The sequence below is a fragment of the Oryzias latipes genome, chromosome 7 (genome assembly GCF_053564925.1).
Source record: "Oryzias latipes strain Hd-rR chromosome 7, Olatipes_Hd-rR_3.1".
Taxonomy (NCBI): domain Eukaryota; kingdom Metazoa; phylum Chordata; class Actinopteri; order Beloniformes; family Adrianichthyidae; genus Oryzias; species Oryzias latipes.
This window is the reverse complement of record NC_136243.1, coordinates 1,953,041-2,025,129: the sequence shown is the minus strand read 5'-3', so window position 1 is coordinate 2,025,129 and position 72,089 is coordinate 1,953,041. Positions and strand designations below refer to the sequence as shown.

Here is a 72,089-nt window from a genome sequence, read left to right as displayed (position 1 = left end):
TCCAGACCAGTATTCATCGCCAGTTCGTTGCCTTCTATGGTGGATACGTGATCTTACCTAAGCGCATGTCTAGTGAATTTATGCTCTTGTGTAATCCAAGCTCTCGTCTAATCCAAGTTCTCGATCTGCCTACAGAATTCTCTCATTCATCCGTGCCGACCTGGGTCCAGTCACAAGATCTTCATCCTCAAGCTCATCCCCAAGCTCCATGTTACTGCCATGCTCTGACTTCATCCTGCCATCAAGCCCGTTCCTCCTACCCCAAGTTCCGCTCACTTTCATCTCTTGTGCCTTCGAGGAAACTTACCTCCATCTCAACCCCATACGATCCGCCACACGGTGACGTCTCCCCTGCCAGCCTTCCATCTGCCAGAGACTTTGAAATAAATCCTTTAACTCCATTCCAGTGTTTGTCCTTCTGCTGCTTTTGCGGCTGTATGACACGCCCATAGTTGCCCATAAATAGTCCGTGAAACGCCCACAAATGAATATTCATTGATTGCGAAACCATGGCAAACACCGAGAGGAAATCAAAAAAACGTAACTTCACTCAATGTGAAGTAGAAGTTATCGTTGGCGAGGTGGAAAAGAGGAGAAAAGTGTTGTTTGGAGGGCACAGTGTGGGCATTACTAATGCCAAAAAGGCACTTGAGTGGCAGACGGTGGCAGACGCCGTAAATGCTGTAGCCTCACAACCTCGGACCGTGGCCGAAATAAAAAGAGAAATGGTCGGACATCAAAGTCAAGGCAAAAAAACCTCTGGCGCTGCATCGCCAGAGTGTTTTTGCCACGGGATGAGGGGGGGGGGGGGGGGGGTAATAATCGACGTGGAAATGGGAAATTGATCAGCGCAAATGTAATTTCTTGTTGCTTTCTGAATGGTTGAGACATACGCCATACATTGTTTTATCAAAAATAAAACAAACTAAAGGCATATGCATGAATACCATAATTCCGTAGCTTATGAAGAAATGTTTTAATATGAAAACAACTTTCCCCAGTGGACAATTAATGCATCTCTCTCTATCTATCCATCTGTCTGTCCGCACGCCCGCACCTATATCTGCTCCGCCAGACGGACACACTGACGGGAATATCAGTTTTGTACATTATTTCGTTCTGTTAACTATATTATTTATGAGGATGAATTGCACAACATGCCAATATTGCAGAACATATTTCACTTTTCTTTTTGCAAATAAGTGTTCATTTGAATTTCTGTTGTAATTTTCGTTTGATTTTTTTTGTTTCACTGCTGATCGATCAAACGGGTGTTTGTGTAGCTGTTAATTGTAAGACTTTCTTTGTGAAGTCTTCATGTTATTTCTGAGAGGCAGTATTGTCATTTTCACTTTCACGTGTTTCTTCCATCTGCCGACGGCGTCGCCGTTTCTCCTTTCACCCATTTTTGTGCGTACGCCTGGGTCAGAGCTTGCGTGAAGGACCGCACATTTTCCCGTCAAGTTTGCTTTTTATAAATCTCAACTATTGCGTAGAGAGTGGCGTACGCCTTCTTTTGTGCGTACGCAACGTTTATAATGAGGCCCTTGGTCTTTTAACAGAGATGTATAAACCTCAGGTTTGTACCTGAGGATATGGATATATATTTATCTTCTAAACCCATTTTGTCCCTTTCAGGGTCACGGAGCTGCTGGAGCCTATCCCAACCGCTCGTGGGTGAAGGCAGGGGACATTCTGGACAAATCACCAGTTTGTTGCAGGGCCACAAATCATACACCCATGCACACTCATTTTTACACCAAGGGATAATTTAGAGGAGCCCAATATGGGTATGTCTCTAAAGATATTTACAGAATATGGTGCATTATCACTGATAATATCTTTAAAAAGAGATTTATTGACTAATAAATAGTCTAAACGACAATGTGAGGGGCGAACTGGAGAGAAGAAGGTGCGCCCTTTAGTGTTTGGGTGACATGAGTGCCAAGCATCGCAGAGACCCCGATCATTCATGTACTGCTTTAAAACAATAGCAGACCACCATGTGTGCTGGTGTCTTGCCGTGTCTGTCAAGTTCAGGATCCAGAATCAGATTGATTTGTACTTATATAATAATTGTGGAGTCAGACTGAACTGAGAGTGAAGTGAAGAATCTGAAAGAAGGAAGAGTCGTCAACATTTGGGCCACAGACACTAGCTATGCAAAAGTCATTGTTCTGAACTGATATATTAATGTGCCGTGATTAGGATTCTGTTTCTGTTTCCTGTTTTATATTGACCGCTCTCCCTGCCTTAGTTTTGAGTTTGACTTCCCTTGTCCCAATCTCCCCTGATCGTTTTCACCTGTGTCTCATCAGTCCTGTGTGCATATATGTCTAGTCACTGCCTTCCTCTATGCTGGTCCATTGTCTTCTTCATTTTCTTCCTCTCTGTCAACCTGGTTACCCTAACAGTTGGTTTCCCTGCTCGGCAGCATATTTTTGTGTAAACTAATAAACCCCTTTTACTTGGATCCGCCTGCCTCCTGTCTCTGCATTTTGGGTCCTTCACCAACCTCCCTACCTTACATAATGATTATAAATCTGCTGTCTGTGTCAGTAACTGTATCCTTATGAGTAAATGTAATATTTTTATTAATTAAGACAACAACTCCTCTTTGTTTGTGGTTGTAACTAGCAGAGTAAATGAATGGAAATTGTGAGCAGCACAGTAGATGATCAGCTAATTTAGATAAGTGGGTCTCCTGCAGTAAAACTATATCTGCCTTTAAATCATTCAGGTTATTTAAAATTTACAGCCACGTACATTCCAGCTAATAATGTTAAGATTGGACATAACTAACTGGGAGAGTGTGAGGCTACATAATGTGTGTGTGCCAGTCAGTGTGTGCGTGCCCATTGGGGAGTTGTGGACTGCCATGCATTTGAGTGCGTAAACGTTTCCTGGCTGTGTGTGTGGATTGTTGATGATCCGACATTCCATTAATAAGTTTAGCGGGTGTCATCAGCACAGCACAGATGTTCTTATCTCCGCATCTGAGGGTCCTCAGTACAGCCACGGGATGTTCTCTGGGTCCTAGAAGAGCCGGCCGTCTATGAACAGCTTGTCCACAGCGACCAATGCTCGGGACCAGGCGGTGAGGTTCTTCTTCATCGAAAAAAAAAGGATCTTCCTTCGGAACAGAATTTCCGCCAGAAACTGGTTGTTAGCACTGACGTGCGTCCCCTTTAGCTCCTAGCTGCGGGTCTTCATCAGCTCGTTTTATTGCTCGTTTCTCCTACTTTTTTGCTCGTTTTATCAGTCGGTCGCAGATGCTGGTTGTCGGATCTCCTTCCTCCGAGTCTGTGAACCCTGCGGAAGGCAATTTTCTGCACCTCCTCCTTTGGAAGCTTCAGCTGAGCCTCCATGAAGGACTTCACTGTGGCCTTCGGGTCTTCTCCTGCCTCCTCTGAAATACCCGAGATGACCAGATTGTCCCTCATGCTCCTCCCCTGAAGATCCAGGAGGGTTTCCCTGATGGAGCAGTTCTCCTTAGAGAGACAAGCGGTGTCGCTGCTCAGGGTCTTGACGGTCTCTCTGAGGGCCTGGTTCTCCACTGAGAACTCCCGCACCTGCTGCTGCCTGTCAGGCCAGGTTGCAATGAAGGCTGGAGAGCGTTTCTCGTCTATTGAAACCAGGATGCCCATAATGTCGCTGCTTGGAGAGAAGGCTGCCACGGGAGAATCTAAGAGGCAGCCGTGTTTGGAGGAAGGAGTGGTGGGGCTTATTTCCCCCATAACAAAGGTATTGTAACAATCATCCATTAAGTTCTCCAGGTCCTTCATGCAATCAAAGGCTTATTAATCTTTTCAGATTTGGTCAATTTTCTGGGTTATTTTAATTTTATTTTGATAAAATGAAACATGACCGAAATATTTGTTCAACTACTTAATCACCAAGTTAAATCACCACGCTCATCTTGTTGGGTCTCGCGATGCTAAAAGCATACTTCTGCACTCGCACTGAAAACAGATGGCCTCACTGTAATGCCTTGCTCTCTGGTCTACCTAAGAAATCAATTCACAACTTATTGTTACTTCAGAGCTTGCATTCACAGCATGAGTTCTGACCAGGACCAGAGAGGGGGGAGCACATCACTCCACTTTTAAAGTCTATCCATCAGCTACCTGTGCATTTCAGGATCAATTTTAGGGTTCTCCTAATGATTTATAAAAGTCTTAATTATCTTGGGCCTTCTTATCTTGGTGATCTTCTTTTACAGTGTGTTACCTAAAAGTTATAAGGTTTATTTTTTGTTTAAAGGAAGAAATACCTTTGGTTGAAAATCTTTGTTATTAAAATGTGTAAAATATGTTTCATTTGGTTTTATTCTGTTTAATATTAAGTTGCATTGTGCTGTTATAAGTTGTGTTTGACACTAATAACGCAAGAGTTCCTAAGAACTCACAGGACTTCAATATCAGGTTCATGGGTTTTCTCTCACATCCTACAAGACTTTGAAGCAAGATCCATGCAAAGAGCAGCTTGGTATAGGAATCAACCAGCTGTGAAGAGTTGAGGTGTACAAACTGGTTAATTCAACAAAGATCTCCAAAGTGACAGGCAGTCAAGAGGTAGCTAACTTGGATTCAGTTTCTCATTATGTCTAAATCAGAGTCCAGAGGCTGAAATCTCTGAAATCAGGTTAAGGATGTGCACTGAAACTAAGTGGCAGAATAAACTTTGAGTTTATCTTTGCTGCTTCCTAAAGCCTGGATTAGAGTTTTCCATAGCTGAGGTCCTCCAGGCGAACATCCATGAGGAAGTTTGAAGTCTACGGGGGGGGCATGTGCATGTCCTGAATGAGCAATGAGAAACTTCAGAGAAAGTGCTGAATCCGCTTCAGTGTTCAAGTCTTTGACTTTTAAAAGGCGCTAAAGTGAAAAAACAGAAGAGCAAAGAAAGGAGCCAGAGAAAGGAAATAAAGACGCTCAAAGTCAAACAGATGCAGAGAGATGGATGCTCGAATGGGAGATCCAGACTCTTCAAGCTCAAACTTCTTGGCTCCGATCTTTGGATCATGACGGAAGCAATGCGCCAAGCTGCTTTATCACTGAATCACCATTCCCAAAATTGTCCTAAATTGTCTTCTTTCATCTGTCTTTGATCTGAATGTCTGAGCTGCCTCCTAATGGGGTCTGATACCTAAGGGGTCAGATACCTAAGGGGTCAGATACCTAAGGGGTCAGAAGTCCTTCAGTCATTCCTTACTTACAAAACCAACAGTCTGTTTTGTCATTTTTCCAGCATTCTTTTTAGCTCTTGACATCACAAATGCAAGTTTTAAAGAAAATGCTTGTATGTTTTCCTTTCTGCCGTCTCATCGTTGTTTTAGCGCAGGGGTGGGCAATTCCAGGCCTCGAGGGCCGGTGTGTCTGCATGATTTCCAGATAGTCTTGCCCTACTCATGGCTGATTACCTGGTTCAGGTGTGTCCAGCCAATTAGAACATGCCAGAGCAGGGTATGCTGGAAAACATGCAGGAATGCGGCCCTCAGTGCCCACCTCTGCACTAGACAGTGCTCTGAACCTTTTTTCTTCAATGTCTTGTGATCTTCACTGGTGTCCATGGATCACATGAAATCTTTCCACCTTTATCCACCTTTGTCATGTTAGGAATAACACGTAAATGTAAGGGGGGGGGGCATCTAAGATAGCACAAGGGTTAAAGGAGTTGTAAAGTGCTATATGAATAAAGTTGGCCTTCCCACTCGGGCCACCTTACCTTATTTCCTCGGAAACTCAGCTGTGTCCTCTTGACTTGTCGGAGTTCGTTTTCCAGCTTCCTCCACTTGTGAACCATGGATTCATTCATCTTGAATTCTATCACAGCTGCTCCCATGTTCCTCTGCGTAGCTAATAGCTTGCAGTTTAAACTGATCTTCATAAGCGTGTCTCTTTGCAGGCAGCATTTTCAGGGTTTCCAAAACGATGTTTTTTTTGCGTAACGCACTTACCTGCACCTTAATACTATTCGGGAGTGTGTCTTCTTTCACGTCCTCACTTCCATTCTTACCATTCTCATGCTGTCCTCTCCTTCATTCTCTTTACCAAAGTCATTCAACAACACATTAGGCGCACCGCACCATAGGGCGCTCTGTATAATTTGGAGGAAATGCACGACTAATAAGTGCACCTTGTGGTCGTGAAAATATTTGTATAATAATTGTTCTCTATTTGTATCTGGACAGATTTGGTGTCAGGTGAGCTACGATTTATCAAATGACTGTCAATTGCGAACACGCTTCGAGCCTCAGGTAAACATCGTAATCCAATCTGAAGTCTAGATGCCAGTCAGTAATCGATGAAGTTACAGTCAGAACCAGTATCAACAAACACGTCCATCTTGACAGGACTTGATGGCACATGAAAAGTAACTGTGGTAGACACACCTGACTTTGAGGAGGATACTCCACTCCGGCTGACACTTCCTCCTCCCTGGTGATGAACCTTTCTTTTTACTGGACACATGGCTACCTGATGTCCCATAGCTCCACAAAAGAAACACAGACGCAGTCTGTATCTCTGCCCCCTCTCACCTGAACCAGGTAATCAGCCATGAGTAGAGCAAGACTATCTAGAAATCATGCAAACACACCGGCCCTCGAGGCCTGGAATTGCCCACCCCTGGTCTAGAGGTCTAGATGACCCAACTCCCAACGTTAAAGTGCCTAGGATAGCACAAGGGTTACGGTACCAAAGGGCTTCACAATAAAGGAAAGACAAAAGAAGTTTAAAGTTTTAAAGAAATAAGGAAAAAAAGCAAATTTTGATTTCTGCTGCAGCTAAGCGAATATCTGGGTTACCTTTTCACCAGTACAGAGTTCCCTCATTTATTGCAGGAGTTACGTTCTAAGAATAACCCAGAACGATGAAATCCGCTAGGATACAGACGTTTTATTGGTAGTAAAAGTCCTCACTACACTCCACTTTTCTCACACAGAAATGAACATTTTCACACTCTTCTGTTGTTTAAGTTCTCAAAGTTCAAACTTTCATAGAAATTAAGTCCAGGATCTTAGAATGAAAACAAAGATCTAACCGCGATCACAGTTTTCTGTAGATCTGAAGAGCTCCGCCTGTCTGTACAGAAGACACGGCACAGAGATTGATTGACAAGGACTCCAGCCAATCAGGGCACAGAACATGGTGCGCTGTTTAAAAATAGCTGCATGATTGCTTTAAAAGAATGAGCTAAACCAGGAAAGGTGAACTGCGAGCTAGGAAGGGAGGATGTCTTCTGTTCTGTTTGACAGAGATTTTAGAGGGTTTCATTTTGGGGCACAGACTGCAAAAGGGTGGAAGGTGGAAGTTTTTGAACTTTGAATATCTACAGGCAGATAAGAGACTTAGTTGTCTGCTATTCTTCTTATTGTTTTGTTTTTTCACTGTCAGACCAGATTCAAAGACGCCACATCCCAACAACACCACTAGACGGAAGTCCTGAAACTTTCCTGCCACCATCTGTTTATTTAGCTAGACTCCTGTCCAACAGCTGGGCAAACAGATGAGAGCTGAAGGCCTCTTGTGTTGGACATATTTTACTTTAACAACAGGGGGTAATGAATATTCTGACAAACCAGAGGTATGTTTGAATAAACCCCTTTTGTAATTGAGGCCAAACATTGTTCATTTTAATCATATTTGATTGGTATGTTCTTTCTTCTAGAAGCTCTGTGGTCCAGTGTCATCCACTGGTGCCACACCCCCCAACTTATCTGTATTCCAGGTACCCAAGGAACTGTTGATGTTATCAAACCGACCCTCTGGTGGCTCTCACTAATCTCTGATGTCTGGAATTATGTCACTGCATACCCTGACTGTGCCAGGAACAAATCCTTCCATTCATGGGGTGCTGCACTTCTTCCAATCTCTATTCATCGACTACCCTGGTTTCACATCTTCATTAATTATGGCCCGCAGCAGCAGTCACTTACTGCAAGGACCATATTGTTTTCGCAGTTGGAACGACGACTTCGCCGCCTTTCAGCAAGAATGTGACCCCCGCCGCATGCTTGAAAAGTCACCAAAACGTGCACACACCTGGGATAAATTGCGAATGAATTTTCCACAAAGTCAACGTCACATACAAACGAAAACTCGTCCTACCGATTTTTTGCCATTGTCTCGTAACTTCTTAGGCATCCATAGCAAGATAATGCGGACAAAATGTTGGAATTAGAAGTTGTAGATTTTGAACGGCGTGCGCGTGGCGAGCTAGCAAAGTGGCGCACTGTTATAACTCCCATGTCTTTCATTGGAATACAGTGAAATTTGAATGCATGCATCAATGTAAGGGACTGAACATAATTAAAAACAGTAAATATGGACATATAAGGAATGTAGGCGTGGTTAGCATAAAACAACTGTTGCTAAAGACAACAAAAAGTTTACTTTATCTGATTCGTCTCAAACTGACGTCAATCTGTTCGTCATCCCGAGGCGACTTAAACGTAGAATGGTTGCTATGGAGATAATATCAACAGAAAGGCCGCCATTTTGAAAAAAGTGTTTTTTTTAATCAATTTATGACACACAGGTTTAACCAATGGAGCAATGTGTTTTTCTGAGTCAGTTGATGATGCTGATCGCTATGCTAGCACTTTTAGCCAAATTAGCATAGTTAGCATAATTAGCAGATTCAGCTTTGACCAGCCTTTATTAAAGGTGGGCGGTGAGGGTGGTGAGGGCGGCAACAGCGGCGGTGGTGCGTAGAGTTGGCCGTGGAAGGCGGGTTGCGTCTGCGGGCCATACAACGCCGCTTGCGGCTTTAATTTTATAATTGGTTTTCCATGTTTATAGGGGAATGATGGTAGTTAATAGGTTCTCCAAGATGGTTCACTTCATTCCCTTACTAAGATTGCCCTGCTGAGACACTTTTAAATGGTAAATGGCGTTTACTTGTTTAGCGCTTTTCTACCTTCCTTGAAGGCCCAAATAGCTTAACAGTCACACACACATTCACACACTGATGGCGGCTCCGCTGCTGAACACTGGCGCCAACTTACCACCAGAGGCAGAGGCAAGGTGGGGTTCGGTGGCAAGACAAGAATTGAACCTGCAATATTCCAATCAGAGGTAAACCGCCCAACCACTGCACCACGACTGCACCGAATCATGTTTTAAAGCCACATGAGGTACCTGGAGACATTGATTCTGATAGAGGTTTGAAGTGTGTGGAGGTGGATTTCCATGGGTGAGTTTAGTGTTGCAGTTTAAATATGATTATCAGAGCTGCATGTTGTTAGTGTGTTATTTTAATCTCTGGATTGTTCATGTGGTTTCACTGCATGGTGCAGTGGCCCTTGTGCTTTTAGATATGTTCCAATTTTATTTTTCCTCAATTTCGGGGAGATCCAACACGTGCACAAACACGTGCGCGCTCTTCGTATTTCAGGAGCACGGTTCACAAAACAACAGATTTAGTCTGAGCTGGGGGAGAATCTGGGTGAGAAAAGATCCGGCTTGCCTGTTTCAGCCCCTAAGGGTTCTTCATGCTCCTGATTTCACTTTTCCTTCCTTTCAGATTCAGATTTCACGCTGGAACACCATCAAAGTTCCAAAATAATTATCACCACAATGACTTCAGTCTCAAGCGGCTCTCACTTAAAGCGCATCAATACGCTTTGAACTCAGGAGGAGACGGCGCTGGGGGGTGATGGGGTGGGAGGAAAATGTGTGGGATTTAAAGCTTAATCTGTTTAAGCACTTCCCTGTCTGCAGAGTGGCAGACTGTGACTGAGGGGGGAGTGTCCTGCTGCAGCTGTCAGGAGAAGCTGCTAAATCAATACCTTTGCCCCCCCCCCCCCCCCCCCCCCCCCGTGAGCCCCACCTCGGCTGACAGCATCAGCCTCTCCTGTTGGCGTGAAAATCAATAAGCCCTGAGGCTGCATAGCAGGTTCAAGTGCAGGTCAGCTGCTCCTGCAGCTTCATAGAGCTGCTGAGTCATGATTCACTGAATCCAGCTGAAATGTTTCAGGCTTTTGTTTTAACTAGGAATCATAACATCAACCACATCGCGCTCCGCAGAGGCCAGGTGTTGGGTTTGCCAAAAGAAGTGTTTGTCATATTAAAAAATATCTCTAAAAATTATCAAATTATGCTGAATTAACAATGTAACCTATAACTAATAGAGCTTTTGCAAACTCTACTTAATTGTAATAGGTTGAGATGGCAAATCTAACATATTCCAGAACAGAATGTGGGGTTCAGAACCCAGCTTGAAGCATGGCCCCGAAGCAGTCACAGGTGGATTTATGTTCCGAGGGGACCTGGTTAGCTGGATGGAGGTCCAGAGCCGGAACATTAACCCCGAACCCTCCTTTCCCCGCCGCACATTTTGGTTGTAAAATACTGTACTTTCAATTAGTGAATACAAATAACCACATTGGACGTGCTGTCAGATCTGGCAGCGCAAGAAATTGTGGGATACCATTCCCTTTGCCCATCAGGGCAGTAAGGTTCAGATGTAATACAAATCTCAAAGGGCGGGGCCTGTCCACACACATTCAAATGTTATAAACACACCTGATAGCTGCAAAAATGTCCACATGTCAACATGAACACAAAACAGATAGTGTTCACACACGCATACTTATGCCTTCAAACCAACTAATGTGAAATATTTAATTCATTCAATCACGCAAACTATTAGCGCAAAGGTGAGTTAACACCTGTGCTTAATTAAGTGTTTATGTTCTTCTAAAATGGATGGTGGAACGTGAAAAGAAGGAGGGACAGTGCCCAGCCGTCCCCACACCAAGACCCCCGCCACAGCAGCAGCGGCAGCCAGAACCCCCCCAATGCCACACGGCGGCAGGCAGAGAACAACCTCCCCCCGGGCGATCACATCCGCCACCCAGGCCAGGGCCAGCAGGACCGCCGCGAGGCCCCCAGAGCCAGAGAGCAGGGAGGCATCGGGGGAAAGAGAGGGCTGCTCCAGCCCAACCAGGTGAGCAGCCCCCCCGCCGCGCCAGGAGGGCCCAACGCCGGACCACTCTTGAGAAGGGTGCCCACAGCTCCAGACGAGCACCTCATCACCACCCAGGAGTTCCGGGCATCCCCCCGCCCCAACCCCAGGTACAAGCCAGGACCATCCAAGGGAGACCCGCTCCGCACTCCAGGCAGCCACCTACCTGACCCACGGTTGGTCCAGAAAGGAGCAAGGCAGGGGCCAGCTGTCCCCGCCCAGGAGGGGGGCACCCCGGGGAAAAGGGGGGCCCATGAGGGGTGTTGTAAACATGGCCCGACCAGGCTCGGCCACAGTTAGAATTTGGCGAGGCCCAGCACCTGGGGACAAGGACCAGAACCCACCCCACAGGGACACGGACACCCCCGGCTCAGGTGTGATGTGATCCCCGGCTTCTGGCCTTGCCAGAAAGCTCAAGGATCTCCCTGCGTGGAGAGAGGGCCGCCGGGCCCAGGAAACCAGCACCCAGGGGACACGGCCGCCATTACCAAGGGTCCAGTACCCCTACCACGGATAAGGTAGGGGACAGATGGTTCAAGGTCCCACCTTCCTTGCGAAATATGTGTGTGCGTGTGTTTGTGAGGGTGTGTGTGTTCATGTGTGTGTGTTTATGTTGGAATGTATATTTTAATGTGTGAAGGGTGTGTGTACTAAGGGAGTGCAGTTAAAATTGGCAGGTAGGGCACTGAGGGGACATCTCCTGATTACTCACAGTGATGTCCCATCACCCTCCCCACCAAGGGGCCCTAAATGTCTGGGGTGCGGTTAAAATTGGCGGGTAGGGCGCTAAAAGGACATCTGCTGCTTGCTGGCAGTGATGTCCAAGCACCCCCCCTACCAAGGGCCCTACATGTCTAAGGTGCAAATTAAAACCAAGAGAGGGGGGCCCAATCCATACGGCAAACATGGGAGGGGGACCATTGCCAAGTAGCTCCCCCCCCCAATGTGCATCGCAGGCTAAACCCCCAACCCCCTCACCCTAATATGAGGTTATATGAGGAAGGGGGTAAGTTTGGGACAGCTGGTAGACTGTCCCCCGGTGGTCAAACAGCCATCCCCCAGCCCCCCCCAGCATAAGTTTAACTGTTTTTTGTGTAGCTTAACCCTTGTGCTATCTTAGCTGACCCCCCCCCCCCTTCCATTGACGTGTTCTTCCTACCATGACAAAGGTGGATAAAGGTGGAAAGATTTCATGTAATCCATGGACACCAGTGAAGATCACAAATCATTGAAGAAAAAAGGTTCAGAGCACTGTCTAGTGGGTCTAGATGACCCAACTCCCAATGTTAAAGTGCCTAGGATAGCACAAGGGTTATAGTGTTTCTTACAAGCTGTGGATGTCACAGATGTCCAGCCCAGGTTTTCCTCCCTTCTCGGTTTCATTCCTCACACCTGCAGCTCATCATAATCAGTCCAGCATGAAAGCAGCCATGATCAAGACTCCTCTGCAAGATGATCTTCTGCTTCTGCTTTGTCTCGGCTCTCGGCTCTCGGCTCTGTTCCTGTTCTCGGATCTGGCCCTGCTCACCTCTAGGATCTGCAATTTCTTTTCAATAAACTGTTCAACTCATCTCTGTTGTTGAGCGCCTGGATGAGTCCAACCCCACACATCACAGTGGGTTAACAATTGGCCAGTCATGTTTTGTTATGGAAAGCTAACGTCTGTGAACACCCTTTTCTGTTTTATTTCAGTTACAAATAATATCAGTATTATAAGTGCCATCAGAATTTTGCTGTAGAAATACAATGACAATAAAATCTTTGAATCTTTGTATTTGTTGGCTGGCTGTCTGGCAACATCAAGTGACGTTTTGTTAGGACAGCCAAAGGATGTTACATCATATCTAGCTTGTTTACCATAACTCATACAAATCTAGTTAAACTGCACCTTCATCATCATCATGTTACAGCAACATTAATGAATTATGTTATGATAAATATTTGTTTTCAGATCTCCCGACATAAATGTTCATTGCTATATAAACAAATTTCATTTAGATGAAATCTTTTGCATAATTTTCTTGTGTTCACCCAGCAAATGTTATTTTTTTTTTGAGTAGGGACACTCAGAGAAGAAGAGACAGGCAGAATGTAGCATCCTAAAAAAGCATCTGGTTCTAGAGATCCAACCAACTCTTCCCTGTGGAAAAGACTGAGTGCAGATATTATTTTTTTGTTTTGTTTCAGAGGGCACCTTTGCTGATGTGGAGCTGGAATGAAGAGCAGCACCTTCACATTTAGAGAACAATGGATGACAGCAGCTTTTGCAGTGATGGAGAACCTGGACTCTGATGGCAGACCTCAGCTTCCTCCATCTGAATGAGGATCTGGTTGATGTTCTGCTGCTTCTTAAAGATTTGTGATGAAGTTCAAGCTGAATGCAGATCAGCAGAAACCCTGCAGCGCCCTCATGTGGTCAGGCCACAGAACGTCAGAGGAGCAAATAGAGAAAGCAGTCCCTGCAGCAGCAGCTGAAAAATGAAGTTTGAGCTCACCCCGACTCTCGTTGAGTTGCAGTGTCAGTAAAAAAAATCTGACCTGCATTTATCTTGAACAAAGAAATGACACCACACCTGTTTGAGATGAGAAAACAAAGTAAAAGCAGAGTGTGACGTTTGAACCATGTCCAACAAAACCATGTCTCATTCATCTTCATCTTCACTCAGCTTCAATCTTCCTCTTTTCTAATCAGTAAACACCTGAAGCTGATATCAGAGTTTTTTCCTTGTCTCGTGTTTCACGACCCGGTTTGGGGAAGCTTCAGTCATCAGACGGACTCATAATTAAACAGCTGGTCCTGTAGAATATAGCCACATCATAAACCCCCCACCACCATGCTTCTGCGAGCTTCAGAGTATAATGCTGGTTGATTGACTCTACGAAGGGAACTCTTGTGTCTCAGCAGCCAAAGGAAATCAAATCAACTAAATGAGACGGTCCACACACACAGTTACACACATCGAAAAGACAGTCCAAATGATCACTGTGGGCATATCTGTAAAACAGACAGACATGTCAACAGACACTGTGGATGTGAGGGTCCTGCACAATGGCACAGTGGTTAGCACCTTGGCCTCACAGGGAGAAGGTACGGGTACAAATCCCAGCTGGGACCCTTCTGGGTGGAGTTTGCAGGCTCTCTGTGTGCATCTGTGGGTTTTCTCTGGCTTCCTCCCTCTAACCAAAGACGTACTTAAAAGCAAGGCAAGATATTAGCATGGGGGGGGGCATTTCCTCCAAAGGATGTGACTGTCATCAGACAGTCCCCCCCAATCGTGATGGCCTGCTAAATGTGAAATTTGAAAAACATTTCAAAAAGGTCCCTATCGCCTTTTCAAAGTAGCTGCTGATTGGTAGATACATGGGGAGGGCGGGGCCAGTCACTTTACTTGCGTGTTGAACACACTCCACTCACCCAGTCACAGTCACACAATTCAGTAATAGTTCCCTGGTTATTCGGCTTGGTGAAGGTGAGTGATGAGTTTTTTCTTTCAAACAGAGATTGTTACTGAACCCAAAGTACTAAATGACTTTCTTTAGTTGCTCGTTTCGTCTGATCTGAGGTTGAAGTGCGCTAAGGACGGAGGGTGGAGGCGGCATGGCTCGCTGCAGCGGAGTCCCATTCTTGCAGCCAGCGGGTATTACTCCAACTCAGCTCCTCCGCTGGAGCGGAATGGGTCCCCCCTCAGCTTTGGGGCCCTGTTTCACGCGGACAGTGCGGAGACGCTAGGTCCACCGGCAGCCGTGCCCCAACCACGCAGGGTCCAGACGTAGGGGTTCGGCACATTGCACTGGGCACGAAGGCCTCAGCCAAGGTAGATGGGCAGCGGTAGAGAAGAAGCAGGGCGGCACATGGGAGGGAAAGGAAAGTTTAGGAAAACTCTGGGGGATTGACAAAAAGTCCACCTTTGGGTTTGTCCCGTCAGGGTTCGCCACAGTGAATCAATCCTCTGGTTGTTTGCCAGAATTTTTTTTTGCCAAATGCCCTTTCATCCCTGTATTTTCAAGAGACCCAATTAGGCAGCGGTGCAACAGGTCTTGCCTGAGGACCCTCACCAGATGTTTTGATCCATTGGGACCGAGGAATCCTGTGTGACAGTCCTCCACCTAGCCAAGTGATCGAGTTGGACTTACTGATACCACTCTTCGTTCAGTGTCTATATGTTTGCCTTTATTGAAACAGCAGTTTTCTTTAAATGTATTGCTCATTTACTTAATTACACAGACAGATCTTTGCTTAACTTCTCTTAGAGGCCTGTATCACTCAGCTCTACGTGCTAGCATCATGCTTAGTGCATTTCCCGTTTCTGGCTGTGCTTTGGAAATTGTAAGACTTGGTACAAAATTATATTCCCACAGATTCTGAAGAATGGGCACAACACAACAAATAAAGGAAGTACGAAGTAGTATGTACAAGGTGCTTTACTTGCTCTACTGCGCCCTCAAGTGGGCAAATATTGTATAGCATGCTGAGTGTTGACAAAACACCACTGACCTTAAACAAGATTACATATTTTCTACTTCATATTTGCAAGTGTACAAACATTTATTTTGTAAAATCTTTTGTCCTACTATTGCTTAATTCTCTGCACCATTAGTGAGAGGGAGAGAGAGGATGATGAGTTAATATAGCACCCCCACTGAACAGTTTAGCAATTCCAATGATGGAAAATTGCTAAATGAATTTATGCACTTTGCGCATGTTGTTTCGTACTTTTTATTGTTATACAAATGAGCATATCTGCCGGCTCAAATTTAGACATATGAGAGTCCAAGAATTATAATTAATTAAGATGGAAAAAATATTAATTAAATTGAAGTAATAATTACATTTAGTTAGATCAATATGTAAATTTGAGTTGAATAAACAATTATTGAGTTTTATAGACGCAAGAATTTAGGTTGAATACATTTAACTCAATTACTTGTTACCAATAGAAGTAATTAATTTAAGTTGGCAAAATTGGATAAATTATATATATATGCGTCACAAGGAAAATAGAAATAAGATCAGAAACTTTTGCGTTTACTTTGTCCGTTCTCTTTCTCCAAGCAGAAACTCTTTCTTTTGCTGATGATGCAGCAGTATTACTTTTTGGACATATAATCTTCATCATCAGTCTTTCTACATCTAAGTCCATGTTGGGCCAGTAGAATTTACTCCTTAGATATTGTTTGGTACGAACCACCCCTTGGTGAGTCTCGTGTCCAATCCGCACTGCTTGTCCTACCATTTCTTTGGGTAGCACTATCCTGTGTCCTCTCAGTAGAAGTCCGTCATATGTACAACTCTCTTGTACATCTGTTATATGGCTGCAGTTCCTCCAGAACTGGATTTGGCCATATTCCTGTCTCAATGATTTTATTTAGTTGTTTCAGTGTTTCATCCTAAGCTGTTTTCTGCTTTATGTCCTGAAGGCTCATAGCTTGTACTCCATGCATTGTCAATGACAAGACTTTGTCCACATATGTTTCTATATACTCGATATACTCAGTTTCAGGTAAAGGAAGTCTTGAGAGTAAGTCAGCTTCATTGGACTTTCTATGTGTTCGATCTTGTAGTCGTATGGTTGAAGTCTCAAGCCAAGTCTCTGTATTTGTGGTGTCAGCTTCGCTTTGTCTGGGTTGAACATGTAAATTAGAGGTTTGTGGTCCGTTTGCAAAGTAAACTTGGCTCCCCACAAGTAGGGATGGGTACCGAGTATTGTACGAGCCCCGGGGCAACATTCTTCAAGACCGCAGTATCGTTAAGATCTGACCTCAACAGTTCTGCTTTTGGTACTGGAGAAGTCGCTTTTTTTGTGTCCCATGAGATATCAACATTATCTGCCATATTTAACTCATCACGTCAGTCAATTTTCCGTTATTTAATGATAATATTAATTTAGCTATTCTTGCTGAATAGGAGAGGTCTGTCTGGTTATTTGTGTGCACGGGGCGCGGGGCTGTTGTTCAGACAGTATGCGGCGCTACCAAAGATATACGATGGCGGAAAGAGCTAAACGGTCCAAAATGTGGCTCTTTCATCCTTGTGCTACGGCTCTCTGTGGTTTAGTAAAATAACTATTATGTTCTCAGATTGTCGTGGTGCCTTTAACACTGTCAGGTAGAGTGAGAGAGCAGCGAGAGAGCAGCGAGAGAGCAGCGAGAGAGCAGCGAGAGAACAGCGAGAGAACAGCAAGAGAGCAGCGAGAGAGCAGCATGAACGCGCGGAGGGGGCGTGTCAGCAGCTGTGAACGCCGACCAGAGTCTGTTATGGGATGGAAAGTTTTTCTGGAAAGACAGTCAGTGGCAATCTCGTAGGGGACACGTGAGCGTCAAAAAAAAAAAAAAATCCTTTTATCCCCCAAGACTAAACCACCCATTTCTGCGTAAAATGAATTCAATTTGTGTCAGGGTACCCCTAATATCCTGTCACCTTGCTGCTACGATGACCATATGTTGCGCTGTCAGTGTAGTACACGCTGGAGGGGGAGGTTGCAGGCGGGGGAAACCAACTTACAGGTAGAGAGGCCGGGAAGGGGCTTAGACTCACCGCTTATGATTCCAGACCCGCAACAAACTAACAGCTGCTTCCTAATAAAACATTGTTGTCATCCATAAAACTAATATAATTTATTGGGTTTACTGGATTTAAAGAGAAAAAAAATAGAAACAAGTCTAAATGAGTTTGTTTCCATCATCTCATTCATCTTAACTCTTGAGTGTTTGACAGACAGAAAAGTCTATTCAATGTTGTGGAAAATGGGCAAAAGATCAAAGTAAACATCAAGCTCATAAAGAAGGAAAACAATTAAATTAAATAATTACATGAATATCCTGACAGCATTTTAAATCAAAAAAAAAATTTTTAACACACTGCAGTGTTGCAGCTCCCTGTGCTTTTATCTCAGTGGGAAACTGGTCCAAATGGCTCTTTGAGAGGGACAGGTTGCCGACCCCTGGTCTAGCACATCCACGTGCATTCCAGGTTTGTATTGTAACATTATCATGTAAGTTCTAAAATGTTCCACAGACCATACACAACCTAAAGCCTCAAGTTCTATTTGGGACTAGCGACGTTCAGTTGGAGTCAACGAACGACTTGCAAATGCTACTGCCTTGCTGTGCCTGGTCCTACTGGGCTTGCATCACTAATGACTACTGTAGGTGCACCTAGTTTAAAGTATGCCAAGCATGGCTCACTCACCAAGGCTTCTTTCATTGCTTGGAATGAGCTCTCTGCTTCATTCGTCCATTCCCACACGACCTTTTCTAGTCAGCTTTCGTAGCGGTTCTGATAGGTTTGCATAGTTCGGTATGAATTTCATCAGAAATCCACAGGTGCCTAGGAATGAGCAGAGTAGTTGAACATTTTCAGGGCTGGGTGCTTTGGTAATGGTTTCAACCTTTCTTGGGTCTGGTTTGATTCATTCCGCAGTGATCACGTGTCCAAGTATCTCAATCTGCTGTAGTCAAAAAATACAATTGTCTCTGTTTAGGGTTAGACCTTTGTCCTGAAATCTCTGAAAGACTTTCCTCAGTCTCTGTTCTAGCTGTTTTTCACTCTCTGCAAAGACCACTACATCATCCATGTAACAAACCATGCCAGGCATTCCACAGAACATGCTGTCAATAGCCTTCTGGTAGGCTTCTGGTGCACTCGATAATCCAAAGGGAACTTTTCTAAAGCGGTAACAACCTCTGTGTGTAATGAACGTTGTCAGAGGTCTGGATTCTGGTGCCAAGTCACACTGCCAAAACCCTTTCCTTGCATCTAACTTAGCGAATACTTTAGCTCCTTAAACTATCTGTAAGATGCTATCGACTGTTGGTACTAGGTGTCTTTCCATGATCACGGCTCTGTTCACTTCTCTGAGGTCTACACATAGCCTCACTTCTTTTGTGTCCTTCTTTGGTATGATCAGGATATTTGAAACCCATTCTGATCCTTCATTCACCTCTTCTATTATACATTGTTCAAGCATCTTATCTAGTTCCTGGTTTACAGGTTCTAACATGGGATAAATCAAATCCTGTGCTACAAGAAGGACTTTTTCATCAACTGTAACATTATGACTGGAAGCCTTAATCTGACCAAGTCCTTCAAAGATTGGTGTGTATTCTTCAACAAGCTCGCTGAATTGTTGTGTCTGCTCTACTGTGTTCACTTTTTCCCCTGCGTTAAATATTTTTATTTCAAAAATTGCTTTTCTTTTTAGCAGTGCTTCTACATTACCTTCAATCACATATATGTTGTCTATGACTATGTTGTTCTTCCATCTCAGTTCTGCCCCAAAGTAACCCACACATTTAACCCTTGGGCTATCCTAGGCACTATAACATTGGGAGTAGGGTCATCTAGACCCACTAGACAGTGCACTGAACCTTACTTCTTCAATAATTTGTGATCTTCACTGGTGTCCATGGATTACATGAAATCCTCTTCACCTTTATCCACCTTTGTCATTGTAGGGATAACACGTCAATGTAAGGGTGGGGTCATAGGATAGCACAAGGGTTAAGTGGAGTTTTCTTAGCATAAACACAAACTCTCTTTTTGGTTGGTTTCAGTTCTGTTTTAGTGGACATTATTCTCCTTTAAAGATCCTTTCCAATGAAATGTCTGCCACTTCCTGTATCTATGACCATCTTCAGCCATTGTCTATTGACCTTAATTGTCTCAGAGCCTTCAGAATTTACAGCATGGACAAACTCATCTAAATCAGAGTCAGAAGCATTCTGTACTACTGCTATCACAGGTTTACTGGACTTTATGTTTTCTTTCTCTCTATTCCTGTCTTTAGTTGTCTTTAGTCTGTTTCTTTTTAAAACACATTCCCGCGTAATGTCCCGTTTTCCGACAGAAAAGACACGTAACATTATTATTGCACCAAATTTCTTTGCTGTGTGAGTGTTCATTCCACATCTGTAACACCTGGTGTCGCTGTCGGCTCGCTCTTGGGTGCCATTTGTGTCACGCGCCGCTCCGGCTGCTCGTCCGCCATTTGCACGTGCACTTTTCTTAGTGAAATTAATTTGATTGTTTTGTGACCAGAACTCTCAGTGAAAAGCTTAGATTCTGCCTATGCTTTGTCTAAACTCAGTACATGTTCCTGTAATAACTTGTCACATAGCCGTTTAATTGCGCATTTCTCCACTATCTGATCCCGTAGCATGTCATTCTCCACTGCGCCAAAGTCACATGACTTTGCCAGCTCATTTAGAAACGCATCAACCGTTTCACCCGGGTACTGAGCTCGGAGCCGAAAGTTGTGTCGCTTGCATCACCTGCATCACCAGCATCACCAAGTAGTATTGTCCGACTTGCCACCCCTGTGGTCCTCGCCACGGTGGAGGAGGGGCTTGGAGCGGTTGTGGGTACTGTTCATTTCCGCCACGCCCTCTGTCTGTGGTCTTTGCATTCTGCTGTTGGGTGCCTCATTGTGGGCAGTCGGCCCATTTGTCCTGAGCGCCTCAGATGCCATTTCCAGCTGCTGCAGGGGGGGTCCCCTGGGTGGCTCACGTCTCACAGGATATCCACCTGTTTTCCTGTCCCGGCCTCCGATACCTGAACATTGCTGCAGGTCCTGAGGGTATTTAAACTCATCATGTTATTTGCTTTCCTTTAATTTGTAACACCTTTATTTTCCAGAGTGGATTTTTCCTGCAGTGTAAATAATTGTTTTTTCCAGTTGTTCAACTTCTCCCTCTGTACTGTCATTTTCTTCAAATGTGCTCTGCAGTGATGAATCAGATGTATGTTAAAATCGATTTACCACCTGCCAGACGCTCCAATGCATTCTTCATGCGTAAAGTCATGCCTTCAATTGACTAAGGGAGCTGATCTGAGGGTCAGTCACTCCTGACTCAGCCCCCTCCTGTGAAGGTAGAGAGCTGCGGAGGATGGGTAAACCTCTGCGCCTTTTGTCACTCACCCACGAAGCAGAGGGGGGTTTAGGGGTTTTGCATAAAGTTTTATGAGGTCTCAGGAGAGGTCTGCTCTTCTGCTTGGAAAGAGATTTAGAAAAATTATAAGTGTCATGTTCAGTTTTCAGTGATGAAAGCCAGCAAAGGGAAAAATCCCTAAACTTTTCTTCGACCGATATGACGGACGTGGAGCAAAGTCTTTAAAAAAATATATTGTCTTACATGCATTCTGGCAACTAATCATTCACTTTTAATCAAGAAACAAAGACAAATTGTTTTGACTTACCATTAAGGACTTGCTGTCCTACAAAAGAATTTGGAGAAGTGCTAAAAGCAACAAAATCCCACAATCTAGGCTTTTCCTTATTTAACCAAAAACACAATTCACACTCTAAACCACAACAGGTTTGTTAACACTAGAATGTCCGTAGGGCAGCCATTTGGCTTTTCTACCTACAATGTCCAAGGGACAGCCAATTGGCTGGATTAGTTAAAATTTACATGCCCAAAGAGCAGCCTTCAACATAGTTTGCACATGTACAGCACAGCCATTAGGTTGTTCTTTTGGCATGCAAAAAGGACAAGCCAAGTGGCTGCGCAAGTTTTCACTATTTCCCCTCACCTCTGTCACTTCTAGTAAGAGGTCACCACAGTTTGTTTTTTCTTTTTTGGCTGAGATTTGTCGTTCACCAGGATGAGCAGGCACAGAAAATAAATGGATAGACAACTGCTAGAATCAGCAAATGAGAACAAGATGTTCATGAAATCTTATCAAAAGAAATATCAGTCTGAGTCCAGCTAAAGGACTATCTCTTCTCCCTCAGAGTCAAATGGGTTGACTTGCTCCAGGATAATTTTCAATGTCTGCTCAGGGTAGTAAAAATAAGGCATCTTGGTTTTTCAGTTGACACACTGGGAGTCAAAGTTTGTCAGACCTTGGAGGCTCTTTTGAAGCAGAAAAACCTCCCCCACCCTGATCAGAGTAAAGAATGTGGTTAGCTAGGACATGTCTTCATCCAGATGATCAGGTAGCTAGTGCTGCATTTACAAATGAAAGGTGGCTAATTGAAGGCTGTTGAATTAGTCATTTCGAGCCACGCAGCCATTTGGCTGTGCTCTGGACGCTGCAGGGGGAGTGAAAAATCCTGGGCGTTCTAGTGTTAAAACACAGACAATCAATACGCAGACAATAACTTTTATCCGTTTTCTCAAAACCACACCAAAAGACATAACACAACAAATTAGGTACCTTACACATAAACAAAATAAACCATTTCACTGAAATGAATCGTTTTTAACTAGCATTAACATTCATGTTCCCGCTTCTTCTGTTCTACCAGAACCTGCACCTCCTGTTACCTTAGCATACCTTTCCGTGTCCAGAGACCCTCCATTTCACTTCCCATGCCTTTCATTTCACCTTTACTTCACTGCTTTGTCCTTTTCCCATTCTCAGTTATTTCTGATAACAATTTTCAAATACTATTGATTATGATTCAAACAAACAGAACCGCCAGTCATTCGCTTCTCATTTACAGCCGTGCACTTCACAACAATCCTAAGTAATCTGGGAAAGATTAAAACAAACAGACAAACTAAATTAAACATTGTAGAGATTCTTTTTAAGAGAGTCCGGATCTAAACCACCAAATACTTATAATCAATGTCAATAATACTTCTTTGAACAAAGCTGAACTTAATCACGGTAATTAGGAAATACAAAAAAAATTAGAGACATGTATTCAAAATAAGAAAACCGAAATAATTGCAAAATTATTTTACACAAAATGTATTAAACCGATACTACCTTACCATGTCTTTTAAAAAGATTTAGGAAACCTCCTGAGAAAGTTGTTTTCGTTCGAACAGAGATGGCTGCTGCAGCCACGCACGTAGTCAATCTCGACGTTGTGACAAAGACTTCCGTCGGAAACGCTACCCACTGAAATTTGTTTTTATCGACGTCCTACAACCGAGGTCATGACCACGCTCGATAACAACGATCCCCGCCATTAATTTTACCACAAATTTATATCCCAAACTCTTCAAATTTGTTAGTGTAAATGTTTAGCGTGTTCCGCCAATCATAGCCGTCTACGCGATTTTGGTTTCCAGGACTCCGTCACGCTTACCACGTGGTACAGACAAAACCAATCAGAGTCGGCGACACATTCCAAAGCAACTAAAACGTCCCGTCATTGGTCCATTCGACGTAAACACGATGTGAACAAGATGGCCGCGTTCATAGAGAAACAATACACAGGGAAATGTGGAAAATAAAGTTAAAATTCATAGATTTAAACACTTTTTCATCCCATTCTTTCCAAAATCGCATACATTTCTTTCCATTCATCCTCATTCAAGTCATTTTCACCTCTGTTGTCAAGTCAAGTCGTCACAGTTGTCTGTCGTCGTATTGTCTATTGTTCCAGTCTTACATTGTCCGGACAAAATGCATCACATACCTCATATTTCCTCAAATTCACCTTTCGTGTAAGTTGCGGATCCTTCTTAGGTCATTTCTCCATCTAAAAAAAATAATTTATAAAAGTCGCCGCCTTCTTTTACTTCTACTACTTCCCTACCCGCCAATTTTAACCGCACCTTAGACATTTAGGGCCCCTTGGTGGGGAGGGTGAGGGGACATCACTGTGAGTAATCAGGAGATGTCCCCTTAGTGCCCTACTCGCCAATTTTAACTGCACCCCCCTTAGTACACACACCCCTCCCCCTTCAATATATACATTCCAACATAAACACACACACCCTCTCAAACACACATACACGCACACACATTTTGCAAGGAAGGTGGGACCTGGGTCCATCTGTCCCCTACCCCTTCCCTGGTGGGGGGTGCGGGCCCCTTGGTGACGGCGGCCGTGTCCCCTGGGTGCCGGCTTCCTGGGCCCAGCGGTGCTCTCTCCGCACGGTGGGGGGGTTCACATTACACCTGAGCCGGGGGTGTTCGTGTCCCTGGGGGGTGGGTCCTGGTCCTTGCTCCTGAGCGCTGGGCCCCGCCAAACTTCCAACAGTGGCCGAGCCTGGTCGGGCCATATTTATAACACCCCTTGTGGGCCCCCTTTTTTTCCCGGGGTTCCCCCCTCCTGGGCGGGGGCGGCGGGCCCCTGCCTTGCTCCTCCCTGGACCAACCGTGGGCCGGGTGGGTTGTTCCCTGGAGTGCGGAGCGGGTCTCCCTTGGGGGGTCCTGGCTCGTACCTGGGGTTGGGGCGGGGGGATGCCCGGAACTCCTGGGTGGTGGTGGGGTGCTCGTCTGGGGCTGTGGGTGTCCTTCTCCGGTGGGGCCCTGCGTTGGGCTCTCCCGGCGCGGCGGTGGGGCTGCTTTCCTGGTTGGATTGGGGCGGCGCTCTCTTTCCCTCCGCGCCTCCCTGCTCTCTGGCTCTGGGGGCCTCGCGGCGGTCCTGCTGGCCCTGGCCTGGGTGGCGGTCTTGGTCGCCCGGGGGGCGGTTGTTCCCTGCCTGTTCCCGTGTGGCGTTGGGGGGATTCCGGCTGCCGCTGCTGCTGCGGCGGGGGTCTGGGTGTGGGGGTGCCTGGGCGCTCCTCATCCTTCTTTTCACTATACACCATCCATTTTAGAAGAACATAAACACTCACCTGAACACAGGTGTTAGCTCACCTTTGCACTAATAGTTTGCATGATTGAATGAATGAAAGATTTCACACTAGTTGGTTTAAAGGCATAAGTATGCGTGTGAACACTATCTGTTTTGTGTACATGTTGGCATGTGGACATTTTTGCAGCTAGCAGGTGGGTTGATAACATTTGAGTGTGCGTGGACAGGCCCCGCCCTTTTTGTACTACATTTGAACCATACCGTAATGATAAACAACCAGTAAACCTGTCTGCTCTATGCTGCTTCATGGTCTTACCCCCCCCCCCTCTCACTATCACCCTCCCCTCTCTAACGTCCCTCTCTCTTCTTCCCTTCTTTCCTTTTCCGTCCGGTCCAACACCAAAGATTTTCAAACATGGTTGAAATTAATAAAGTTTGGCCTCAATTACAAAAGGGGTTTGTTCAGTCATACCTTTGGTTTGTCTGAAGATTAACAACCCCTCTTGTTAAAGTAAAATATGTCCAACACAAGAGGCCCTCAGCTCTCATCTGCCTGTCTAGCTGTTGGACAGGACAAGTGTACACTGTTTTTCCGCCTTTAAGGCGCCTTATGCCAAACAGACGCAAACCTACCGAATTATCCTTCTCTCTTTTTTTTTTTTTTTTTTTAACTTTTCCAGAGAGCAGGGAGGCACGGAGGGAAAGAGAGCGCCGCCCCAGCCCAGCCAGGAGAGCAACCCCCCCGCCGTGCCGGGAGCGCCCAACGCAGGGCCCCACCGGAGAAGGACGCCCACAGCCCCAGACGAGCACCCCACCACCACCCAGGAGTTCCGGGCATCCCCCCGCCCCCACCCCAGGTACGAGCCAGGTCCCCCCAAGGGAGACCGGCTCCGCACTCCAGGCAGCCATCCGCCCGGCCCACGGTTGGTCCAGGGAGGTGCAAGGCAGGGGCCCGCCGCCCCCGCCCAGGAGGGGGAACCCCGGGGAAAAAAGAGGGCCCACAAGGGGTGTTGTAAATATGGCCCGACCAGGCTCGGCCACAGTTGGAAGTTTGGCGGGGCCCAGCGCTCAGGAGCAGGGACCAGAACCCACCCCCCAGGGACACGAACACCCCCGGCTCAGATGTAATGTGAACCCCCCCACCGCGCGGAGACCGAATTATCCTTCTAATAACACTGTTTTTTGTACATTCCCACCGTACAGGCTTCCACAGACGCAAACCTACCTGTTTTTTACACACCCTGTGTGTCGTTTGGATAAATCCATTTCTCCTGATTGCACACCCTGTGTGTCAGGCTCACCGTCAACCATCACTTTTAAAGTTGAGGTTGACCATACGGGGTACACTCCGCCACCCACACAATCGACTTCTCCTTTAATTTGAGTTAGTCGACTATTGAATAACTTAATCAATATGCAGACTTTACAAAAGGCTCTGTGCACCTTTCTTTTATGAGGCCTCTGAAGAAGTCGACCGCATGGAAGGAAGCATGTGTGCATGGGGATGATGAGTCGGCAACCGAGTGTGCACCCAGGGCTACCTGCAGGGGGATAGGGACGGAACGAAAAGGGTAAGTTGATGTAAATGACGTGTTACCGGGTCCATGCGTGCACGTCAATGCGCACGTGTGTGTGTGTGAGCGTGTGTGCACGTGTGTGTGCGCCTGCAGCGGCGGCTGACGGTTTTACACCGTCACACTTGCCGAGAGGGGAAAACCCCAGTCAGCCTGAAGTCCTGGGGCTGAGGCGAGGATGGAGCGTGACGAGACGTGAAGCAAAGCCGAGACGGGTCGAGAGGAAGATCTTCCAGGTGGACCTTCTCAGAGTTTTTCTTAAAAGCACTTTTATTCCCTTTATCTCAAGCATTCTAAACTGATCAGTTCTAAGTTATTTATATATTCATTGCCAAGACTGATACTGCTTTTGTCTTTATCTATCCATCGCTTCCTGAGCCTGCAACCCATACTCCCCGGTCAGCACTTCCATTTCTGTCGGATGATGTAAAACCTTCGACAAAGTCGGATGGCTTCCATGTTCCACAGTCTCTGCTCGTCCTGCAGCTTCCCTGCAGATCGTTGCCCCTGCACTCCTTGATCTGGAGCTGCAACGACAACTGCACTCCACGTACCTATTTCTGCACTGAAAGTGATGGGGCGGTGGACCTCCTCCGAGTTTTAATGAGATTTCTTACTTGAATCAACCAATATGTTAGCATCAGAAAGGCACACAAGATCTTGGATTATAGATGTTTGAAAACTATATTGCCAGGTGGAAGCCTCAAAATTAGGATGTTCTGAAACTGTGTAACGATACGCAATGGAGCTCGAAATTGGAAGTTACTTAAGCTTGTATCATATTATGCCAGATGGAAGCATCGAAATTATAGCGTTAAGCTCGTTCATTGTAATTAGATGGAAGCTTCTAAATTATGGATGTTACTTAAGCTTTCATCATATTATGCCAGTGGGGGTAGTTATTACCCTAAAGTTTCATGGAAATTTGGTTTCATGGAATTGTATGGAGCCTTATGCCAAACATAAAGAGTGTGAAATAAAAGAATGGGAATGCTAAGCTAAAGAATAGGAATGCCAAGTTAAAGTATGAGAATGCCAAGCTAAAAGAATGTAAATGCCAAACTAAAAGAATGTGAAAATAAATATTTTTACTGCATGAGTTGTCTGACTGAAATTCTTTGGGCGGGTATGCATGATTTGGGCGGTTTTAGGGTCGGTTCAGCGTTTTTTTTTCTCATGAATATATAATAGCGGACTACGTTTGGCCGTGTGGCTGTTGGAGTTCTATGTACTGAAGCTCCGTGAACTTCAGCAACAGGCAGAGGCGCTTAATGGACTGGGCTCTGTTATATAACCTGTTGTTGGAGGTGTGCCTCTTAGAAATTGTGTTCTTTAAAGCTTGACAAGGCAGCCACGTGTGGGAGGAGCTACCAGCTAATCTTATCGTCTGATCGCTACATGGAGCTGTCTCTGTGTTTATCAATGCATGGTAGACACTGAGAATGTGGAAAGATCGGGTTTATTATTTTGAAGAGTTCTACTTGGTAATCATGTTTCCATGTTTGAGTTCATAGAACATCCCAGAAAAAGTCTCTGCTTCAACTCCCGCAGGGAAAGCTGCGTCTAAATCTGACGCCCGTGTTTCCATCTCTCTGACAGTTTGAAGCCAAAGCCCCTCCTCCGCCTCTCTACCTGCTTTTCCTCTCTACCTGTTCACCTGTTCACATCCTCTGCGGCAGCAAGTTGTTTTCCCGCGCCCCTCCAGTCTGTTCTACACAGAGAGCGCAAAATACGGTCATCATAGCAGCAGGTTGACACGATAGTCTGGGCACCCTAGCGCAGATTTCATTCTTTTTACGCGGAAACTGAAAGGAAAAAAAAAAGAAAAGTCGCGGAGGGGGCAGAAGATTATACGCCCATCAAAAAAGTAATACGGCGGCATCATCAGCAAATCAAAGAGTTTCTGCTTGGAGAAAAATAACGGACAAAGTGAACGCATGAGTTTATGATATTATTTTCATTGTGACGCATACATATATATATATATATATATATATATATATATATATATATATATATATATATATATATATATATATATATATATATATAAAACTTATCTAACTTGAATTAATTTAGTTGGTAACAAGTAATTGAGTTAAATTTATTCAACCTAATTTCTTACGTCTATCCAAATCAATATTTATTTACAGCTCAAATTTACATATTTATCTAACTAAATGTAATATTACTCCAATTCAATTAAAGTTTTTCCATCTTAATTTATTGTAATTCTTGTACTCTCATATGTCTAAATTTGAGCCTGCAGATATACTCATTTTTATAACAATAAAATGAATAAACAAAACAGATTTGAAAAATGTAACCAGTTACCATATCTCTGAAATTATCATTTATCATTAATCATATGAATGACTTTTATAAGTAACTTAATCTGCATATATTTTAGATGACTGATCTGCATTTGTCATGTGGATTTCTAAAATAGTTATTTTTTACATAATAATTAAGTAATTCATCTTTGTCGTGTGCTTTGTCGATACCTTATGATTTTTAATTCTGTCTGATAAAAACTGGGAACCGGATATTGATAAATCATGTAATAAAATGGTTACAGTATAACGGGGTGGGATTATATAAATTTGCTTCCTTCCACTCCCTTTCAAGCAATATTTATTAATATGTCTAATTATCATACATTTGATTAGTTACTTTATGAATGTACAACTGATGATTATATTGCTTTGGTGTATTATTTCTACTTAATTGCTTGAAATAAACCATTTCAAAAAAAATAAAAATAATATCACGTCACAGTACGGGTGGTATATAAACTCATCATCCTCTCCCTCCCTCTCACTCAAGGTGCAGAAAGAATCAAACATAACAAGATAAAATAACTCTGCAAAACACAGTAAAACAGCTAAACAACTAAACACATTTGGTCAAAAACTCACACTTGAACCCAAATCCGTCCAGACAAAGGGAATGGTATCCCACTATTCCTTGCGGTGCCGATCTAACAACAGCACCGAAGTTGGTCATTAGAGGTCTTTGTAAAATCATCTTTTTAAGAAAAGAAATTCCCACTTTTACTACTATTTGTTTCATTAATATGTAATTTTTGATAGTGATTGATATATTTTTTGTATTGTATTAGTCATAGTATTTATATTGTATTTAAAATGTTTTATTTGATTTTTTTTTTTTATTCTTTGTAAGTATTTTGACGTCCAATAGCATTATGTAAATAAAAACATTCTGGTAACGCTTTCTTTTACAGTACAGTACTTACAGTGTATTTAAGTGGTATTTACATGGTACTTATTGTGTAACTACTGGGTACTTTCAGGGTACTTACATGGTACTTTTTATGGAATTTACTGGGTACTTACAGTGTGTTTACATGGTACTTTCTATGGGACTTTACTGGGTACTTTCATGGTACTTTTTGTGTCTACTCTGTACTTACATGGTACTTACTGTGTATTTATATGGTACTATTTGGTTCACATCTATGTGGTACATACTGGGTATTTATAATATTCTTACTGGGTATTTACAATATTCTTACTGGGTATTTACATGTTGTGCAAAGGTGTCTTTTATGGTACTTACCACATGTAAGAACAAGGTAAGTACAAATAAAGTACCTTGACCTTTAGGTCTGCAATCGCTGCATGTTTCATGGTATTTACCATGAATTTACCACAGAAACTACCCCTTAAGTACACGGAAACTGTACTGTAAAAGAAAGTCAGCCCTATTTCCACTCAACTACATGGTACTTTCATTACTAAATACCGGGTTTGTTCACTTGAATATTACTTGGTACTTACCCCTTAAGTACAATGAAACGGTACTGTAAAAGAAAGTCAGCCCTATTTCCACTCTATTACATGGTACTTTCAGTAGTAAAGGCTGGGTATGTACACGTATTACCTTCCTGTGCAGTGTACATGCACACTTGGTCTTCTGACATTACCAAATGAGACAATGCTAACTTGTTGGTAAGGGTAAAGTAACTACATTGTAAAAACATGTTCTGGCCTGATTACTTCTTGTAACATGAGGCAAGTTTAAAGAGAAACAAGACAGCAGTGAAAACAACAATCTTTAATATGATACATGTCTGCAGCATACAAAGTGTCATCACAATGAAATATGTTTCATTGTTATGAAGTACAAAACAGTAAAAAGGAGCTTTCCAAAAAACACATTATTGGCCTGAGGGTCGTGCTTTTTGTCCGTCAAAATTCTTTCAGCAGAGTTTGGTAATGGTGCAGGACTTCTTCAGGGTTTGTAACTGCAAGAAAATTCACAATAAAGGCTCAAATGAACATAAAAAGCATAACGACTTTGATTAAATAAAAAATACATTTTACTTATTTAATCATTTCTGTAATGAGTTTTTTTTTTTTTTTTAACTTGTCCTGTCCAACAGCTGGGCAGACAGATGAGAGCTGAGGGCCTCTTGTGTTGGACATATTTTACTTTAACAAGAGGGGTTATTAATCTTCAGACAAACCAAAGGTATGTCTGAATAAACCCCTTTGTAATTGAGGCCAAACTTTATTAATTTCAATCATGTCTGAAAAATCTTTGGTGTTGAACCGGACGGAAAAGGAAAGATGGGAAGAAGAGAGAGGGACGTTAGAGAGAGGGGGGGTAGGAGGGTGATAATAGGAGGGGAAGGGGGGTAAGACCATGAAGCAGCATAAAGCAACAAGTTTACTGGTTGTTAATCATTATGGTAAGGTTCAAATGTAGTAAAAAAATGTAGTTAATTTACTTATAATTATGGCTAAATACTTTATACACAAGTGTAAATATGCCAACAAAAAAACAGTGTTTTATGTTTTTCAGAAAGAAATGTTATTGTATGTGAACAGTATTAAATCTTCCACTAACAAAAAAGCTGTCAGAACAGTTGAAACATGGTCTCTCCTGAAACTTTAACAGATTCCTTTGCCTTATTATTTTTGTTTTCTTTTTGCATAACCTGTTTTACATGGTTATCATTATGGTTTTTTTTTGTTCATTCTCATGGCGAACGTGAAGATTGTATATTGCACACAGTGGAGTTTTGTGTTTGGTATTTTGTATGTGCAAGATATTGTTAATAAAGTTTATTTTTTTTAAAAACAAACCGGCAAAAAGGAGCCACGGGGGACCTGCAGCAGGCCATCGGAACCTTAACAAATATTTCATCTCCACCTCACCGTTTTCTTTTTTAAGAAATGACAGCTGGTTTTCCCACATTTATATGTAGTTATGGATCGAAAACAAGAGGAATTTGTTTTAATGTAAATGCGTGTTCCGGCGTCTACAGGAAGTGTCGCCCATAATTCACGCAAAGGCTCATGGGGGCTAGGAATAAGGTGGATACGGATTTTCTGTTTCGGTGGCACTTCTATTACCATTATTGGTATTTGAGACATTCCTTTGTGTCTCTAGAGATGCAGACAGATTTGTGACCACTTGAGGTGAAGATAAAATATTTCTTAAGGTTCCGATGGCCTGCTGCAGGACCTCCGTGGCTCCTTCTTATTGGTTCATGTTAGCGTCTGTTCAAAATGGGAGGTGGCGGCCTCTCGTCCAATCAGAGCACGAGAAATCATCTGCCTTCCGTTTCATGCAAAGTGCCTTCCTTTTCATTCAAAGTGCCTTCCTTTTCATGCAAAGTCACTTCCGTTTCATGCATACTCCTCTCTCACACGCACATATAAACTCTTCCTCACACGTACATATATACTTGTCTTTCACATACATACATTCTTTTTTAAGAGTGACAATGAGAGTGAGAATGTATGTATGTGTAAAGTAATATATATGCATGCGAAATAGAGTATATATGTATGTGCAAGAGAGAATATATGTATGCGTAAGAGAATATATGTATGCGAAAGAGAATATATGTATGCGAAAGAGAATATATGTATGCGAAAGAGAGGATATATGACTGTGAGAGCAAGAATGTATGAATGTGAATGGTTCAGAATAAATAATGTCTTATACGGCCCCTCATATCAAGGCACGTGCAACAGTTTGAATTCCTCTTCATCTGGCAGGTAAGCCAGTGTTTTAGTTTTTTTAAATATTGGATAAATTACATGTAAATATTTAAACTGATCAAACTTTATAAAGAAGCTAACCTCGTGATTTCAAGCCGCTATCTCTGTGTTTGAAACATGACGTAAGAGCATGTCTACGTTACTGCAATAATTTCAGTTATTTCAAAATGTTTAAATTTTCGAAGTTTGCAAAGAAAATCTACAAACATTGTTGTTACTTACCAGGAGAGGGGCACCTGTAAAACAAGCACGTAGCCTAAATGATAAAGTCTGTTGTTCTGTGCTCTTTTGACTGAGCGCACGTCTTTCTGGGAAAATCAAAGAAAGGCGTTTATTTAAAATAATGATGACGTATTTCCGTCTTTTTACCGCTTTAGATCAGCTATGGCAGGGGTCGGCAACCTTTTTTACTCAAAGAGCCATTTGGGACCGCCCCTAATAAAAAAGAAAGCACCCGGAGCCACAACCCGTTTTGACCAATGAGTTATATCACTAGAGGAGACATCACGTGGTTCCTCATGGGAGGAGAGCACCGCCATCTTGGTGAGGTCAAGTTACTGCTGCAGTGAATGCATTTGAACACATTTTTTGCATAATACCAGTTCATTATTTGTATTTCAACTGCCAAAATCAGAGAACTGAGTCCATGAAGGAGGAAGTATATCATTTCACAGGTAAGTATTATAATTTTTTTCTTTTAATGCTGCAGGGGCTTCATTAATAGAACACATGTTGACATGCATGATGCTGCAGGGTTATTATCAACATGCTGCATGATGTACGGAGAATTTGCTGTCAACATAAATGTACATTTTATTTTGCTAAACCTGTATACAGCATACTAGGCTATTATAGTAATATAGATTTATACATTTCTGACTCAGTGACTGAACTTTTCACTATTCACTATTCAGACTTAAGGAAAAAGTGGATCTTAGCAATAAAAAGAGCTAACCCAGATGGATCACTGTGGTACCAACTAGTAATACAGTCTGACTGTTCAAAACATTTGTGGAAACACATTTAGATAAGAGGCCAGACTGTTAGCTTGAAACCCGACACCATACCATCTGTGTTACAAAAATTGATCACTCACATGAATCAGTATAAATCTTAAATTTTTCTTTGTTGTTGTTATTTTAGGGTAAATCTATTGTTGCAAAAACCTCACTTAGGCTCACACAGGACGCACGCAACATGCAGCTCACAGCCAAGACACGTTCACCCACAACGCACAGCGCTTGTCAGTGTAGCAGGAACGCACAGCGTGCACGCGCACACGGACGGGCACACGCACTATTTAGCCTTGCACTCTCCCGGTTAGAACAGCTATGAACAGTCTTATCATCGTTAGCTGGAATGTGCGTGGACTTGGTTCTGGGCCAAAGAGATTGAAAGTGTTAAATCACCTGGATGATCTTAAAGCAGATATAGCTTTACTGCAGGAAACCCATTTATCTTTATCAGCTGGTCATCTCCTGTGCTGTTCCCAGTATCCAGTTATGTATTCTGCCGGTTTCAACTCCAAACAAAGAGGGGTTGCAGTTTTGATTAATAAAAATGTTACATTTACTCATAAGGATACAGTTACTGACCCAGAAGGCAGATTTGTAATCATTAATATATCCATTCAGAATAAGGACTTTTGTATAGCCAGTATCTACGGCCCTAATGTTGACGACTCTTCCTTCTTTCACAGATTCTTCACCTCACTCTCAGTTCACTCTGACTCCACAATCATTATAGGAGGAGACTTCAACCTTGTTTTGGACCCTGAACTTGACAGACTCAGCACAGCAGCAAACCAGCGTACATGGCGCTCTGCATGTATCCTACAGCAGTACATGAATGATCTGGGTCTCTGCGACGCTTGGCGCTCATGTCATCCAAATGCTAAGGGGTTCACCTTTTTTTCTCCAGTTCACCATTCACACTCTCGTTTAGATTATTTATTAGTCAGTAACTCCCTTTTGAAAGAAATTAAAAGTTCCAACATTCATCCAATTATTATCAGTGACCATGCACCAGTTTCTGTTACTATTTCAAGGGAAGTACCCAGACCCTCGGGTTCAACCTGGAGGTTTAATACATATCTGTTAAAAGACCAGGAATTTATTGAATTCTTTAAAAAAGAGTGGGCAACCTTCTTAGAATTCAACAATACTTTTGAAATATCACCAAGTATTCTTTGGGAAACAGCAAAAGCAGTCATGAGAGGGAAGATCATCTCTTATTCAACGCATAAAAAACGCAAAGAGAAAGCAGATTTATTAGAACTAGAAAATAAAATCAAAACCCTGGAGACTGCTTATGCTGCTTCTGCACAGGAACACATACTGGGCGACCTGAAAAATTTAAAACTGCAGTTAAATGACATCATCAATAAACAAACACAATTCCAGATACAAAGGCTTCGACTGGAAAGATATGAAAACTCAAATAAATCTGGCAAATTTCTAGCTAATCAGCTTAAAATTAATAAAGAAAAATCAGCAATCACTTCTATTATGGACCACACTACAAAAAGTCTGCTTTAAAAAACAAGAAAAAATAGTACAAAAATTAGGTAAATATCACTTGAAATAAGAAAAATTATCTGCCAACAGAACAAGAAAATGTGGCTTATCTAGACTTTTCAAAACAAGAAAAAAAATCTAACCTCATAGGATTCACATATATCTTAAAATTAGTATATTTTTACTAATATCAAGCAACTTTCTACTGATATAAATAGAATTTATAAGATTATTTTTCTCAAAATGTTAAAAAAATATTCTTTAATTAAGAATTTGCTAGAAAGGTTTTCTTGAAATTATGCAAACCACTAGGGATGCATTTCTTGAAACCATCCAAATATACTACATAAAACTATAGTACTTTTCTGAATACTAAGGGAACAGTTAGCACTATTCTTTTCTCATTATACATAATAATTTACTTGAAATTCTTGAAATAAGGCAAAATACCTGCATTTATATTGACCATAAAAATGTCTCAAATGTGTTTAAATGACGATATGAATCCAGCTCCTTTTAAGTGCTTTATTGTAGAGAAGCACATGAATGGAAAGAAAAATGCTTATTGCTTGTCTAGGTTGAAAGACAGACATATGATGACTACAAACAGGGCTGTAAATAGCATAAAATGAGTATCACACAGGAAAGTTTAAATTGATACTGTGAAATGCCAAACGGGCCACATTTCAACACAGTAACATTGTAATATAGTCGAAGTCTACTCAGTAATAAACTTTTTCCACTCTGCAATAGCTTCTTTGTAAGAGGAAGTCATGTCTTGAGCATGGATAGTGTCCATAAGAACTTATGTCTGCGGCACAGATAGGAGTGTTGCACTTGGAATACGTCAGATGAAAGGTGTAGTAACATGCCATGATATACATCACGCTATCAGATATGTCCTCCTTTGGGAAGATCAGCACAGGCATGGTTCCAATGGCTACTATGCAGTTTGTTTCAGACTATCACCACGGGACTCAGGAGAGGTCTTGATTGAAGAAAGGTGTTGGGCTGTTCTGCAGACTGAAACACAAAAAGAAAAACAATGCAAAAAATAAAATAAAAACTATAAATCAAGTAAGACTAAAACCTGTTGTTTGCCCATAAACATCTTACCTCAAGGATGTGAAGCATCACCTCACTCGAATGTTCTAACTTCTTGGGTGAAGCGACAGGTGATGGGAACATGTCTGGCAAAGCCTTCATCAAGGCAATCGTTTGCTTTACTGTGAAAAACAAACAGCATCATTTCATTTAGTGCAAAAAAAAAAAAAAATAAAAATATAAAAACCAAAAACAAAATAAAATTAAGATTTAAGGATGTTACACTAAACACATTCAGCCACCAGTTAATAAAAACACTGGTTTTACCACACATTTTTATACAATTATTTTCTATAAAACAAAATGACTGCTGCACATATACAACAGCACATAACTGACACTGTCTATGAGTACGACTGTGGTTAAGCTTGCAATTACCTTTATGTCCCTTTGGATGCCTCATCATTTTTTTGAAAACTTTTGCAGCGATTCTTGAGTTCAGGAATGATGGGGGGCTTTCCTTGATTGAGGATCCGATGCACATCTGACATAAAGAAAAAAAAATATACATTTTATTTCAATCAAACTCCTGCTAATCATTAACTTATTAACATAATTGTCAAAATCCTATGGCTTTTATAAACAAAAGTCCAACATTTTACGATGAGTACGACTTATTTTACTAATGCAAACATAAACCATCTGAAAATGATTTGCTCACATGATCTAGATCTCTGAAGCAGTGATATGCCTGAAGAATTTTGGTGGTTCTGTCTTTTTCCTTCATAACATCAGGGTCAATGTAAACCCGTCTCGATTGGTATTCAAGGTCCAGCAGCTGGGCTACATCCTTTTTGTTGGGTGTGGGCCTAGACTTGTAAAGCTCCTGCAGAACTTTGTGATGTCTTGCCTGGTTCTGTCGGCTGTCAGGTGTTTCACACTCTTCTGATGCAATGAAATTACAAATCTGTGTTTCTGTTTGAAGAAACAAATGTCTACAGTTACAAACTTTTAAAATACAACAACTATTATACCATTTTTAAAATCAAACGTGATTAAAACTGGGCTGAAGTTGTTACCATAGCAAGATTAATTTTAATGATCAAAAGTAATTGATAATACAAGTAATACAAGTAAAGTAAAATCTTGGTATTTGTTTTGTAGTGAGTCAAACACACATTACCCCCATTTTTAGATGATAAATCTTTATTCAGTTGGTTGATGGTTAATGATCTATTATTAACAAAGCTATGAAGCTGGCCAGGAAAAAAAAGGTTTATATTAGCATACTTACTTATGAAATATTTTTAAACTAGGTTTTAATAGATGAAATTGTAAAATGACACACATTTCCCTTGTCATCATTAGTTTTAGTTGTACAACAAAACACAATATCAATATGTGATCTTACCAGCCATCTCCGTAGCCTCTGGACTGCTTTTTGATTCTGGGGGTGATCTTTCCAAGATCAAAGTAGAGCCACTTGACTCTGTGTCATCAGCAAATGTCTCCTGACTGCTGCTGCTACCAAGACGTATGTCCCGGCGCCTCTTTCTTAATGGAGTTGCTCCCTGCTTCTTTTTGGTAGGATTCACATTCTGGACCCTTTTCAAAAGCTGCTTCTTGACAGATTCCTAAAAAAAACACAACATATTGTTTAAAAATAGTTTTATTCTAAATGAAATTAACGAGCACTGATCTAGAATAAATCATATGATCCTACCTACTCGGCCCCATAAGCTGCAGATTTGTCCTGCAGCATTGGAAAATACTCAATGAGACGTTTAGCTATCACGGTTATCTCATGGCTGCATGGATATTGGAAGTCATCTCCTGCAGCTCTTTTGATTTCGATCATGCTTGTTACTGTATTTCTTATTAAGCGACAGCCAAGTTCTTTAGAGAGTGTAGAGTCTCCTTCTTGGCCATCCCTCTGCTTTTCAAAATAAGTGAATCTTGCATGTTCCAGCTCTGTGTAAGTGTACACAACATATCTCACAGATTTGACTCACAAGCTGTACAGTTCTGCTGGTGCCATGTTGGTCTCTTGGGTTTGAAGATGGGTTAATGATGGAGGATGAAGACAGGCTTGAAACAGGGTTTGTTCCAGATGAAATAGTGCTGGCATGGCAAAGTCCAGAGGAGGTGCCTGGTTGAACCTGGTCTGACTCTTCACCCTTAAATCTCACAGAAATTACAAGTAAATGGCAGTGTTCTAAAAACATTCAAAGGAAAAGCTTCACTGACATTATATATGGCATGATTAAAAATCACCACAACATTAAAATTAAAATATCACCTCATTTTCAACATGTGCAATTCTCCAAATGGCTCTCCTTCTGAAAAAGGGCTCTGGCCCAGGAAAGAGATCAAGCAAGTCCTCTTCAGAAAGACTGGGAAGCATGTCCGTGATAATATTGGCAGCTAGAAAACACATAGAACCATATTGAAAATAATGTCTAAACACCTCTGAAACAGGAACAGACTTAAAGATCAAATCTGCCTGCCATTTACATTAAATGTATAAATCTGATTTTATATCAACAATGCTAACAACTGATATTTAAATAGTTTCTGTTCAGTTGAACACATGCAGACACATAAAAGCCCCCCTCACACATCCATGTTTTGACCTCAGTGGTCATACTTCAGTCTGTCTCTGTGGCTTCAGCTTCCAGGCCGTCCAAAAAGAACTCAATTCGTTTTCTGGGTGCACTGATTCCCATCAAAAATATTCCTCAAATTTTTTTTTCCAGGTTATCTATTTGTTTTATCAAAATTTCCTTATGTCACTGAAAAAGATATTTTGAAGTATAGTTTGATCTAGCTTGATTTCAGGTGATCTGCTTAGGAATCTGCTCACAGGTGGAGGCGTGTCTGCCTCCTCCTCTGTGTTTGAACTGCACGTCTCCCCCAACGGCAGCGGGCCGTTCTTCGCGATGAACTGTGGCGTTTCCCCAATACTAGACAGTGCCGGTGCTCGTTGTTCTAGAAAAATCATGTGGCTCGCCATCCCAAAATTAAATAAAGATGCTTCATTGCACCTTATTGTGAAAAATGCGTTTCCCCTCGGCGGCACAGCACGACGCGGCTCAGTATTGGCGGAGGGATACAGAGCTGGAAGTCCCTTCTTTCTACCTTAAAAAGTTTTACAACAATTAAAAAGTATATATATACAACTTTGGAAGCATGGTTGTTAACGTACATTTATTAGCAAGGGATACCCATATCACGGGCTGACCAAGTAAAACACTTCAAACTAGCATGTGATGCCCGTTGCTTACTAGCTAGCTTACTAGCTTTCACAAGTCAATGCCCTAAGACAGAAAAAATCCACATTACCTTTAAATATTGCTGTAGTTGTAGGATCCATATTTAAAAAAAACGTTCTTTCATCTCCATCCATGGCGCCGGGAATGTGGTGGACTTGTAAATTACCAAACTTCTGGAATGCAACAAACGAGCTAGCAGTCTGCAAAAAATTAACCGCGTTCGCCCCCTTTCTCGCGCTTTTTGATTTTGGAACGTACCATGTGACAAAATTGGGGTAACATACACATGTTATGAACATTTTCAAACCCGAGAATATTAATAACGTATAGAGTGAGAATTCGAAATCCATACAGTATATACAAATATAAATTATTGTAACAAATTAATCCCATATTTATTTTCAAATTGTAAAAAATTAAAAGTTAATTTGTTAAACTACCCTATGCTGTTAGATAATGTAGTGACTTTACATTAGAATTTCCTTGACCACCCCCACCCCTCCCATCTTCTACAGAAACAGGTGGTGAAGTATAGCCAAACCTAGTTTGTACAGGTAAAATACTATCTTGGAGATGTAATTGGATTGTATAGCAGTGAAGACTCGTTTTGTGTTTCAGACATCATGACTTGATGACTTGTTCTTAAAGTGGTTTGCAGTTTGAGCTTTGAAGATCATAGAAAACATAAATATTTTTTTCTCTGAATTTTATTTTAAATTTTACACAAGTTAAATGTTAAAATGTTAAGTGTCAATTTACACTATTACTGTACTACTATACAAGTTCATATTTAGTATTGTTGACAGTAAAACAATGGACTAAATATGTTTATTTTCATTACGTTTTGGAAGAGACAGTTTTGCCAATGTCACAATTTCTTACTTTTTTGCTTGAAACAAGAAAATAATACTTTGAACATACAGTTTTGTACCATAATGTTACTTTGTCGCTATTGAGATTCTAGTTTCAAGTGTTTTTTTACTCATAATAGGTGATGAAATCTTAGTAACAAGATTTAATATCTTATTGAGATAATCAAGTATCATAAGTCTTAAAATAAGAAAATTTATCTAGTATGAAAGCTACTGATTGAGAAAAATTATCTTATCATTAAAAAATAAGCATGTATATGCTTGATTCAAGATATTTTATCTCACTTAGATTTCAGTTTTTGCAGTGCAAACAGGGAATGTCACCCATGACCCGGTAAAAATTAATAATGCGTTTAAAGACTTTTATCAAAACTTATACACTCCACAGGTCAATCCATCAGAACAAAGCATCAACTCATTTCTCAACAATGTAAACCTGCCCAGGTTAAATGAAGATCAAATCACAAATTTAGACTCTCCGCTCTCGTTGTCTGAGCTTCATGAAGCTCTGTTACTTATGCCTAATGGTAAAGCACCAGGGCCTGACGGCTTTCCTGCAGAGTTTTATAAGGAATTCTGGGAACAACTGGCACCAACATTTTATAAAACAGTAAAATTTATCAATGAAAGCCAATCTCTACCACCTAACATGAACTCCGCCAACATTATCCTTCAAGCTATCGCCCCATTTCTTTAATTAATGCAGATGTAAAAATTATCTGCAAAGCACTAGTACAGAGAATAGAAAAAGTCACTCCTCACATAATTGACTTTGATCAAACTGGATTCATCAAAGGCAGACACTCGGATGATAATGTCCGCAGACTCGTTAACATAATAGACTTTGCCACCATCAAAAAACAGGAAATGACTATACTATCACTGGATGCTGAAAAAGCCTTTGATAGAGTAAATTGGAAGTTCCTTATTGCTGCCCTCCATAAGTTTGGGTTTGGAGAATCATTCATCAATTGGATCAAAATATTATATCACAACCCCAATGCATCAGTTAGAACTAATAAACAGACTTCCAACAGGTTTTTTCTTGGAAGAGGAACCAGACAGGGTTGCCTACTCTCTCCTTCTCTTTTTGCTATATTTATTGAGCCTCTAGCTGTAGCAATAAGACAGAATGAGAGCATTAAAGGAATTAAAACCAAACACAGCCATCATAAAATTAGTCTCTATGCAGATGACATATTACTGTTTTTAAGTAATTTACATTCTGTAAATGAAACGGCAACAATCATTAATGAATTCTCCTCTATATCAGACTATTCCATTAATTGGAATAAGTCTGTCTTATTACCACTGAACAATAATGCGGAGCAAAGACTCACAATACCAGTTAAATCAGGAAATATCAAATATCTAGGTATCAATTTTTCCCCCAAACTATCAGAACTGGTGCAGCTAAACTACACCCCATTACTGAAAAACATACAGGACGATCTAACACGCTGGACCAACCTGCCTCTGTCCCTTATGGGCAAGGTAGCCACAGTAAAAATGAAAATCTTACCCAAAGTTAATTATCTCTTCTCAATGATTCCCACACAACTGCCATTAAAATGGTTCAAAACATTAGACTCATCCATATCAAGCTTTTTATGGAACAATAAACCTGCAAGAATTAGTCTAAAAACTTTAAAATCTGCAAAAAGCTGTGGAGGATTAGAATTACCTAACTTCCACAATTACTTTCTTGCAAATAGATTACAATACATCTTAAAATGTTTAAAAAATAATCCAGAAACCAACTCATGGTTAGACTTGGAACAGGCGTTATGTGGAAAGATCAACCTATCAGATCTTCCATTTATTAGCCAAACAGTTAAAAAACAGGATTGTTTCAAAAGTATTAATATAAATGCCACTTTAACAGCCTGGTGGGAATTTCTCAAAATATCAAAATCATCAATTCAACCGTGCAAAATGACACCCATCTGGAACAACCCGGACATCCTTATTAACAAAAAAATGATTCACTTCCCAGCTTGGCAAGCAGGGGGCATAAAACAACTAGAGCACGTAATTATTGATAGAAGATTCATAACTCCCCAGGAACTTCAAGACAAATATGGAATAAATAACTTCTTGGAATATCAGCAACTTAAATCAATTATTACTAAAAAGTTTAAATACAGAGACAACAATTTAAAGCTACCAGATGTAGTTACCACTCTGATCAATTTCTCAATGAATAAAACTCTCTCCAAAATATACAAACTTTATGTAATTTAGATAATAATATTTCACTTCCGACAACAAAATGGGATGCGGATTTGAGCATCAGCACCGATGAAAGCTTTTGGTCAGAACTTTGTCGAAACACCTTTAAACTGACAAAAAGTCCAAATCTGCAGCTAATCCATTTCAAAACTCTACACAGAATTTACTACACTGGACAGAGGATGTTCAAGATGGGTCTCAGCAACTCAGACATTTGTCAGCACTGTGACGGTAATCTGCCCGACAATTACATGCATGCACTATGGTCGGGTCCGGCGCCTGGGTGGGGCGGGCTGGGGTGCTGCGTTGTCCTCTGGGCTTGGGTGTGGGGGTGCGTGGTGGGGGGGTGGGGTGGTGGTCTGGCTTGGCTTGGGGGGGTGGTCCCTTTGCCTGTGCTGGGGGGGTTGGCGGGGGGCCCTGCTCGGGGGGGGCCCAGCGGCGCCGGATGGGCTGTCCATCTACACCTGGGGCTGGGATCGGCCCTTCCCTGGCTCTGGGGCGGGACGGGGCAACCCTCTTGGGGCCCCCGGTCGCTCTGGGTGTCATCCGCTTCGGCTGCGGGTTCTGGGGTGGGGTGGGGGGGGGGGGGGTCTTGTCGGCCCTGTCCTGTGGGGGGGCATTCTGGGGGAGGGGGGCGGCACTATTGGTACGGGGGGGTTGACGGGGGGTTGACGGGTCGGGGTCTCCGCTGAGGCCATCGGCGGTTTCCCCGGCCGGTTGGCTGCCTCGGTCCCGTCGAGGCCTGACCAGAGCTCTTCTAGGGCCGGCGTTTGGGGGTGGGGGCCTGGGCTGGCTCCGGGTGGGGCGACGCTTTCTGGCTCCTCTCTCTCTGTGTGGGGTGGGTGGTGCTGGGCCTGGGGTGTCGGCGCCTCCGGGGGTGGGGCCCCTGGGCTGGGTGGTGCTCTCTCCGCATGGTGGGGGGGTTCATATTAAACCTGAGCCGGGGGTGTTCGTATCCCTGGGGGGTGGGTCCTGGTCCTTGCCCCTGAGTGCTGGGCCCCGCCAAACTTCCAACATGGCCGAGCCTGGTCGGGCCATATTTATAACACCCCTGGTGGGCCCTCTTTTTTCCCCGGGGTTCCCCCCTCCTGGGCGGGGGCGGCGGGCCCCTGCCTTGCTCCTCCCTGGACCAACCGTGGGCCGGGGGGATGGCTGCCTGGAGTGCGGAGCGGGTCTCCCTTGGGGGGTCCTGGCTCGTACCTGGGGTAGGGGCGGGGGGATGCCCGGAACTCCTGGGTGGTGGTGGGGTGCTCGTCTGGGGCTGTGGGCGTCCTTCTCCGGTGGGGCCCTGCGTTGGGCGCTCCCGGCGCGGCGGGGGGGCTGCTCTCCTGGTTGGGCTGGGGCGGCGCTCTCTTTCCCTCCGTGCCTCCCTGCTCTCTGGCTCTGGGGGCCTTGCGGCGGTCCTGCTGGCCCTGGCCTGGGTGGCGGGCTTGGTCGCCCGGACGGCGGTTGTTCCCTGCCGGTTCCCGTGTGGCGTTGGGGGGATTCCGGCTGCCGCTGCTGCTGCGGTGGGGGTCTTGGGGTGGGGATGGCTGGGCACTCTCCCTCCTTCCTTTCACGTTCCACCACCCATTTTAGAAGAACATAAACACTCACCTGAGCACTGGTGTTAGCTCACCTTTGCACTAACAGTTTGCATGACTGAATGACTGAAATATTTCACACTAGTTGGTTTTAAGGCATAAGTATGCGTGTGAACACTATCTGTTTTGTGTACATGTCGACAGGTGGACATTTTTGCAGCTAGCAGGTGTGTTTAATACATTTCAGTGTGTGTGTGGACAGGCTCCGCCCCTTTTTTTGTTTTGTTTTTTACTACATTTGAACCTTACCATAATGATTAACAACCAGTAAACTTGTTGCTTTATGCTGCTTCATGGTCTTATCCCCCTTCCCCTCCTATTATCACCCCCTACCCCCCCTCTCTCTAACGTCCCTCTCTCTTCTTCCCCTCTTTCCTTTTCCGTCCGGTCCAACACCAAAGATTTTCAGACATGATTGAAATTAATAAAGTTTGGCCTCAATTACAAAAGGGGTTATCCAGACATACCTTTGGTTTGTCTGAAGATTAATAACCCCTCTTGTTAAAGTAAAATATGTCCAACACAAGAGGCCCTCAGCTCTCATCTGTCTGCCCAGCTGTTGGACAGGACAAGTTAAAAAGAAAAAAAAAAAAAAAAAAAAAAAGAAATGCCATGAAAAATGAACACACTAATAAAATTTAGTTATTATAAAATACTCATTATTTTCCAAAGTCACAGGGAGCCACAATAGATGGATGAAAGAGCCACATGTGGCTCCGGAGCCATGGGTTGCCGACCCCTGAGCTATGGTGAAGAAGACATCCCAGACGAATCCGTGAAGCCACAGGAGAGTAAGCTAAAGTAAGCTAAATCCACCAAGTGGACATTTTATTTACATTAATGAAGAGTTTAACTGCATTTTCTTTTCTTTCTCCGTTTTTATTTTATTTTTATTTATTTATTTATTTTCAAATATGATAGAGACAACAATACCACCCAAAAGTGAATGTAACTGTTTGAAGATTAAAACATATTTTTGTGAATAACTGCGTTGAATTTGAAATTGCCTATTTATTTATTTATTCCTTTTCTTTTACACTGCGATGTTTTTCATGCTGATGGAAATTGTAGGTGCGAATAATATTTAAAAAAGAAGAAATACACACAGCAATTGCCAATTAAAACATTACTTTTGTCATTCTTTGTCTAAACAAATTAGATTTTTTTATGGCAATTAAGATTTTTTTTCTTTGATTTCTTTTTTGTTGTTCTTGTTTATGTAACTAAAATATAAAGTTGTGAATAATCCATCATGTTTATAAATGAGGATAATTGATTAATTTCAAGCATTACAGTCAAAGTGATAAAGAATACACAGAGATTTATCAAACTCATTACAGAAATGATTAAATAAGTACAATTTATTTTGTATTTCATCAAAGTCATAATGCTTTTTATTTTCATTTGAGCTTTTATTGTGAATTTTTTTGCAGTTACAAACCCTGAAGAAGTCCTGCACCGTTACCAAACTCTGCTGAAAGAATTCTGATGGACCCTCAGGCCAATAATGTGTGTTTTGGAAAGCTCCTTTTTACTGTTTTGTACATGTTTCATGGTGATGAGACTTTGTATGCTGCAGACATGTATCATATTAAAGATTGTTGTTTTCACTGCTGTCTTGTTTCTCTTTAAACTTGCCTCATGTTACAAGAAGTAATCAGGCCAGAACATGTTTTTACAATGTAGTTACTTTACCCTTACCAACAAGTTAGCATTGTCTCATTTGGTAATGTCAGAAGACCAAGTGTGCATGTACACTGCACAGGAAGGTAATACGTGTACATACCCAGCCTTTACTACTGAAAGTACCATGTAATAGAGTGGAAATAGGGCTGACTTTCTTTTACAGTACCGTTTCATTGTACTTAAGGGGTAAGTACCAAGTACTATTCAAGTGAACATACCCAGTATTAAGTAATGAAAGTACCATGTAGTTCAGTGGAAATAGGGCTGACTTTCTTTTACAGTACAGTTTCAGTGTACTTAATAGAATAGAATAGAATAGAATAGAATGGCTTTATTGTCATTGTGCATAGTACAATGAGATTTAAGCATCACCATCAGTGCAAGAACAGTAAGGAAGGGAAAAGTAGTAAAGATAACATTGTAGTATAATAAAATCAAACAAGCAAACAAACAGTATATACAAGTGTGCAATATAAGCTGTAAACTGTATTGGAGAGTGCCGAGATAATAGTGCAAAAATTGCGTATGAAAAAACTGTGCGTAGACATGTCAAAGTGCAGAGGTGGCAATGAGGTAGATAGATGACACTGTGGTCAGACTGTGGACAGAGTAAACAGGAATGTGTTTTTTTCCATTTTTTTTCCTCTTATCTGTGCATTTGGGAATTGAGGATTGTTATTGCCTTTGGAAAGAAGCTGTTTTTTAGTCTGTTCGTGTTGCTTCTGATGCCTCTGTAGCGCCTCCCGGAGGGCATCAGGTTGAACAGGTCTGAGCCGGGGTGTGAACTGTCCTTAATGATGTTCTGGGCCCTAGTGAGACAGCGCGCGGAGTAGATGTCCGTCAGGGTGGGGAGAGGGCACCCGATGATTTTCTCAGCTGTCTCTACAACTCTCTGCAGTCTCTTTTTATCCGCGGCCGTGCAGCTGCCGAACCAAACAGTTGTGCAGTATGTGAGCAGGCTCTGGATGGATGACTGGTAGAAGGTCAGCAGCAGGTTGGTTTTAATTTTGTTCTTCCTGAGGAGCCTCAGGAAGTGCAGACGCTGCTGAGCCTTCTTGATGATGGCGGTGGTGTTGGCTGTCCAGGAAAGGTCTGCAGAGATGGTGATGCCGAGGAACTTGAAGGTGTGGACCCTCTCTACATGCTCCCCATTAATAAGGTGGGGGGCTGGGTCCGCGCCATGTTTCCTGAAGTCGACTATGATCTCCCTGGTTTTGCTGGTGTTCAGGGTGAGGTTGTTCTCTGAGGACCAGGTTGTCAACTTCAGGACCTCCTCTCTGTAGGCAGACTCCTCCCCCCTGGGAATGAGTCCGACCACCGTGGTGTCGTCGGCAAACTTTATGATGCAGTTGTTGTTGTGGGCTGGACTGCAGTCGTAAGTGTAGAGGCAGTACAGCAGGGGGCTTAGCACACAGCCCTGTGGGGCCCCAATGTTCAGTGTGCGGGTGGAGGAGTGGTGGGGACCAAGTCTCACAGTTTGTGTTCGGTTTGTGAGGAAGTTTTTAATCCAATTGCATGTGAGGGGTGGGAGGCCGAGAGTGAGCAGTTTATTGCAGAGTCTGTCCGGGATTATTGTGTTAAAAGCAGAACTGTAATCCACAAAGAGCATCCGGACGTAGCTCTGCTGCTGCTCCAGGTGGTTCAGTGCGGAGTGGAGAGCCACGGCTACGGCGTCCTCTGTGGATCTGTTCTTGCGGTATGCGAACTGGTGGGTGTCCAAGTCAGTGGGGAGGTGGTCTCTGATGTGCGGGAGCATCAGCCTTTCAAAGCACTTCATTATGACTGGTGTGAGGGCCACTGGGCGATAGTCATTGAGGCTGGTGGTGGGAGATGTTTTTGGCACAGGGATTATGGTTGCTGATTTCAGGCAGGATGGTATTGCTGCCTGGGCCAGGGAGATGTTGAAGATATTTGTGAAGGTGGGGGCGAGCTGATGGGCGCACGCCCTGAGCACTTTGCCTGGAACTCCGTCGGGGCCAGCAGCCTTCTTGGGGTTCACTGCTAGGAGCACCCGTCTGACGTCGTGCTCCTGTACAGTGAGTGGGGGTGTGCTGGGGCCGGTGGGGGTTGGGGGTGGGTCCGGCGTGGTGGGGTGGTGTTGGACTGTTTCATGGCGAGCAAAGAAGCAGTTAAGCTCCTCTGCCTGTGTAGCATCTGGAGCTGCTGAGGACACATCACAGCCCCTGAAGTTGGTGATGTCCTGGATGCCTCACCAAACTTCTCGCGGGTTGTTGCTGGAAATGTGGGCCTCCATACGCATCCTGTGGTCTGCCTTGGCTGCTTTTACTCCTCTTTTCAGGTCAGCTCGGGCAGCACTGTATAGTGCTCTGTCCCCTGACCTGAGAGCAGCGTCTCGAGCTCTGAGGAGGGAGCGGACTTGGCTGGTCATCCAGGGTTTCTGGTTTGGAAAAACCCTGATGGTTTTGTCCACAGTCACATTTCCAATGCAGAACTGTATGTAGTCCAAAACTGTTCCAGTGAGTGTCTCCAGCTCCTGATGGTGGAATAAGTCCCAGTTTGTCTGTTGGAAGCAGTCCTGCAGCATGGGAAGGGCATCATTAGGCCAGGTTGTGATGGTCTTTGTGGTGGGCCTGGATCGGCGTATGAGGGGGGTGTAGGCCGGGAAGAGCAGAAGGGAAAGGTGGTCTGACTGCCCGAGGTGGGGGAGGGGGGAGGCTCTGTATGCATGCTTGATGTTAGTGTAAACATGATCCAGAGTGTTCTCCCCCCTTGTAGAACACTTCACATGTTGGTAGAACTTCGGCAGAACAGTCTTTAAGTTGGCCTTATTAAAGTCTCCTGCCACGATGTGAACGCCGTCGGGGTGAACCCGCTGCTTTTTGTTTATGGCGCTCAGCAGGAGAGAGAGCGCTGTGTTTACGTTGGCGTCCGGCGGGATGTACACAGCCGTGATGATAACAACAGTCAGCTCTCTTGGAAGAAAAAAAGGCCGACATCTAACAGACATGAGCTCCACGTCGGGGGAGCAGTGCTGATCGATGATCGTTCCGTTGTTGCACCAGTTTTCGTGCACGTAAACACAGAGTCCCCCCCCTCTGCTCTTACCGGAGTCCTTTGTTCTGTCCCCGCGCAGCAGAGTGCGGCCTTCGAGTTGCACGCTAGCGTCGGGTATGTCCGGGTGAAGCCAAGTTTCTGTGACGATGAGCGCACAGCAGTTGTTGACATGATAATTTCCGACCAGCTGTAATCTCAAGTTGTCCATTTTGTGAACCAGCGATCTGGCATTTGAGAGGAAAAGGCTCGGTAGAGGTGGCTTGTGTGGTTGTTTCCGTAGTCTTAGCACGACGCCAGACCTGCAGCCTCGCTTCTGCTTCCTCTCCCTCCTCCGCCTGCGTCGTCTGCCAGTACCGACAACAATCCAAGGTGAGCCCGGGGGTCTCGCTATGTAGCACGGAATGTTGTGCTCGTGGTGGAAGTTGCTGGAAACAGCGACTTGATGTCGGTTTCCGATGTCCAATAGCGTCTGACGAGTGTAGTGGGTGTTAGCAGCACCCAAAAATAAAAATTAAAGCGAGAATGTATAGAAAAGGAATAAAGAAAATATAGAAAAGGAAGCACTGAATGGGGAGCCGAGAGCCGCAGCACCTACGCGCGCCGCCATCTTAATCAGAAAAAAAAAGGGGTAAGTACAAAGTAATATTCAAGTGAACATACCCAGTATTTAGTAATGAAAGTACCATGTAATAGAGTGGAAATAGGGCTGACTTTCTTTTACAGTACAGTTTCATTGTACTTAAGGGGTAAGTACCAAGTAATATTCAAGTGAACATACCCAGTATTAAGTAATGAAAGTACCATGTAGTTGAGTGGAAATAGGGCTGACTTTCTTTTACAGTACAGTTTCAGTGTACTTAAGGGGTAGTTTCTGTGGTAAATTCATGGTAAAAACCATGAAACATGCAGCGAGTGCAGACCTAAAGGTCAAGGTACTTTATTTGTACTTACCTTGTTCTTACATGTGGTAAGTACCATAAAAGACACCTTTGCACAACATGTAAATACCCAGTAAGAATGAGGCGTTCTGCAGTAACTATTAGGTTAAAAATAATTGCAATTAAAAACACAACAATTAAGTAATTACTAGTCACAATTGATTAATTACACAAAGAAATGAATCGCATGACAGCACTAGTTTTCACACACTCAGTGAAGGATGATGAATGAACAAAAAACACTAAAAGTATTACTTACAAATGTGCAAAAATAAAAGATGATGGAATGACAGGACAGTGCTGACCCAGTAGAAGTTTGGAAACTCAAAGCAGTTCATTTAATTTCATCCATATAAAAAGTGTTTATTGTTACGTTCATGAACAACACCTGAACAGCGTGGTTCTACATAACATGTTTGAAGGGCAGAGCATCTGCAGGATTTATGTGGAGTACAAAGAAAAACATTTGCATTTGAGTTTCAGTTAGTCTGGTGAAAGAGAGGTTTTTCTTCAGGGCAGTCCCAGACAGCAGAGCTCAAACATTCAGACCTAACCGGGCTGCTTTGGGTTCCTCTGGCTCAGAAACAAACCTTTGAATGTTGCAAACCTTCTGAGAAAATCCAGAATGCAAACCCAATTTTTGATCTTTTTGTTTTTGTTTGAACTCAACTCTACTGTCCAGGACATTCCTGCTCCTTCAAGAGGCACCAAAGAGAGGACAGATTTTCTAAAATATGCATGAAAACAACAGAATCCTGTGGCTCTAGGAGGGTGAGGGTGGGATGCAGCCTCTAGGCCTTGCTTTTGTCTGCACCATCCTCCTCATCCTTCTCTGCGGCGCTGCCAAACCTCTGGCTCAGTTCAGATGTCAGAGCAGAGCAGCAGGATCTCTGTGAAGGATCAGACGGGGGTGAGGCCATGAATTTGGTCATGGTGGTACAACACTGTCTCACACCCTCACCTTGCCATCCTTAGCATGGTTGTGTGCCTTGGAGAAGAGCTCCAGCAGGGCCAGCAGGAGCCCAGCGCCCAGGCCCAGCCCCAGCAGGATGAAGAGCCCCCGTAGGTCATGGGGCTGCAGAGCCCCAGAGGCGTGGGCCTCGTCTTCACTAAGGCATTTACTGGCCCACCATTTCTCCCGCAGATGGGTCAGCTCCCCAGACTCGCTGAGCTCCAGGATGGCTATGGACAGGTTTTTCATCATTGGGGAGCCTGGGGAGGGGGAAAAGAGGAAAGATGCTGTAGGGGGTGGGACATTCAGCATGGCTTCAGAGGATGCAGACTCACCCAGAGGTGTAGCGATGCTGTAAGCTCTCATGGAGATCACCTCCTGAGCACGGCTCAGTTTACAGTATCGAGCCACAGCCAGGTCCAAGGACACTGCCTCTCCAATAAAGGCAAAGTTCCCCTCCTGGGTGCGGCGGACACCCTCTTCCATGGTGGACACAAAGCTCTTCTTGCGCTCCATGTGCTGGTAGAGCCGCTTGTAAACGGGGTTGTTGGAGTTCTGGGAAAAAAACCCTCATTCGGATCGGCACATCCCATGAACAGAAAAGAAAAGTAAATGTGGTTACCTTGAAGAAGAGCATGGTGGACCCGAACTCCACAGTGCCGTAGTCAATCACATCCTGGTTGGCGAGGTCTTCGAAGGTGCTGATAGACACCTGCCGGCTCTTGGACTGCATCACCGAGCTGAAGTTTGCAAAGTAGCAGGCCAACAGCAGCACACAGAAAATCCACCAGAGGGCGCTGATCACCCGTCCTGACAGGGCTTTGGGGTGGGGGCCGGCCCCTGAGAGCACATCAGACAGAGGGTGTGAGTACAGAGGGTTCAGTGTTGTCTGGAGGTGTTGCAGCGCAGTCTAGGGTACCTTGCAGGGTGAGAGACCCAATGATGTACCAGAAGCTGTGCAGAAGTGTGAAGCTGTGCTCATCTGTCCGTGGCTCGGCCCATTCAGCAGGACTGATTCTGGGGGTGGGACACGCTTCTGTGAACGCAGCTCAAACTACAACCTCGCACTATCCAGTATTGGTATTCTCAACACTGCAAAACTGTTGGTTTTCAAGGTGCCCTGTGCCGACCCAGATGTTTAGCATGTAAGCCGACGGTGTCACCAAAACCTGATCCAGGCTGAGACAGCCTTAACACAGGTGAGAGGGTCCTGGAGAATTTCTTGATGGGGGATAACATTTAAGCCCAAAGAGTGAGAATGGAAGAAAAAAATTACATTTCAGCCTGGCTTCAACTGTCCTGCAAGCCTTTGGGCATCACAATAAAACACTGGAGACATGTTCTGACTTTTCATAAGACTGAATTTCTTTTGGTTGTTTTTCTTCTTATTGGTTAGATCAACCAATAAACAGTTGAAAAGTAGATGGTTAAAAGATCACCTGTTCTTTAAATAATGTTTAAAGTCATGACAGCAGAGAGCAGTTTATGCTCAGCTTTTCGGTAAAGTTCTATTAACAAACTGTACAGAGCAAAGGTTTGGACACACCTTCTCATTCATTTGAATGAGAATTTTTTCTGGAATTGGTTTATTTCAAGCAATCCAAACAAAACAAAACAAATAAAAAAACTAAAAAAGACGAGTAAACATTAATTTTAGGCTTAGTCCAGCTATCTCAGGTGTAATGACATAATCATAAAGAGTAAAGGTGCGCTCACCTGCCCACCAGGTAAATACAGAGGCCTGTCAGCAGGAAGGAGACGAGGAGGCCCACCCACATGTCTGTGGAGAAGGGGGCCAGCAGGCTGAATGAGCTCTCCTCAGAGTCGCTGGCTTTGCGTGTGATGAAGCTCAGGCCCGTGTGGATGAAGGGCGCCGCCATGTCCACGTGACGCTCCCTGACCGCTGTGACGGTCAATGGAGCTACAGCCAGGTCGGCTTCCTTGAGGCGGGTAGATCCACAGCATTCAATAAGTACATGAAAACACTCGGAACAAACAAAAAGAAGCAACTGCATCTAACAGAAACATGGGAACGCTTGAGGCTGAGTGACAGTAGACCTTATTTAGGTCAAATCAGGTGAGCTTTAAAGCTGCGTTCACAATGAATGCGATTAGCGCGAGCCAGTTTCCATGTGCTTATGCTGCGTTCACACATCTAGTTGAAGCTGATGTAATATTGTTAAACCGTTTGTACTTTCAGCGCACAATCAATGAACGGCCGATTTGTATGAAGAGCCTGCGAGCAAACTTAAAAATTTGCTTAGCCACGCACGATCACATGCGTTCAAGGCGGGGCAGACCAAAATTCTGGTGTGCGCGCGTTTGCATAGCCTTTTCATTGATGGTGGCCACTCGGACACGAGTTGACGCAGGCGGTGTGAACGCACCTTCAGAGATCTATTTGTAGAAGCACTTGGATACTGGAAGAAAGTTGCATTGATGTTTAACCCTTGTGCTATCTTAGATGACCCCACCCTTACATTGACGTGTTCTCCCTACCATGACAAAGGTGGATAAAGGTGGAAAGATTTCATGTAATCCATGGACACCAGTGAAGATCACAAATCATTGAAGAAAAAAGGTTCAGAGCACTGTCTAGTGGGTCTAAATGACCCAACTCCCAACGTTAAAGTGCCTAGGATAGCACAAGGGTTACAGAGATAAACTGTTTTTTCAATGACATTATTAAATGCAACAGCAAAATATTTCAAGTTTTAATAAATGTGTTTTAGTTTTTCCTCACTTTATTTACTTTAGAAAAAGAAAATGACTGTTTGCATCCAGCCCTGAACTTTTTTCTTGGCTGCACAGACCTAGAAGATGGGTTAAGGTTACAGTCACGGTTAAGATGAAACCACCAAATAGTTCCTGTTTCTGCAGCTCACCACTCCTTCAGGGGATGGATCCCATGTGGAGAGCATGTTTCACACACCTAGGTGCATGAGAGCTAATGGGACTTTAACTTTAAGTTGAATTTTAAATACGTGCATCCAGGAACAAAATCCACATGTTATGTGGCATATTGGTTTCTGTGCAGTGAGTCTGGGTCTGTCTGTGTGTTTACAAAAAGCACCAGCCTGTCCTTCCTGTGACCCAACACTCTCCTTAATAAATACAGAAATTAGGTGTTAGTTTCATATTGGACTCACCTTTCTAACTAGCTCGCCAATCATCCCATTCCAGTTGCCGCTGGCATCCATGGCGCCGTATCGGTTGTCCTTAACTACGTGCACTTTGTAGTCAAAGCCCAGCTTCTTGGAGAGCTCTGAGATCAGGTCGATGCAGTAGCCCTCCAGGCCGGAGCCTTTGCTCATGGTGTATGGATCTTCCTGAAGACCACAGCGCAGCAGGGAGGACACTTGTGAGAGGTCAGGGAAGAACAGCTTCATCTTTATATACTGGGTTTTGTTTTCTCAATGACCCTTGAGTGATTTTAGGTGAGAATACTTAGATTTTAGCAAACAAAAGTCCTGGATCACTGCTGCAGTGATGCATTTGGTCACCACTGAAGGTGGAAAGGGCATTTCTCTGGTTGTTCAGATGGGTTTTCTGTGACATCATCACCATCGGCCTTTGAAAAACATCGTAAAGCCTGACTCAAGCTGAACATACGACATTAAATCATGTCATAGTAAAGATTAAAAAAACAAAAATATTGATTATATGGAGAATTGAAAATTCACCATACAAAAAAACTGCATGTTAATAGTAAACGATATCATGACAGTTAAAGTGCATTTATCGTGATGTGAATGTGTCTGTCCAGCACTGCTATTTGCTGCAGACAGCAAACCTATTACACTTCAGCGAACTAACGGAGTCACCTTTTTAAGTTCATATACGACACACACGTTTGTTTACACTCTTCAATCTTATACTTTTCTTGTAAAACATTTGACAACAAGTATAACTTTTCTTAAAGTATTTTTTATGTTAAAGTGGTCTGGCCCAGTAAGGACCCAAAGCCAGGTGAATATGAGATCTGAATAATGAAGAGTGACAACGGTCTTTGGTGGTCTCAAGGGCGGCACGCATGGACATTACCTTTATTGTTGTAATGGATAATTGTTTGGCATCTAAAAAAAGGGAAAAGAAGATGTATAGTTTAGAATTCTGAAAGAATGCATGTCAATTACAGACATTTCTGCTTTCAGAAGCACATCTTTAACAAAGTATGTCTGTCAGGAAACCTGTCTGTCAGAAGGCACTTTGTTTCGAGAAGCACATCTGCTTGAAAGCATTTGGTATTAAAGAGGAATGCAATGATTCACTTTCCCCAAAATTCGGTTAAAACATCAATGTTTGGGTAACCGTTTTGTGTGTTACAAATCACAAATATATGATTTGTGTATAACAAACAACAAAACATGGAAATTCAGAAAAATCTGCTTTTAAATTAGCTAATAGACAATTAATGTGTGTGTAAATGAGAGGGACCCAAGTGGAAGAATGAGGTTACAGGGAGAAGAGATAAAGAAGATGGAGGGTTTGAAGGATCTAGGGTCATCAGTACAGAGAAAGGGGAAAAGACGAAACCAGTGTAGCCAGGTTGGAATGGGGGGAGAAAAGTGTCAGGTGTGATAGAATAGTTTCAGCTCAAAGTAAAGGTGTAGAAAAGTGTGGTGAGAACTGCCATGTTGTTGGACCTAGAGAGGAAAAGAAAGGAAACAGAGCTGGAGGTAGCAGAGATGAAGATGCTGAGGTTCAGCACATGTTAGAGGTTTTGGAGATGAAGTCAGAGGCCAGACTGAGATGGTTCAGACATGACCAGAGGAGAGACAGTGAATCTATTGGTGGAAGGATGCTGAGTCTACAGCTGCCAGGCAAGAGGTCTAGAGGAAGACCAAAGAGGAGGTTTATGGATGCAGTGAAGGAAGACATGGAGGTGCCTGGTGTTCTTAAACTTAGCACAACAATTGTACGACACTTTCAAAGTAAACATACTGGTTTTCATTAGGGGTCCAACGGTTCACTTTTCCCACGACTCAGTTTAGTGGTGTCACAGTTTGGTTCGTGATCGATAACTGTGCCATACCGTACTGAATCATTACTGTGAGGAAGCATGTCTCTCATCAAGCATTTCCTTTAAAAAGCATGCCTGTCTCCCAAAATGTCAGTCAGAAAGCACATCTGTGCATAGGCATGGCTATCAGAAATAGTTTCTGTCAGAAATAATCCTGTCAGAAAATAAGTCTATCGGGGATCATGCCCACATGAACCATTCTGAGCAGAGAAACCAGATTTAAGGCCTGTTCACACCGGGACGAATTTCGCCGGCGTTTAACGCCTTGTGACTAAACAAAGGGCACCAATGAGAGTGTGCACACCGACGCGAAAAAACGCCACGCGTCAAAGCGTCAAAAAAAAAAAACTCGCGTCGAAATCTATTCGACCAATGAGAACGCCGCTTTTGCACACGTGTCTGGAGCTTCTGAAGTTACAGTAAAACACAACTTGGGGGCGGTCAAACACAAAACTGCCTTGCTGAGCACACATACCAGCGAAGAAGTTAGACGCCAAGTAGCGTCTACACTGCCGCGAAGAAATAATGACGGACATTCTAAAATATCCCCGAACCAAGCACCAGTTGGAGCTACTGGTGCTTGAAATATTCATGTTTTCTTTGTTTGATTCTGACAAGCGTGTAAATACTTGCTCTCTTCTTCTGAGTGAAAAGTGACTTTAAGAAGCGTAAAGTTGCGCAGCGCCACCTTGTGTACAGGAGTATTTCTGTTTTACATTAAGCGCCATATAATGTCAGGGAATGAAATTGCATGTTCGCTCGGCTCACCGTCAGCGAAAATCGCCTGGGTGTGAACACAAAAGACGTGGCGAAAAACGCTGGCGAATAACGCCTGGCGAATATTCGTCCCGGTGTGTACGGGCCTTTAGCTGTTGAAAGTTCCTCGACTGATTACTGCACTGCTTTAGTCTCGACAAGCCTCAGCAAGAGCCGCTCTGAAATCCCAATGAAGCCTTTTGTTTCCAGGAGTCCCCTTCATGTCTCTTTTTCAGAGTCACAGCAGTAAATTAGCCTAACAGCCCCCCCCCCCCCCCCCCCCCCCCCCCCCCCCCCCCCCCCCAGAGGACAACAGCACTTTTGTTGAAGGTTGTTTTTCAAGAGACCTGAGAAAGAGACTCCATGCAGAGTGGAGGCAGCACAGTACAATAAGTCTGTGTGGGGAGGGGGGGGGGGGCCCAGACGGGACTCTATGCAAGGTTCCGTTGTCCCCGCCCCCCACCCCCCACTGCTTTGCTTTTATTTCTCATGACACTTACAGCTGTTGTATTTTTGCCAGAAACTAACAGGCACCACATGCCTGATGGGAAGGATGTCAACTTAAAGGGTCTAGTGGGGCAAACTGCACATGACTAAACAACACAGGTTAGTCTGAAGTCCATTAGAGAAAACAGAAGCATGGAAACGGTGCAGAAGAGTTTTTCATTTTCCTGACTCCTCCCCTTACAGTTCATCAATTCATCACAGAGCTCCGACCCCTCCCCCGCTGAAAACTGCCCCTGTCTGTGTTCTCAAAGCAGAGGAATCCAGAGTTTTGGCAGAGATAGAGGCGTACAGCGTGTCTGGGAGTGTGTTTCTGTGTGTGCATGTTAGTATGTGCATGTTTGTGTGTCTGTGCGTGTGTTTTTGTGTGTGCGTGTTAACATGTGTCTGTGAGTGTTAGTATGTGAGTCGGTGAATGTGTGCGTGTTTCTGCAAAGTTTTGTGCGAGTCACAGATCATAAATTTCTCAAAAACATCTTAATGCAGATTAAGAAGACTGGATGTGTCAGGTGTAAAATGGGGAGGGGGGTGAGGACACGTTTATGGGGAGAGGAGAGAAGTTGCCCCTTCTTTTTTGGTTCTTCAGAAATTCACCAAAATTAAACGCAGAACAAACTCATTCTGAATTGTTGCTATGTTTCGTTTTGATTATCGTAGCCACACCCACTTCAAATGCAGACATTTCCACCTATGGCATTAGTTTACATGCTGAGTAAGAAAACCCCCATAAGCTTGGTGTTTATTCTGTTTTTGGGTGTTTCCTGGTGGAGCTCGGTGGAATTCTCATTATAATGATTTCCATACGGCCACCTGTCGTCCAGCTATGGGTGTGGCAAAGACAACAGTTTGTAACTGTTCAGGAAGCTGCATCAATGTTGCTTCTCTTTGGATGTACTGCAAAGAAAAACCCCTCCCTAAAAAAGGGTCTCCTCAAAGAACAGAACCCCCCATTTTCTTCCCTCCACCTGCTGCAAGTTCTGCCAGTGGGTTGGTGCTGGTGCAGCGTAATCTGACACAGTTCAGGCTTTAAACTGTTTGCATGTTCACATGTCGTGGATGCTGTAGTCTGATTACAATGAATTTCAATCTTTGAGTGTTGGCTGTGCTGCAGCATGACAACAGAATGTCCCTGCCTTATCCTTAACCCTTGTGCTATCTTAGATGACCCCCCCCTTCCATTGACGTGTTCTCCCTACCATGACAAAGGTGGATAAAGGTGGAGATAAAGATTTCATGTAATCCATGGACACCAGTGAAGATCACAAATCATTGAAGAAAAAAGGTTCACAGCACTGTCTAGTGGGTTTAGATGACCCGACTCCCAATGTTAAAGTGCCTAGGATAGCACAAGGGTTAAAACACAACGTTCATCACTGCAGTCAAGCCTCTGACCTGGAACCCCTGAGTGGTCCTTGCAGGGTGTTCTTACCTGCAATGGCGACCCACACGCTCAGAGATGCGACACAAAAAAACAAAGTCAGAGACGCCGTCATGCTGCCCCAACCTGAAAAAGAAAAAACTGGTTTTCATCAGAAGACGCCTCCAACAATCACATCAATTCTGCAGAGTCAAGATGTTTGGAGCCTCACGGGAGGAGCTCCTACCTGCTTTTCCCTCGATGACTCCAGAAAGCTTCAGATATTTTCGCAAAAGAAAGCACAGAGGAATGTGAGCAGCTTTGTGGACTTGGGGGTTTTTATGGAGAACACAGGGTGGGAAGGGGGAGGAGATAAGACCCCAGATTGTTGTTCGGATTCAGTTTAGGAGGAAGACGATCTCAGCTTTCATCATTGTTCATGTTTGAATGAACTGGAACCGCTTGAGAAGAACCAGAGAAACCAACTCCTGTAGTTTGCAGATCCAAACTCCACTTTCAGGGTTTTCATTTTATTGTAAAAGCATCACTGAAGCTCAGAACATTGTGTAACAGGCTCTCAGGAAAAGGGGAGTGCGGGATCTGAGTGGAAGGATTGGACTTTGGCGTGCTGGGTGGGGGTCGGTGGGCTTACAGATGGATGGAGTTCCTAGAATATCACAGGAAGTGAATTTTAAATCAATTCCCCCTCCCACATCACAGCAAAGGGTGCCTCTGCTTTCCTGTGATCCAGCAGAGAAGCATCAGCCTAAACTCTGCCTCTGAGGCAGAACAGAAGTGAAAAGATGCAGGTGTGAGAACCCAATCCATTCTGAGTAGTAAACATCTCAGGGTCCACATGAGGCCCACATGCCATGCCTCTGCAGCGCCCACTGACACGCTGATTTATTTGCAGAAGCTCTGAAAACAGGCAGCAACTTCATCTTCAAATGAGGGGGGGGGGGGTGTATGCATTCATTCTGTAAGACAAAAACACTCCCTCAACCTTGAGGCTTCAGTCAAGAGGCTGAGATGTGCCAAAGTGTTTACTGAAATACGGCTTGGCGAGGAGCTCAGAGGCTTTCCTAGAATCCTAATGAAGCCGTCTTTTGTGTTTGTGTGCTGGCTGGAGAGAAGTCTGTGGCGCTAAAATGAGCGTGTCCGGCTGACAAAGCTGAAGAAGGGCCGGTAGTGTGTGACAGAGCACCAGAGGTGGCCATCGGCTTTCTGAAGAGCAGACTGAACTGAGCAAACAAAACCACTCCGAGTGACAAACTGATGTCCTGAGAACAAGTCAGACCATTTTCCTTCTCATTTTGCAGAAACCTTACCAAATGAAATGTTTACAATTTTACAAGAAAAGAGAGAGACACAGGAAAAAATTAAGGTTAACTGTTTAGAAGAAGCGTTTGCAAAAATTTTGGATGGGAAAAACAAGAGAGCTTTGAAAAATGCTATAAATGTCATAAAATATAAATGTCATATAAATAATTAAAATATGTTGCCTCGGTTTATGAAATTAGCAAAAGCATTATAAAAAAGGCTGAATATTTTTGCACTAAATGATGATTGAACGTCGAAGGATAGATAAAAATGTTCCACAAAAAGCCTCTGAAAAATTAATTGAAAGTAACAGACTGTAGTCCTTTAATAAAACCTGGTAACATTTGATAAAAATAAACAACAGTAAATTTATAATTCATACAAAAATCTAGTTAAAACTACTAAAATGCAGATTAAATTAGCAAATTTGCACCCTGTCATAAGTTTTTTCCAGATCTACAAAGACACAGTGTAGCTCTCTCTGACCTCCTCTGTACTTCTCTATCAACATCCTCAAAGCAAAGATTGCATCTGTAGTGCTGTTTCTTGGCATGAAACCCAACTGCTGCTCACAAATGTTCACTTCTGTTCTTAGTTTAGCTTCAGCTACTCTTTCCCATGACTTCATTGTATGTCTCACCACCTTAATTCTTCTGTAGTTGCCACATCTCTGCACATCTCCCTAATTCTTAAAACTGGCCACCATCACACTTCTCCACTTCTCAGATATCTTCTCTCCAACTAAGATCCTGTTGAACAACCAAGTCAGAAACTCCACTGCCATCTCTCCTAGACACTTCCATAACTCCACAGGTATATCATCAGGACCAAGTGCCTTTCCACTCTTCATCCTCTTCAATGCCCCCTCACTTCACCCTTACTGATCTTTTTTACTTCCTGCTCCACAACAGTCACCTCTTCTATTCTTTCTTCTCTATCATTTTCTTCATTCACCAACTCTTCAAAGTATTCTTTCCATCTTTCCATGACACTACTGACACCTGTCAATACATAACCATCCCTATCCGTAATCACCCTAACCTGCTGCATGTCTTAATCTCCGTATTTCTATTCTGTATGAGTCAATCTCTCCCTCTTTACTACCCAACCTAGCATTCAAGTCATCATAAGTTCCATGTCTGGCCTATGACACCTCTACTGTCACCTTACGCAGCATCTCCCTGTAGTCGTAGTAGGCCGTGGTGCAGCGGTAGGGCGGTCGACCCATGATCATAAGATTGCAGGTTCGATTCCCGCCTTGCACGCCCATGAGTCGAAGTGTCCTTGGGCAAGACACTGAACCCCACCTTGCCTCTGGTGGTAGGCAGGCGCCTGTGTTTGGCAGCGGAGCCGCCATCAGTGTGTGAATGTGTGTGTGACTGGGTGAATGGGTCTGTGACTGTAAAGCGCTTTGTCCTTGTAGGAAGAAAGGCGCTATACAAGTATACACCATTTAGTCCTGTCTGCTCTCCTCAGTCCTCTTAGTGTCCCGCTTCTTCTTAGCTAGTCTCTTAATCCGTTTACACTCTTGCACCTCCACCATGAAGTTTCCTCGTCAACTTTCTTTCCTGATGACACACCAAGTACACTCCTACCCGTCTACCTGATCACATTAGCTGTAGTTATCTAGTCATCTTGGAGTACCTCCTGACCACCCAGAGCCTGTTTCAACAGCTTCTTAAAAGTCATGCAACACTCTTCCTTTTTCAGTTTCCACCAGTTTGTCCTCTTGTCCTAGCTTAAGACAGTGAGCTAGCTTCTACCATCAACCTGAACCTGCCTGGACCCTTGCCCTGGGCTGCTCTCCTAAGCTGCCACCATCCTTCTGGTTCTAGCCTTGGGCTGTATCGGACTTGACTTCAGTTCAGGCCCATGCTGCTAACCACCTCCAGCAGCCTGATTCCTGTCTTGGCTTGTACCAGCTTGGATTCTAGCTTCAGCTTTCACTGCTAACCTCCACCACCAGCCCGACCTCCGTCCGGAAAAGCGCAGATAAATCTAATCCTTTATTATTATTCAAAAGGGGCCAGTGCACATGAAGGCTCTTGAGTATGCATGTGATTTAAAGGCAGAAGTCATTGGTAAACCATCCCCAATGTTCTTTCAGAGTGTTCTAATTGACATGGGACTTCAACCAAATGAAGTGCTGACGATTGGAGATGATCTTGTAAATGATGTAGGTGGAGCCCAACATTGCGGAATGAAAGGCATGCAAGTTAGGACGGGAAAATACAGGTCAGTCTTCTAATAAGTTTAAAAGGAAACCTAAAACTTTATTGCATATTGTTGCTTCTCAGTCTACTCTGTCAGAAATCCACCTGTGCTGCAACATAACGTTATTGATTTTTTTTTACAAATCAGTAATTTGTAATAAGTGTAATAGTGTCAAATTGTTTTTTACATTTTGTTAAACGTTTTTATGCAGACTTCTATTGCAATACATTTCAAAAACCAAAAAAGTGATTTAAGGACAAATAAAAAAATAGATAAATAAAAAGGGGCCAGTGCAATATGGTTTGGGTGGCAGTCGAGGGCGGGTGCCTCAGTGGCCCAAACCCCGGTCATGGAACTTGGCTTTAAGGACATGGAACGTCACTTTTCTGGGAGGGAAGGAGCCTGAGCTTGTGTGAGAGGTTGAGAGATACGGTCTAGATATAGTTGGGCTCACCTTCACACATAGCCTGAGCTCTGAATTTCAGTCCTTCGAGAGGGGTTGGACTAGGGCTGAAACGATTCCTCGAGTTACTCGATTACAAAAATTCCTCGAGGCAAAAACTCTGCCTCGAAGCCTCGTTACATTCCTGACGCGCACTATACGCGCGGCGCAGGGATTTGATTGTCACACGGACCGTTTATTCACACGGACCTTTTGAATTTAGTTGGCGCGATGGCGGAGAATAGATCTACAAATAAACGGCAGAAATTGTCTAAAGTGAGGGATCATTACACACTTAACGAAGAAGAGAACAAGGTGCAGTGTCTCTACTGCAAAATAGAGCTGGCATACCACAGGGCGCGGGACCCGCGCTTGCCGCCGGCAGCGAGCGAGGGGCGGCGTCAGCCGCTCCGCGCCCCCTCCGCGGCGACCAGCGCGGGCCGCGGAGGGGGCGCCGAGAGGCAGGGGCTGGGACAGGCGGTAGCTCGCCTTTCGGCGGACCGCGAGGCTTCTTTAAGCATTGCAAAAATAACAAAAGCATTATTTTTACACGAAATATAAACAATGATAATATGTTTTTCTGATTCTTTTATTTTTAATGGGCTTTCACTTTGGTGTTGTGCCACCCTTTCAAAGTCTTCTGCCCCCCCCCCCATACAAAATGTTCTAGCTCCGCCACTTCTCAAGACCAACTTAAAAACACCAAAAGTAACATTTGCATCAGAGCGGATCTTTAAAATCAAATGCTTGTTCATTTTACAACCACATCATTTTTGTAATGCATTATTTGTTTTGGTTCTTCAAAAACACACACAAATTGTTTTATCCGATTACTCGATTAATCGATCGATTAAGTGCTAGATTAATCGATTACAAAAAGAATCGATAGCTGCAGCCCTAGGTTGGACTCTCTACCACTCTGAAGTTGCACAAGGTGAAAGGCGGCGGGCTGGTGTGGGGTTACTCGTGAGCCCCCAACTCAGCCGCCAAGTGTTGGAGTTCACCCCAGTGGACGAGAGGGTCATGTCCCTCCGCCTCCGGGTGGGGGACAGGTCTCTAACTGTGTTTTCGGCTTACGGCCCGAACAGCAGTTTGGAGTACCAGACCTTCTTAGTGTCTCTCAAAGGGGTACTGGAAAGTGCCCCAACAGGGGCCTCCATTGTCCTCTTGGGGGACTTCAATGCCCACGTGGGCAATGACAGTGGCACCTGGAGGGGTGTGATTGGTAGGAACGCCCCCCCTGATCTGAACCCGAGTGGTGTTTTGTTATTGGACTACTGTGCTCGTCATAGTTTGTCCATAACGAACACCATGTTCGAGCACAAGGGTGTCCATCAATACACCTGGCATCAGGACAACCTAGGCAGGAGGTCAATGATCGACTTTGTAGTTGTTTCAGGCGACCTTCGGCCCTGTGTCTTGGACACTCGGGTGAAGAGAGGGGCAGAGCTGTCCACGGATTACTACCTGTAAGCACGAGTTTTGGAGCCATTGAAAGACTGGAACCATGTCTCCGGACAGAACTGCAGCTGCTTTAGCTTTTATTTTGGCATGAACATACAGAACTGTGTCGTCTGCATATAGTTTTGCATTCTTGTAAGTAACAGAACATCAGAAAAATTGTCTTTCCATTTAACTCTCTGGATTCTTTCAGAAATAATTGGAGACCCAGCCAACTGCTTGCTTTGATAGTCCTATATTTTCTTACCTTTTCTTCAAAAACAGATGGTCGACAGAATCGACTGCCTTGGTAAGGTCTATAAAAAAAGAGGCACATTTCTGTCTCTTGTTCAATGCAGTTGGATCACCCCCTTTTAAAGTGGACATACAAATCTGATTCCAGATTTGAGGGATAGTTGAAGTTGACAAGGTTAGATTAAAAATATGTGTGAGTGGTTCCACGATCTGATCTGCAGCAACCTTTTGAAAAGATGGATCTAAGAGATCTGATCCTGGTGACCTTTTAGTGTCAAGGTTTCCTAGCTCCCGTTAAGACGTGATTTCCAGTTGTAGAATGTCTCCACAGAGTTCTATTTTATTCAAAGAAAAAACACAATCTAAAAGGTCAAAGAAACTATTTATTTGAAGATGGAGAAAATATTACAAAGCTTTGGAGACCAGAGCCTGCCAAATCCCAAGCAGGTCTAACTTAGCCCCCTCATTTTGCTCAAGCCAGCATGTTTGCACCAACAGATCATTGGTTAACTTCACCCCAACACCCCAATTTCTGATTCTAAGGTTCACTTCTCCCCACCCCGGCTGCAGCATCTCTTACATTATTTTAAACAACAGAGCTCTTAGTAAAAAATAAAGGTAAAAAAAGTAAAAACAAAATCGGTATAAAAAGCATTTATGAAAATATAGAAAACCACAGTTACTGAAAATAAATCCCCCACTCCTTGCGTACCTCCTCAACACTAAACGGTTAGAAAATGAAAGGAGGATTGCATGGAACTTGGGGAAAAATTCTTTGTGGCAGCATTTATGGGTGGGTCCAATAATGATCCAGCTGATATAAAGTACCCAATAAAACAGTTAAACATTTTGTGTCTCTCTCTGATAAGGAGGGATTTAGCAACAACATAAACTGGCAAATACTGTGTTTTATCGTGCGAATGTTAAACCCCTGAGAACAGGGGAGAAAGAATCACGAGAGTGATTTATGCGTGTGTCCCTCATGCAGGTGTTTATTGCAATGAGGAAGAACAGCGCGATCCCCGTGGTGGTGGGTGAAGTCATGACTAATCGTTTCCAGAACATTCCCCAAAACATAACAGTCGATTAGTAATATCATAAACATATTCAGCACTTCAGTAAACTTTTTTTTTTTTAAATATATCAACTTAGAAGTTTAATAATCTAATATCCACCATACTCTCCCCCACTAGATAAATGTCGTCCCGACATTAAACCAACAAAATAAAACTAGGTCCTCTTAACACTTTTACTTAATGACTAAATCACATTTCTTGTCAGTATGCTGAGGTCCCTTCGAATTTATGCCCAGTGTTTGCATGAACCTTTCCTATTGGCAGCGTAATGTTTGTGGTTATTATAAAAGACCATCACATGCTGAATAAGAGTCTTCAAGTAGAGTATTCATGTGCGCTCCAGACAAATGTCATCCATTTATTTTTGCTAAAGTCTATACATACTGGGGAACTGAGCATAGCATGGCTGTAAAGCTGGCAGCCACTGGACCAGTCCTGGGTACAGAGGAAACAGTTGTGGTGTGGGCTGGACGCTGTATCAGCATGGAATGCCTAGCTGGTCATAGGTCATGCATCTTGGCGGGTGCCTCTCACAATGCGGTCGGTGGGTAGTGTCCACTACAAGTGTCTCGACTACAACAGTCGAGGGTGGAAAAGGGCCAGATGTTAAGCTGAGAGGCTGACCATCAGCTGCCAAAGTTGTTGCCTCTCTTGTTTCCATCTCAGGTGGTGAATCAACCACATCCAGGTTGTCTCCACCAGGGAGCTCTGGTGATGGTGCAGCAGGCTCTGGTGCTGAAGGCTGATGTTCCACCCCTGGGGCGTCTGTCTGTTGGGGCATAGTACAAATAATCCCTGAATCTACCTGTGATAGCCCACCTTAACGCTAGGAACTCCAGTTTGCCTGCATGGAAGTGATATTTTTTGTTGTTAAAATGCGGGAACCATAAGCAATGACTCGCAGCTTGCTGTTTTGCTTTTGATACAACACTGCTCCGAGTCCTTTGTGTGAAGCGTCAGTGTGCACGATGAATGGTTTTGTGAGATCCAGAAATCCAAGCACTGGTGGGTGGAGCATACAATCAGTAAGATTCTCCAGAGCACTTTGATGCTGGTCAGTCTACACAATTTGTTTTGTCGAAGGTACAACTTGACTTGCTTTCTTGGATTTTCGCTTTGTCCCTTTTGTGGTTTCTGTGTTCTCTGTGCCTTTGTCTGCTTTTAACAGTTCGTACAGACAACTTGCTTTTCGGGAAAAGTCTTTATGTATTGTCTGTAGTAGGACAGAAGACCTAACATTTTTCTTAGCTGTCCAATATTTTGTGGTCTGATTTTGTGCTCGAACTGCTTCAAAATCTGCAGGGTCAACTCTGCTGCCCTCTGCTGAGACAAGTCTACCCAGATACCTTACATCGGGTTTGAATATGTCACATTTACTGGGCTTAAGTTTTGTGCCAAACCATCTGGGTCGTTGCAGTACTTTCCTCACATCCTCCACATGATCTTTAAATGTTTTGCTGTCGACCAATGTGTTGTCCAGATATGGGATACAGATGCTATCATGGAGTCCATCCAAGCATTCTTCCATACAATGTTGGAAGGCGGCTGGGGCATTCATTAGTCCAAAGGGGATACGTATCCACTCATACAATCCGCAGGGGGTCACAAAAGCTGTGAGTGGGCAACTTTCATCTGACATGAACCCTTGGTGGTATGCTTTTCCCTGGTCTAGAAGGGAAAACCAGGAATTACCCCCTAGGCTGTCCATGATGTCCTGGACTCGCGGTATGGGCTTGCGGTCTGGGTGGGTCTTTCTGTTCAAGTCTCTATAATCTATGCACACTCGCAATGTACCGTCCTTTTTTCTAACACGCACAACGGGCGAGGAGTATGAAGAGTTGGACTTTCAAACCCAGCCTTGTGCTATCATATCCAGGGATGGGTATCGTTAAGGTTTTAACTACTTCTCTTATTGATACTGCTTATCGATCCAGTATTTTAACAAACTCTTATCTATACTTTTTGAGGACGAAAAATAAATAAATAACAACTTCAAACATGAAGTGTTTTATTTCCTCATTATGCAACATTGTTTTTTAACAAAACGTTTTACTTTATACATTTTTCCAACTTGAAAAGTAAAATACATGACAAAAGAAGTTATTTAAAGAAAAACAAACAGCAATGTTTTGACATATTGCTGTCATGATGTAAACATAAAACAAATTAAATAAATGTTTGACTTCATAAAATCATCCCAGAGAAAGTCTGTGGGAAGCTGTGTCTTAATCTGACGTCCGTATTTCAATCTCTCTGACAATTTGAAGCCAAAGCCCCTCCGCCGCCTCTCTACCTGCTTTTCCTCTCTACCTGTTCACCTGTTCACATCCTTTGCAGCAGCAAGTTATTTTCCCCCGCGTCCCTCCAGCGTGTTCTACACAGAGAGCGCAAAATACGGTCATCATAGCAACAGGTTGACACGATAGTCGGGAAAACTGCGAGGGGAAAAAGAAAACGCGGAGGGGCATATATATATATATATATATGGGTGGGCATGTGCCCCCCCGCGGTTTTTCGCTGGGTCTGGCAGTCTTCAGATGCCTTCTGGGCTGGAAAACTGTGACACTATCTGGCAACACTGTCCTTGTCTCGTGTGCTCGTGCTGCGTACTGTCTGAACAACAGCCCTGCCCCCCGTGCACACAAATCGCCAGACAGACCTCTGCTCTTCAGCGAGAATAGTGAATTTAATATCATTATTACTTAACGGAAAATTGACTTACTTGGTGAGTTAAATATGACAGATAACGTTTATATCTTGTGGGACACAGAAAAAGCGACTTCCCCAGTACTGATAGAAGGACTGTAGAGGTCAGGGGCCTCTTTATAAACGTTGCGTACGCACAAAAGAAGGCGTACGCCCCTCTCTACTCAATAACTGATATTTATAAAAAGCAAACTTGACGGGAAAATGTGCGGTCCTTCATTCAAGCTCTGACCCAGGCGTACGCACAAAAACGGGTGAAATGAGAAACGGCGACACCGTCGACAGATGGAAGAAACACGTGAAAGTGAAAATGACAATACTGCCTCTCATAAATAACATAAAGACTTCACAAAGCAAGTCTTACAATTAACAGCCTACACTAACACCTGTTTGATCGATCAGCAGTGAAACAGACAAAAAAAAAAATTACAACAGAAATTCAAATGAACTCATATTTGCAAAAAGAAAAGGGAAATATGTTCTGCAATATTGGCATGTTGTGCAATTCATCCTTATAAATAATATAGTTAACAGGGGCGACAGTGGCTCAGGCGGTTAAGCGGGTCGTCCAATGATCGAAGGGTCGGCGGTTCGATCCCCGCTCCCACCAGCCAAATGTCATGACACTTCACCTTCCTTGCCTCCAGTATTGCCTCCACTGGTGTGTGAATGTGCATGAATGGTGATGGTCAGAGGGGCCGTAGGCACGAAATGGCAGTCACGCCTCTGTCTGTCAGTCTGCCCCAGGGCAGCTTTGGCTACACCAGTAGCTTACCATCACCAAGTATGAATGAGGAGTGAATGAATAATGGACACAATGTAAGCGCTTTGAGCATCTGGAAAAGCACAGATAAATCCAATCCATTATTATTAACAGAACGAAATAATGTGCAAAACTGATATTCTCGTCTATGTGTCCGTCTGGCGGAGCAGATATAGGTACAATTAGATCGATAGATGTATTAAGTGTCCACTGGGGAAAGTTGTTTTCATAGTAAAACATTTCTTCATAAGCTATGGAATTATGGTATTCATGCCTTTAGTTTGTTTTATTTTTGATAAAACAATGTATGGCGTATGTCTCAGCCATTCACAAAGCAACAAGAATTGCGCTGAACAATTTTCCATTTCCACGTTGATTATTACCGACATCTGTAGCTTGTCAGATGCAATTAAATGGATGGAAATAAAATGCCCCATCACAATGCGTAATGACGCACAATGGCTGATCTTGAGCTCTTAGAAGATGTGGCAAATGGAAGAATTCGGAGTGAACGCATCTTTAGACAGCAAGAAGACTTGCTGGCAAATGAGGACGAGTGGCTTATGAGCCGGTTCCGACTTCCTCTAGCCGTCCTGTTGGACCTATGCGGGCTTTTGGGCCTGCCGTTACAGAGGAGCACTCAGAGGAACCACGCCGTGCCTGTGTCACCCGGTAGATCTGGCGCGTCGGTGTCCCACCGCGCCTCAGTCACCACTCCACTTAAAAGGGATTCCCCAATAATTGCCGCCAGTCTCTCATCAAGAGGGGTCAGCTCCGGTGTCCCCTTTCCCCCACCCGTGGCAGATACACTCTGGCGATGGAGCGCCAGACGTCTTTTTGCCTCGACTTTTATGTCACACCATTTCTTTCTTATTTCGGCCACGGTCCGAGGTTGTGAGGCTACAGCATTTACGGCGTCTGCCACCGTTTGCCACTCAAGTGCCTTTTTGGCATTAGTAATGCCCACACTGTGCCCTCCAAACAACACTTTTCTCCTCTTTTCCACCTCGCCAACGATAACTTCTACTTCACATTGAGTGAAGTTACGTTTTTTTGATTTCCTCTCTGTGTTTGCCATGATTTCCCAATCAATGAATATTAACTTGTGGGCGTTTCACCGACTATTTATGGGCAACTATGGGCGTGTCATGAAGCCGCAAAAGCTGCGCTACATTTAGAATCGATTTTGATTTATAAAGGGGAAAAGTCCGTAGGATGTGCGTGCGTACGGTTTTATAAATCCAAATATTTCTGTGCATACGAATGTCCTATGTTTCATCCGTACGCCACTTCTGACGCAAATCCTACGCAAAGTTTTATAAATGAGGCCCCAGATCTTAACGATACTGCGGTCTTGAAGAATGTTTCCCCGGGGCTCGTTCAATACCGGGGCTCGGTACCTATCCCTAGTGGTGAGTTGGATTCGCTGGCGGGGAAGGTGGCCAGAAAGACTTGGGAGACCCAAACGCACTGTGAGGGTCTGCTGGGAAGGTCTGGCTGACCCATGTTAGGGATGTATTTAACTCCCACATCCGGGAAAACTTTAAACAGGTACTGAGGGAGGTTGGGGACATTGAGTCCGAGTGGACCATGTTTTCCACTTCCATTGTCTCTGCTGCTGCTCGGTGCTGTGGTCGCAAAGTCTCTGGTGCCTGTCTCGGCCGTAACCCCCGAAACCCCGGTGGTGGACACCGGACGTAAGGGATGCCGTCAAGCTGAAGGAAGAGGCAGCTGACAGGTATCGGCAGTCTAAAGGAGCTGTGGCCTGGACTGTTGTGGAGGCAAAAACTCGGTCCTGGGAGGAATTCGGTGAGGCCATGGAGAAGGACTATCGGTTGGCCTGAAAGAAACACTGACAAACCATCCGGTGCCTCAGGAGGGGAAAGCAGTTCTCCACAGGCACCGTCTCCTGTGCAGGTGGGGGGCTGTTGACTTCAACTGGGGACATTGTCGGGCGGTGGAAGGAATACTTCGAGGATCTCCTCAATCCCACTGACACGCCTTCGTTTGAAGAAGCAGAAAATTTGGACTTTGGGGTGAGGCTGTCTATTACCCAAGCTGAAGTCACTGAGATAGTCAACGAGCTCCTCAGTGGCAAGTCTCCAGGAGTAGATGAAGTCCGCCCTGAGTACCTCAAGTCCCTGGATGGTGTGGGAGTGTCTTGGCTGACACGTCTCTGCAGGATTGTGTGGGAGTCGGGAATTTACTGAGTAGGAGCTTAGTTCGCATAGCCGGCAGTAAGTCAGACCTGTTCTCGGTCCACGTTGGACTCCGGCAGGGCTGCCCTTTATCATCGGTTCTGTTCATAGTTTTTATGGACAGAATTTCTAAGCGTAGCCAGGGGCCGGAGGGGATCTGGTTTGGGGACCACAGGATTTCCTCTCCAGTTGGAGCTCCAGCGTGCATTAGGGCGGTTTACAGCAGAGTGTGAAGCGGCTGGGATGAGGGTCAGCACCGCTAAATCTGAGGCCATGGTTCTCGACCGCAGAAAGGTAGTTTGCCATCTCTCGGTGGGTGGAGTGTCCCTGCAAAGCTCTCAATTTACCGGTCGATCTTCGTTCCAACACTCATCTATGGTCATGAGTTATGGGTCATGACTGAAAGAACAAAGTCCCGAATACAAGCGGCTGAAATTATCTTCCTCCGTAGTGTGGCTGGGCACTCCCTTAGAGATAGGGTGAGAAGCTCGGCCACCCGCAGAGAGGTCGGAGTAGAACCGCTTCTCCTCCACATCGAAAGGAGCCAGTTGAGGTGGCTCAGGCAGCTAGTCCGGATGCCTCCTGGACGCCTCCCTGGAGAGGTTTTCCGGGCATGTCCCACTGGGCGTAGGCCGCGGGGAAGACCCAGGACACGGTGGAGAGACTATGTCTCTCGGCTGGCCTGGGAACATCTCTGGGTCCCCCCAGAGGAGCTGGAGGAAGTGGCTAGGGTGAGGGAAGTCTGGGCACCTCTACTTAGACTGCTGCCCCCGCGACCCGGTCCCGGATAAGCAGAGGAAGATGGATGGATGGATGGATCATTTCGCTTGTTAAAAATTGGATTATTTGAAGACAAATCCATCCTCCTCTCCTTCCTCTAAACAGTCCATCACCCTGTCATGTAAATTATTGTCTTCAGTTCCATCAAGAAGTCCTTTTCTATCCCATCAAGGCCAGTGCTGAGAGCCCAGTCTGTCCAGTTGTGTTCCTGTAGGTTTGAATTCACTTTAGAGCCCAAAATATCTGCTGGACAGACGCAGTGGACACAAGGACGGTCAGCTCCAAACACACAACTCTGTACATAAATCACTCTCGTGATTCTTTCTCCCCTGTTCTCAGGGGTTTAACATTTGGAGGCACCGCTGGGATAGCTGCTTGGATGTACGGTGTTCACAGCCTGTCCATTGAAGTCCGAGCCAGCTAAATCCCCTCAAGACAACCCAGGCAAACTACAGAGAGGACGGCTTGGCTGTTAGCAGAGTGCTGGTAGCTGTAATAGAGTGCACCCTCCCTCAGACCGCTCAGAGATCATCGGGGATTGCAAAGACCAAGCAGCTCAGTGTCACACTTCCCTGCAACACCCCCTCCTGTCAACTGTCAAGACGACTGTTCTGGAAGAATTACGTGAGGCAGCCGTGGGTAAAATGCACACCCTATCCAAAGATGATCTAATATCAATCTGTGAGTTTTTATGCATATCAGCAAAAATTGATGTGAGCAGAAAAACACCACTCTCACTGCTCACACACATCTTGCTATACATGGAAAGAGAAGAAACAACAGAATTAGAGGATGAAGTCATGGCAGAACTGTTGCTACTCCAAGACAAAATTACTGAAATCCTTTTTTTTTTTTTTTTTTTAAACTTGTCCTGTCCAACAGCTAGGCAGGCAGATGAGAGCTGAGGGCCTTTTGTGTTGGACATATTTTACTTTAACAAGAGGGGTTATTAATCTTCAGACAAACCAAAGGTGTGACTGAATAAACCCCTTTTGTAATTGAGGCCAAACTTTATTAATTTCAACCATGTTTGGAAATCTTTGGTGTTGGACCGGACGGAAAAGGAAAGAAGGGAAGAAGAGAGAGG

General features: G+C 43.8%; 1 protein-coding gene and 2 long non-coding RNA genes across 3 annotated transcripts; all 3 read right to left on the bottom strand.

Annotated features, from left to right (window-relative positions):
* Window positions 1-35,010: 35,010 nt before the first annotated feature.
* On the bottom strand, window positions 35,011-36,248 carry LOC144993885 (uncharacterized). Its single transcript, XR_013657161.1, has 3 exons — window positions 36,057-36,248; window positions 35,691-35,800; window positions 35,011-35,597 (listed from the first exon to the last, which is right to left on the bottom strand). It is a non-coding gene; the product is annotated as an uncharacterized LOC144993885 (long non-coding RNA).
* Window positions 36,249-36,379: 131 nt separating this feature from the next.
* On the bottom strand, window positions 36,380-39,502 carry LOC110013701 (uncharacterized). Its single transcript, XR_013657162.1, has 3 exons — window positions 37,918-39,502; window positions 37,030-37,795; window positions 36,380-36,563 (listed from the first exon to the last, which is right to left on the bottom strand). It is a non-coding gene; the product is annotated as an uncharacterized LOC110013701 (long non-coding RNA).
* A 10,051-nt stretch (window positions 39,503-49,553) lies between these two features.
* Window positions 49,554-58,404, bottom strand: LOC101161808 (glutamate receptor U1). The gene is made up of 10 exons (XM_004071067.4): window positions 58,056-58,404; window positions 57,881-57,955; window positions 54,213-54,244; window positions 53,318-53,497; window positions 51,885-52,108; window positions 51,088-51,185; window positions 50,791-51,008; window positions 50,504-50,723; window positions 50,178-50,428; window positions 49,554-50,106 (listed from the first exon to the last, which is right to left on the bottom strand). Exons 2-10 carry the CDS (start codon window positions 57,942-57,944, stop codon window positions 50,008-50,010), a joined length of 1,386 nt encoding a protein of 461 aa, XP_004071115.1. The 5' UTR covers window positions 57,945-57,955; window positions 58,056-58,404; the 3' UTR covers window positions 49,554-50,007.
* Between the last annotated feature and the right edge of the window lie 13,685 nt (window positions 58,405-72,089).

Excerpts from the sequence above, each read along its gene's own strand:
- LOC101161808 (XM_004071067.4), bottom strand. The coding sequence starts at position 57,944 with ATGACGGCGTCTCTGACTTTGTTTTTTTGTGTCGCATCTCTGAGCGTG. Across the intron at positions 53,498-54,212 it reads TATCCATTACAACAATAAAG|GAAGATCCATACACCATGAG; the intron begins GTAATGTCCATG and ends TGTGGTCTTCAG. Across the intron at positions 50,107-50,177 it reads ACCATGCTAAGGATGGCAAG|AGATCCTGCTGCTCTGCTCT; the intron begins GTGAGGGTGTGA and ends GATCCTTCACAG.